This window comes from Schistocerca gregaria, chromosome X (assembly GCF_023897955.1).
Source record: "Schistocerca gregaria isolate iqSchGreg1 chromosome X, iqSchGreg1.2, whole genome shotgun sequence".
NCBI classification, from domain to species: domain Eukaryota; kingdom Metazoa; phylum Arthropoda; class Insecta; order Orthoptera; family Acrididae; genus Schistocerca; species Schistocerca gregaria.
In genome coordinates, this window is record NC_064931.1 from 249,108,762 (window position 1) to 249,180,850 (window position 72,089).

The following is a 72,089-nucleotide window of genomic DNA, read 5'->3' on the forward strand; positions in this document are numbered from 1 at the left end:
GTTGTAAATAAACACTTAGGACTGTTCTAGAATTTGCGTTTGCCCTTCGGCAGTGCTTCCGCACCCGTCTTTTTTCAAAGTTACTTGGAACAGCTGACTGCAAAAGTGCCATTTTGTTCAAACTACCTTGACAACATTTCCATCTCAGGTCGTATACCAAAGGAACACGTTGGCAATTTGCGTACTCTTTTTCGAGTGTTGTCAGAAGCAGGACTCAAGTGTCGTCTCGAAAATTGTGGCTTTTTTCAAACTGAACCACAACCCTTAGGTCATCTGATAAACAGTCAGGGTGTGCACCCCCTCCAATCTCATTTGCTTGTAATCCGTGACCTGCTTGTTCCTCGCAATTTGTCTGAACTGCAGTCAGTACTAGTCAAGTTCACGTACTACATTCGGTTCATGCCGAATGCCGCTCAGATCGCAGCTCCGTTGCATCGCTTGCGTCTCAAAAATGTATCTTCTGTGTGGACTAAAGATTTTCAAGACGCATTACAGAAACTCAAAATTGCTTTGCTCAGTGACAGATGTTTAGTGCATTTTGACCAGGCCAAGCCAGTATTACAAGTCGATGCTTCTTCCTACGGAATCGGCGCTGTGCTTTCCCACAGAATTGGTGCACAAAACAGCCTTGTGCCTAGGCCTGTGGACAACTAACAAGCAGTCCCAGCGACATCAGTGGGAACTACGGACTGGTGATCACATCACAAAGAGTGTGTAGAAAGACAAAAGCAAATCAAACAATTAAATTTCAAGAACACTCACCATGTATTTGGGGGCAAGGAGTGGTGCATTGTGGCAACTGTAATGTTCTGATGTGCCCACGAAAATATGCGAACTATGCGGTCTGGCATTCTGATTATCAGAATGTAGGAAGCTTATCTATTAGAGCCCTAAAATCCCAGCATATTTCAGTGTGAGGTGAACCGTTCGCTGGTCTGTCCAAACCAATTAGACTCACACGCACAATGGTGCATGATGGAATTGTCAAATGTCAGATGGCTGACTAAGGACGACTAAGTTCAGTTGCATGACACACTATATGTCCGAGATGATAAGCAGTTCCACGGACAGTACAGTAGGAAACTGTCACAGGCTCTTCGTCCACCACAAGATACAGGCCACACGTCGCACCCACTAGGGAAAGACCTGAAATTCTCCACCAGGGGAGGATCCAAATACAAAGACCCCAAAGGACCACATCCACTTGAGAGAGGACACGTTACTCTCTCACCTATTTTTCGTATACGGAAAATTATTAAATATTTTATTACAACCTGACGCACTTTGAGCGAGACTTTAGAAAGTTAACGGCCTGAGCAGACGTAGATGGAGCCTGGTAGGGCGCTAAAAAGCATGAGGTATTTTTATGGTTCTTAGCTCGCAGAAACAGCATGTTTGGAGTTGGAAGCAATTGGCGGCGAGTCCATCCCTCAGTAAATCTTGCTGGGCAGGCCCACAGCTGTACATGGCGAAGAGAGCATCCCCTTGTCGAGACAGGTCTCCAGCAGAACAATACCGCAATACCTGCATTGGCGCCAGCTGAATGCTGGGCAGGGGGGACAGACTGAAGGAACACATCTACACAGTGGAGTCGTATACTGGGCATTGTGTGCAGAGGCACCTGTTAGCTTGCTGCCATGGAAAGTCATGCGACTTTGGAGAAAAACATCTTACCCCCTCTGCAAAAACTTAAAAAAGCCAGTAATAGGCGGTTTCTTCTTTTCCCAGACATACAGGTTTCTTAACTCTTGCTCTGGTTCGACAGGAGTTTGTGCTGTCATGTGGGAGCGGAGATTTAGCGCCTCTAGAGCGCTGTGATTGGCTCAAGACGGCGTGAAGCCGGTGTCGTTCATGCACTTTCTGGGAAAACGATTTTTTTTTTTTCTGAAGAGGTGTGAGGCTCTTGGGTGCTGGACTTTGGTCTGGTAAAAGAGGACTTCTGGTCCATGCTCTAGCATGTGTGGTTGGTGCTTGGGACCTGTCCTGAGACTGACTTCACTTGCGAGTAGTTTAGACTGGGGAGCCTGTGGTGAAGTTCTTACTGTGGCGACAGTGTGACTTCAAACTTGCCGGCCGGGCTGGCTGAGCATTTATAGGCACTACAGTCTGGACCCGCGCGACCGCAATGGTCGCAGTTTCGAATCCTTCCTCGGGCATGTATGTGTGTGATGTCCTTAGTTTAGTTAGGTTTAAGTAGTTCTAAGTTCTAGAGGACTAATGACCTCAGAAGTTAAGTCCTATAGTGCTCGGAGCAATTTTTGAACTTCAGACCTCTCGGACTACTCGTTTGCCAAGGGCACACTTATTCGTTTTTAGTTTACCAGTCTTGACGTTTGATATCCTTGTGTGCTCTGTTGTATAAGTGAGCCAGATTGGTCCTTGGTACGACCAGCGAACGGGTGTGTCACACACTGAAATCTACCGTGATTTCAGGGCCCTGGTAGGGAGTAAATTGGGATCCTTTTACCTGATCGCTAGACCGTGAGGTTTTTACATTTCTTTCGTGGCCGCGATCGATACACAGGTGCCGCCTCACGTCTCGCCTCCGCAGCACACATCTCGCCAGCTGCACGAAGCAAACAGGGTAACGTACTGCTGCTCTGGCCTTGTCAGTGCACACAGATCTCAATCGCCACTTGCTCTCAGCTGCACCTGTATAGAGAAAATTCTGCAGATTTTAACAATCAAAGTCTGCTCAGCGTCAGATCAATTCGGATTGCGTTATCTACATTTTCATGGCCAGAGTACTTTACTCACTTCTGCCACCCAGGACCCTTGTCCATTGTGATCTTAAACAACATGTTCGTTGTTTACGGTATTGAAACATAACTTGTTTAGCATAATCTATGTCTGTCTTTGTTTTGGGAAAATAAACATTGTCAGTAAACTAAATTTTGCATACATTCTCAATCATTTTTATATAGTCAGCCACACAGGTTAACATTCATTGTTGCGACCCTGCCAGGATCTCGGATTGATGGCACCTTCTGTTACCGTCAGATCGTGTTGCCTAGCGTTATCATTCGCGTTGACGTCCTTTGGCCAGAATTTTGAGTTGATGACACCTTCTTTGACCGTCAGATCGTAGATAGTGTTGCATAGTAAAGTTTCTGTTCCCCATGTTTAATGTGGTTCACTGGGAAGAATATATTCGCGTTGCTGGCGCCTAGACATAGTACTAATATTTAATTATCGTATGTGTGTATTTTCATGTTGTGGTTGTGACTTCAGTGTCACTTGATTGTTTGTTTCTGATGGTGAACGGCGTTGTGCGGACTTGTTAGGAGTCAGATTTTCGTTTGTGAGTATAGACAAGCGTTTTGTTATTTGAATTCGTTTTCAGTAACTGGGAATCAGTTGCTCACGGGTGCGTAATTTAGAGTAGAATATGAGTGGTATAGGAATGTGTAGTGTTTAAATTCGTTTGGGTCAAAGTTAGTGTGCATTGTTACAAGAAGCAAGGCACGTTTGCTACAGAGTTGGGGAAGTAATTGTGTTTTGTTAACCATGTATCCACGTCAGATTATTAGCGATGGCCAGGCAGATATTACACAGAATTTTCAGGTAAATGCAGCTGTGGACCGGGCAGACATGTCAAACGTAGAACCTGCAGAGTATGACGACATGTGTCACTCTGGTGACGACAGTGAACGGCAGACTGCGGCAGAACGAAATGTAGGCGCTGCTGGTACGAGACGCACCATCAGTGAGACTGGCAGACCAGAATCACGACGAAACGTCACAGAATGATGGAATCTCGTTCACCCAGTTCGGAAGGTGTTAGTGGTGGATCTCAGTTTGAGGCTCTCATGCAATTCATGCAAGAGGCAAAAAGGAAGAGGCAAGAGGCTGAAAGAAAGAGACAAGAGGCACAGAATAAGAGACGGGAGAAAGAGGAAGAAAGACACAAATTAGAACGGTCAAGAAAGATATCATAAGAATCCAAGAAGAGCTAGAGAATGTCAAGAAAACGACACTATAAACGCGCGAGGTCGCTGGCCAGGTGAAGCGCGGTGCCAAAACAGCGCGATTGGTAGCGCAAGTAGCACGAAAGAACGCATAAGTGACCAAAGAACAAGTTAAACTGGCAAGAACTGAGGTGTGGAAGACAAAATAGTCATCCGCAACCCTCCAAATGGCTCAAATGGCTCTGAGCACTATGGGACTTAACATCTGAGGTCATCAGTCCCCTAGAACTTAGAACAACTTAAACCTAACTAACCTAAGGACATCACCCACATCCATGCCCGAGGCAGGATTCGAACCTGCGACCGTAGAGGTCGCGCGGTTCCAGACTGAAGCACCTAGAACCGCTCGGCCACACCGGCCGGCTGCAACCCTCCAAAGGTAAGGCAAGAAAATAGTTCAAGAAACGCAGGAAAAAATGAGTGAGTCTGGTAAGTGAACTGAACAGATAGAAATCAAACAGGCCGAAACCTCTGAAATTAAAGATTAGCAGACCAGAGTCGCCTTGCAACAAAACGAGTTGGCTAAGGACGTTCGGCTGGCACATGAGTCGGTTGCGCAACTGCAAACACAATCTCGTCCGATAGAGCGCCATCGAGAGCATCACAGAAGTGAGGTAAATGTTTTGCGACTCTCCGAACCGCTATATGAGGACACAGCCCTTGCGCATGGACGAATGCAGCAGGAATATGCTTCTGCCGCGGCGGAACGCGTAATAGAAAATGTTCCGTCGGTAACACGCAGCATGTCAGAGACAGAGCTGGAAAAAAATTGTACGCGTCTACGAAGGTCAGAAACGTTATTACGTTAGTCTAACAACACGAGGGGATACCATAACGGTCCACGAGCATTGTTGGTGCACGGATACATGGAATCACGCGCTGCAGACGAGAAGGAAAATTCGTACGGTGGATACGTCGAACCTTTCGGCCACAAACTTTTCTTGACCACCCAGAATTTTCAAGTCTACAAGCAGGCAAACAACGCATTACATCGAAAGACCTGGTGGCACAGTACGATCACGTTCTACCAGAATCTTGACCACTGAAATGCCAGCTCCAGTTTATCTCTGGTTTCTTAGAAGGGTCAATTGCAGAACATATTTGCGGAGTTGCGGAGAGTTGTCACTCCTACCAAGAATTTAGGGAGGTATTCCTTAGTACATATTGGTCGCAAGACACAAAGGAGAGGACAAAACAGGAGACTATGTTAGGAAAGGACTTAGAAGCGTCAAGATTCCGCAGGCCTGTCAAATTCTTCGAATCACTGATCAAGAAGAACCGATTCTTGGATCAACTGTACAGTCCCAAGGAAATTATAAGTCACTGTTACATTAAATTACCTTTATGTTACCAGCAGCTGTTCATCGGTAGATGCAGCGATTCACTCGAAGCTTTCAAGAGCGCGTAGTGCGAACTCAAGTACGTGAATGAAATTCACAACTCGAGGGAAAAAGTAGAAATAATGACCGTAACTGGCCAGATTTACCAAAGAGGAATGACGATGGACGAAATGGGGGAAAACATCAATCGATTCGAAACCAAAATTCAAACTTCAATGGGATTAACCAGCCACCATGGGAAAATAGAAGAAGACGAGGAAATTATAATCATAACAACAACAGCTACCGACGAAACGGAAACTGGAGAGAGCAAGAGAACTCGAACCAGGATCAACAGGACTCTAGGGAACAACATCAAAGTAATAGCAGCACATACAACGGTCAAGGTCAATGGAATTACCAACGTAGCGAAACAAATTGATGCCACCTAACCCATCGCAGGGGTCACGCATTGACACACAGCCACTGCGGTCTCAGCTCAAAACAATGCCGCAGAAACTATCGGAACGAGCGATATTAACCTGTTAGAATATGAAGATCCTAGAGAACTGCAACAAGGAGAGAAGGTGCAGTATGTAAATAGTCCCCATAGATGAACTGTTTAAGGTAATTTAATGTTGATATTGTGTTGCTTATCGTAATTTTCCATTTGCTCTATTTCCGTATTACTTTGTTTGTCTGCCATTTTCATTAGTTTTAAGCATGAGTCCTTGCTGAATGTGGTCAAATGAGTTGCGTATTTGTGACATCTTCAAGCCAACATTTACTAGCAGGTGGCAGATTGAATTAAAATTCTGTTGCAAGTAATGTTATCAACAATTAGCACTTTTGTGGTGTACCAGACCAGGCAAAATGCAATACTGAGTACTCCAAACAACAGAGTACTGCTATTATTTCTGTGGACCTGACAACTGTTGTCCAGTTTCCGCAATTGAGCATCGTACTCTGCCATAGAATTCTTTAAGAAGAGCCTTCTTATTGCGTCTTGTCATGGTCCGCGCGGCTCCCCCCGCCGGAGGTTCGAGTCCTCCCTCGGGCATCGGTTTGTGTGTGTCGTCCATAGCGTAAGTTATTTTAAGTTAGATTAAGCAGTGTGTAAGCTTAGTGACCGATGACCTCAGCAGTTTGGTCCCATAAGACCTTACCACAAAAATTTACCTCAGTGAGCGCGCATGAGAGGCGCAACACCACGTGGTATGGCTCAGAGGGCTCTAAGCACTATGGGACTTAACGTCTGAGATTATCAGTCCCCTAGACTTAGAACAACTTAAATCTTACTAACCTAAGGACATCACACACATCCATGCCCGAGGCAGCATTCGAACCTGCGACTAACAGCAGCGCGGTTCCGGACTGAAAGGCCTAGAACCGCTCTATCACAGCGGCCGGACGTGGCATGGACTCGACTAATGTCTGAAGTAGTGCTGGAGGGAATTGACATCTTGAATCCTACAGGGCTGCCCATAACTCCGTAAGAGTATGAGGGGCTGGAGACCTCTTCCGAACAGAACGTTGCAAGGCATCCCAGTTTGGTTACATAATGTTCACGTCTGGGGAGTTTGGTGGCCAGCGAAAGTCTTTAAACTCAGCCACTCTGTAGCAATTCTGGACATGTGGGGTGTCGCATTGTCGTCCTGGAATTGCCCAAGTCCGTCGGAATGCACAATGAACATGAACGGATGGAGGTTGTCAGACAGGATGCTTACGTATGTGTAACCTATCAGAGTAGTATCTAGACGTATCAGGGATTCCATATCACTCCAAATACAGACGCCCCACACCATTACAGAGCCTCCACCACCTTGAACAGTCTCCTGCTGACATGCAAGGTCCATGGATTCATGAGGTTGTCTCCGTACCCGTACACTTCCATCCGCTCGATACAATTTGATACGAGACTCGCCTAACCATGCAACAAGTTTGTAATATCAACAGTTCAATGTCTGTTTTGACGGGCCCAGGCAATGATTAAAGCTTTGTGTCGCGCTGTCATCAAGGGTACACGAGTAGGCCTTCGGCGTCGAAAGCCCATATCGATGATGTTTCGTTGAATGGTTCGCACGCTGACACTTGTTGATGGCCCAGCACTGAAATCTGAAGCAATTCGCGGAAGGGTTGCACTTCTGTCACGTTGAACGATTCTTTTCAGTCGTTGTTGGTCCCGTTCTTGCAGGATCTTCTTGCGGTCGCAGTGACGTCGGAGAGTTGATGTTTTGTTGGATTCCTGATATTCACGGTACACTTGTAAAATAGTCGTGCTGGAAAATCCCCACTTCATTGCTATCTCGGAATGCTGTGTCCCATCACTTGTGCGCCAACTATAATACCTTGTAAAAACTCACTTAAATCTAGATAACCTGCCATTGTAGCAGCAGTAGCCGATCTAACAACTACGCCAGACAATTGTTGTCTTAAGTAGCCGTTGCCGACCTCTGGGCCGTATTCTGCCCTTTTACACATCTCTGTATTTGAACACGCATGCCTATAACAGTTTCTTTCCCGCTTCAGTGTACATCAATGACTTTCCCACTAATCTTAGTCATGGGGGAAACATTCTCTTTTCTGATGGCAGCAACATTATAAGCACCGAGAAAACAAGAGGACTCCTTGCAGAGAAAGCAGATGAAATGGTCAGGAACTGTACAACTGGTAAATAAGAAATAAAGTGACACTGAATGCAAAGAAAACAAATGTCATGAACTTCATTTTGAAGAGGGAAAATTACACTAATATATTAAATGTAGATAGCACCTCTGCAAACAGTGTAACAAGAGCTAATTTCAAGGAATACATATTGATTCTCACTGAAGTGGTATGAACACACGAAGTTCAATGTACTGACTTGGCAGAAAATCCTAAGAAATTTCGGTCTTATGTCAAAGCGGTAGGTGGATCAAAACAAAATGTCCAGACACTCTGTGACCAAAATGGTACTGAAACAGAGGATGACAGACTAAAGGCCAAAATATTAAATGTCTTTTTCCAAAGCTGTTTCACAGAGGAAGACTGCACTGTTGTTCCTTCTCTAGATTGTCGCACAGATGACAAAATGGCAGATATCCAAATAGACGACAGAGGGATAGAGAAACAAATAAAATTGTTCAAAAGGGGAAAGGCCGCAGGACCTGATGGGATACCAGTTAGATTTTACACATAGTACATGAAGGAACTTGCCCCCCTTCTTACAGCGGTGTACCATAAGCCTCTAGAAGAGCGTAGCGTTCCAAAAGATTGCAAAAGGGCACAGGTCATCCTCGTTTCCAAGAAGGGACGTCGAACAGATGTGCAGAACTATAGACCTATATCTCTAACGTCGATCAGTTGTAGAGTTTTGGAACACGTATTATGTTGGAGTATAATGACTTTTCTGGAGACTAGAAATCTACTCTGTAGGAATCGGCATGGGTTTCGAAAAAGACGATCGTGTGAAACCCAGCTCGCGCTATTCGTCCATGAGACTCAGAGGGCCATAGACGCGGGTTCCCAGGTAGATGCCGTGTTTCTTGACTTCCGGAAGGCGTTTGATACAGTTCCCCACAGTCGTTTAATAAACAAAGTAAGAGCTTATGGACTATCAAACCAATTGTGTGATTGGATTGAAGAGTTCCTAGATAACAGAATGCAGCATGTCATTCTCAATGGAGAGAAGTCTTCCGAAGTAAGAGTGATTTCAGGTGTGCCGCAGGGGAGTGTCGTAGGACCGTTGCTATTCACAGTATATATAAATGACCTTGTGGATAATATCGGAAGTTCACTGAGACTTTTTGCGGATGATGCTGTAGTATATCGAGACGTTGTAACAATGGAAAATTGTACTGAAATGAAGGAGGATTTCCAACGAATTTACGCATGGTGCAGGGAATGGTAACTGAATCTCAGTCTAGACAAGTGTGATGTGCTGCGAATACATAGAAAGAAAGATCCCTCGTCATTTAGCTACAATCTAGCAGGTCAGCAACTGGAAGCAGTTAATTCCATAAATTATCTGGGAGTAGGCATTAGGAGTGATTTAAAATTGAATGTCCATATAAAGTTGATCGTCGGTAAAGCAGATGCCAGACTGAGATTCATTGGAAAAATCCTAAGGAAATGCAATCCGAAAACAAAGGAAGTAGGTTACAGTACCATTGTTCACCCGCTGCTTGAATACTGCTCACCAGTGTGTGATCCGTACCAGGTAGGGATGATAAAGGAGATGGAGAAGATCCAACGGAGAGCAGCGCGCTTCGTTACAGGATCATTTAGTAATAGCGATAGCGTCATACTGTACTTTTCGTTTTCTGGATGAACTCACTCTCAGAGCTATGCAGTGTGTAATACTAACACCCTATCTTCTTTCTGAGGTCAACATCTCACTCGGTGTAGAGGGATGCTGGCTCAGGTTTTCAGGCTAGGAAATGGAATTTCAGGGAGCACAAAGTGGTTCTACCATTAGCTGTTGCACGTGCAGTGTTATGAAATAGTGTGTGTGTTGTGTGTGCAGTGACTGGGAGTGAGAAATGAATGAACCGTGCAGTATGGCCATATATCATTATTAAATAAATTATTTGAAAAAACATTATTGTACGCTGAGGGTAAACCAAATGAAGAAACACTGTTTTAAACAGAATTGTCTTTTATTCAGGAGGGTGGAGACTCCAGCTTTCATCCAGTCATCCTGATTTACGTTTTCCGTTTTTCCCTAAATGCCGGGATGTTTCCCGGAAACGGCTGACAACATGTCCCGTCCTTGTTGTAAATCTCCAGCTCTGCAAACATTTGTATGTGTGAATTACTGTACTTCATTTCTGTTGGTCTTAAACTGTAACAGCAAGACATGTCTAGTATCCTTGCAAAAGAGATGTGCAGATAAATAAGACTACTATTACTACTGTTACTAGTATTACTATATTCCATCTCCAGGGTTGAATATTTTTGACACTCTGGGAGTCGGACACGATTAATGTCTTTCAGAAGGGATTTGAACATACAAACTTGAATGCTTCAATAATTTCGACTGACTCCAGCGTAAAAACTGAAGCCCCTTTAGGTAGCTTGAAGGCTTTACTGATTTGGGTCTGAGGCCATAGACAAATACATCCAGTATACACGTGTTGTTGAATTTTTTGGATCCATCTGTGTACAGGGTAGTCAGAAACACTGAAAAGCTTGTAAGGGTGTTCCAGATTAGGTTGAGTTGAGAAATAACTGATAAGAAAGAAAATCGATGCGTTGTTTCGTTTCTGACTTAATTAACATTGAAGTTGCGTGCGCAAATTCAAGTGGTCCGCCAGAAATAGTGTCTCCAAACGTGTTCTTCGTTTCTTTTCATAAAGCCCAACAAGAGAGCGCTACAAAAATTAGACGTGGGGTAGTAGTAAGGACCGAACCAGAGCCGAAGGGTGAGCAGTCTCGTGTGCTATCATCTACGTTACGAGAACAACTGATACCAATTGTTTCTGGCGGGCACTTGAACTTGTGCATGCAACGGCTTGGTTGACTAATTTCAATTCTAATTAACTCAGAATTGGCATAAATTATCAATTTTTTCTTCACAATTATTTTCCAGCACATCCTACCCCCAACGCCCTTACAAGTTATATACAGATAAAACCAGGCCACTGACTTCCAACGAGACGATTAAATCTGCAATTTATGTTTATATCTTCCGAGCTTGTGAGTTAAAATAATAGAGTGTAGCCGGCCGCGGTTGTTTCGCGGTTAAGGCGCTCAGTCCGGAACCGCGTGATTGCTACGAATCTTGCCTCGGGCATGGATGTGTGTGATGTCCTTAGGTTAGTTAGGTTTAAGTAGTTCTAAGTTCTAGGGGACTGATGACCATGGATGTTAAGTCCCATAGTGCTCAGAGCCATTTGAACCATTTTTTTAATAGAGTGTACAGACGTAGTCTAGTCCAGTTCGAAGAATTCCTCAGTACGAGGTGAGTAGAATGCTTTGACTCGCTACTAACCACACAGATAAGTGGGCGAATCACATCTCATCGTTCTTGGAACTTATTAACAGTGGACTGTATTTGAGACGCTCAGTTTATCCGTGAGTCAAATATCATTTCAAGGAATAGAGCGGAGGTTTAATCTAGAAATATACTACCCACAAGTGAGCTGACCCTCAAAGCGAGCAGAGTTCTATTTATAAAAAAGGTACAATCACAGATTTCCTAGCCGAAATCTCCACCCCACTGGTAGAAAAACATTCATTGACATATTTTATGGTAGAGGTTTCTCATTAATTACACAAATAGTAGTGGAATCAGCACGGGGAGGAGATAATAATTCCGTTTTGATTTGAAGATACTAGACTGCAGCTGAATAAACACATACGGTACATTGCCTGCATAGTATAATACTTATGTGGGGAAAACGATTGTTCGCTCTAAATCATAAGTATACATAGTATACAAGAAGAGGCTTAAAACTGCACCCTGAACAAAGTCTTGGGAAACAAAAGAGTTCGAAGCATGTTTCCTTTGAGTCTAAAATAGACTGCTTATTGAGCGACCAGTGCATTGATACCATATATCAATCATCCTCGAGGGAAATCCGAATTTCGTCATCTTATTCAAGAGGAGAGATACTGAATATGATCATAAGCCTCCTTAACTTCAAGGAAAGCATCTGAATCCGTAATGACTCCGAGGCTTCAAATTACCATTTTCAAGCCACCATTCCATTTTCCTTTCTACCATTCGCTTCATTGTTTTTGGTACAGAAGACGACAACTCGATCGGTCGATAGTTAGAGACTGTATTTGGATCTTTAACAGTTTTCAGTACTGGAATTATAACTTGAGTCTTCCATGTTTCCATTGGGTCCTGTTTCACCCACCACTGATTAAAAATACTCAACATCAGATATTTTGCTTCCATAGGCAGATTCCAAAGCACATAAATCAGTAAAATGACAGCTGCCACTTAATGATTTAATAGCAATATTTAGTTCTTTTTTTATACAGAGACGAAGCAGGATAAGATGATAGTCATCTTCAACAGGAGGTGGATGAATGTGCAATGGAACCTAGGGGGAAGTGAGAGTATCGATAAATTCCTCTATCCAGACAGTTGTTAATTGGAAGAGGGATGACAGTCGGCTTTCTCTGAACGCCTTCGTTTTATATGAAATTCTTGCCGTACTGCTTGCTTTATTGAGTGATGAACAAAATTAAATGCACTTTTCCCCAAGTTAAAATAGAATTCTGGCGTTACGTTTTCAAAGCATGTCCGTGAATTGCAATTTCTCTAGAGTTTTCAGAATTACATGTAAGAAGGAATGGATCTTCATAACAACAAACTCTTTTTTTTTTGGAATGCTGACATCCGATGCGACTTCCGTGTTTTTTTTTTAAAGCTTAGTGTGCGTCTTTTTCCTTTAAGTCATATTCCATAATTCCGAGTTTCCTTCGAACTGTTTGTTAATATTTGTCCCAGTTGGTTTTGCAGTTTCCACTTTACTATTAATGTAATACATTTGTTTAGTACCAACGTTTATGTTCATGTGAAACCCTGCTGGGAGATGATCTGATCCCACTGAATCTGTTTTAACATGTCAATTATAAAGTTCAGTTAAAACAGGTGATAAAAGGTGTTGCGGAACTTCTCCTAAAGCCGCCTGCACACGGGACGAGGTAAAACGTTGACGTGCACGCAAACGGGATGTCCCACGTCACGAGGCACAGCACAGCTGGCACACGGGATGGGCCGGTTAACGTGATTTTGCTCTCTCAGCGTTATCCAGCGGCAGTTGTTGAATTTATTCAACGCGCGAGTTTTATGCCTGGCGCGCGAAGCACACGGTTCACGAAGTGAATATGGATCAAACTGAATTAGCTGTATTGGCTTTATTGGCTATTGTGGAAGATGAGAGGAGAAAACACCGCAGAAGTTCATGGACACGCCAGTGGATTCGGCCAGCTTTACGAAACCTGTCTTTTGCTTAATTAGTTGACAGTTATAATCAGAGATGCCAAAATCTTTTAAAAACATGTACAGTTTTGCCTGAAGTACATGGTCTAAAACGATGCTAGGCTTTTAGATACCCTAGTTGCAGTGTTCACCATTTGTGCCGCAGCAAAAGTGTTCACAATATCCAGGAAGTATTCACCAATTTCACCATCAACACTAGTGCTAATATTCATAACTTGTGTACATAAATTGTTATACTTTGGGACTGAGCCTCTTCCCATGCCTTAACATATTGAAGAATGTGTCTACATTACAGTGTGCGAGCAGTACATGCACAGGCTGATTAACTTTCCATGGTTATCTAGCTTGGTTAGTTCAAAGGATACTAATTCGACTGTATATCTGCGCTATATGCCATCAGATCTTCTACAGTTTTAAAATGTGTGCCACGTCTCCCCCCTCCCCTCCCCCCGCCCCTGTAAGGCTGCTAGATCTACAGTAGCAACTTGCACATTTGTATGCTGACATCACTGCATGCTGTATTTGTGTCCATACCAGTGGCCTCTAATACGTACCACTTATAAGCTGTGCAAGGACTGTGGATCAGTGTGAAGCAGGTGTGCTTATTTGTCATAGATTTCATATTTTGGAGAAGAATAGTAGCTATAAAGCGAATGACTTTAATGAAAGGGAACATGTGTTTTGGTGCTGCATGTTACAACTGTTCTCAGTAGACTGAATCACTTTATCCGGTGTTGAGAACTGTGTTTCTTTTTTGACTAATTTAAAAATATACAGTTTGCATTACCTGTCTGGGTTACAAGATGGGACTTTACAACATGTCCACTAACGACATTAATGTGCAACGTAAGTACATTGTTTCAGATTTCTAACACAGCTAACGAGTAGAAGCAAGAAGTGCACTCATTCAATTTGCTGTGGCAATTTACCATTGCATAGGTGCAGTTGATGGTAAAAAGGTAACCTTCCGGGCCCCGAGAGCAGTAGGCGCCTACTTCAGAGATTACAAAGGCCACAACAACAATGTGCTCCTGGCGGTCGTTGATGCCCATTATATGTTCTTATATACAAACATTGGTGCCAATGCTACAGTTAATGATGGGACAAGTTTTAACCAAAGCAAACTATCATAGGTCTTACAGAGCAATAACATGAATTTGCCGCCACCTGAGAAAGTGGAGTGTTTCGACGGGCCTGACCTGCCATATGTATTTGTGGCAGACGTTGCTTTTGCTCTCAAACCATATATGATGAAACCCTATCCAGAGAGAGGGTTGTCGAAAGAGCAGAAGGTGTTTAATTACAGATTAAGCAGAGTTCGGAGAGTAGTGGAGAATGCTTTCCACATAATGTCAAACAAATTTGGAGTTCTGCTAAACCCAATTCGTTTACCTCCGAATAAGGTTGACACAATCATCAGAACTTGCTGTGTTCTGCACAATTTTATTCTGGAGCAAAATCCCAGATTGTATGTGCCAGGAGACATACATAACATATCTGTGGACTCTAGGATGGAAGGAATTCCAACACAACATGGAAGGCATGCAACTGCAGATGCATTGAGAGGCAGAGATGACTTCAAGATGTATTTCAATTCCATAGGTGCTGTCCCATGGCAAGAAGATGCTGTTGATGCTAGGAGGTGGTGATGACAGTAGAGCTTTGGAAAACAGTACACATTTATATGTCATTAATTTTTATGTATTTTTTATATATGTTATGTAAGAAACAATTTTTTTTATAAGCCATTCAATATTTCTGTACGGCAATTTGTACTCAACATCTATTGTGTACAGAAGTTGTAATCCAGAACTTTGTGTACATTCCTGTACATAATACACATAATAAAAGTTGTTTAGTGTTCACCAGTGCCCAGTTGCGAAAAAGTTTTAGTTTACCATTACAATAAAGACTTACAGCAATTACTATGAAGTTGTGTTTATTGCTCACAATTATACAGAAGAGTAAATACAGTTAACTGTTACATCATAATTGGTGGTAATTTCAATATTTATTCAGTCTCTAATAGTACTGATTTAAGGCACATTGTTACCGATGTCCAACACTGGTTTGTTCCCTACCATTACATTCCTGGTAATATTAGGAAATGCTAAATTGATGTATTTCATGAAATAGATTGGAGAAATATATAAGCTCATGAACTGTGTTCTGTTAGAACCAAAGAGGATAAATACTCCTGATGCTATTTTCTAAGATTTTTCCAAGGTTTGATAGTACTTTTCCGTCTTATTCCTGATCTACACAAATAATTTACCAGAAACATTGAATTACTCTTCAAAAACTGTTAAACTGTGGTATTCAGATACTCGTTAACAACAATGTACATATTAATAAGTTTTAATTTAGCAGTTTACTGAATTCATTGACATTAAATCAGTAAGTTGTCATGGAATAATGCTTTGGGGTCACTCATGGCTCAAAAACGTGCTATAAGAGTAATACCTGGTGCACCCATTATGATCTTGTAGGCATCAAGGAGTGGAGCTGACTATTACTGCATAGTATATTGCCTTGTGAAATTTATTGCAAGCTACTGCAGTTTGAAATGATAATAATTCGACTGCTTATCTGCGCTATATGCGGTCAGATCTTCTACAGCTTTAAAATGTGTGCCACGTCTCTTTCCCTGCCCCCTCCTCCTCCCCCCCCCCCCCCACCACCACACACACACATTACCAGAAAGAAAACTGACATTCATTACTCGATATTAAAGTTGTCTTTAGCACAAAGAAGTGTTGCACAATGCTGCGACAAAACTGATAGCTTACCCAGTAATATAAAATGTTCGAGAGCGAAGTAAAATTTGAAAGTAAACTAAAGTTCCTCCTTCACAACTTCTATTCTCTAGAGGAATTTCTATTACTCTAATGTGTAAAAGGTGGTGGGCAGGAATTACCTTCTTGTTTTAAACAATCTTTATAAATGCCCAGCATATAACCATATTTCAAAACTAACTTACAATATGTATGTAAAAATGAATTTTTCTACGTCGCTACAATTTCTCGTGCAAATGATCCGCGGAACATGAAACTAACTAACAAATATCTGTTTTGGGTTAAAGTTACACCTACTTCGTCTGGAATACAAGATAAAAGTGGCACCTCAGTAGTGTTAACTTTTGTTGGCTATATTGAGGTGTTGCCTAACAATCCCTATGACAGTTTTCATTATTCTTTGTGAGAATTACTTTTAAGTGAACTTGAAGTCTATTATAGGCCTAAAATTATTCCATCACTATTTACTTTATTAAATAAAGTTTATCAATGTTTTGGTATGTATTGCATTATCAATTATTTACTGTTGCATTATTAATCATTTGTTGTTGCTGCTGGTTATGAAGATGACAACTCTACAGTAATCACTTATGACTTTAAAAGAATCTGCGCTGAGAATGTACATTTGAAATGTGTAACAACTATACTCACACTGCCATTCCCAAATGATAACTAAAAAATTAACCTACTTGCCTTTCAAAATTCTACACTAATAATGGGAGTTGTAAGTACACATAAATTGTGGAGCCATATTTTCACTTTTACACTGATTTACTTTTCAAAATATACACTGCCAGCAGTAGTGTTCAACGTACACTTCAATCGTGCAGCTACTTTTACAGCTTTTAAAAGTTTATTCCCATAGTTATGGTACACAGATCTTACAGTATTTAGTTTAGCATGTATCACTGTCACTTTTATGATGCAACTCACACCAATGATGGAAAAATACAAGAAAATATGACTAACACTACCCACACCTTACCATAGTTCTTCATACTGATGAGATTTAATGTGATTTGGTAGCACAAAGGTACATAACTGCTGCTGCTGACAGTATTTTGATAAGCCACACATCATATGGATAGGCTACACTCAGATCTCTATGGGTTGATAAGAAAATAAGATTCTCTGTGGGTTTCATGAAAGAATGAGTAGATAAATAAAAAAACATCTGGAATTCACAAATCATTTATTGACTGACAACAGCTTCATACACGAGTTGGAGAATTTGCTGTTTAACTGACATTCTTGTTTCATGGCTTCTAATGTCCTTGATCTCAGTGGCCAAATATTTCACAAATGTGTCAACATCATCATCACGATTATTCTCTAGCCTTTCAGCTGTTAATTGAAGAGCACTTGAATAGTGCCTTTCCTCAATCTGCTTCCTTCTTTACGGTGTAGAATTCTTTGTTGCACCACTCTGTCCTACACTCAATGTAGTTACTGGCGAAGGAAATTCAACTATTAATTCTGTTTCTTCACTGAAGTCTCTATCATTCTCCACCATCACGTCATCTGTGGAAGAGCCCACAGCATTATTCTCGACTGAGCTTTCATCCATCTGAAATACATAAAACAAATCAGATGAAAGTATCCAGCTTTGCATTATAGGGTGGTGTAGACAAAAATTACTTTGTATGAGCATGTGACAGTAAATTCATACTGACATCAGTAACCAACAGCAGCAGAGTGCCTTTGGATGGGTTAGATATGTTGCCAGACAACATTCCAATCATATTTAAAAAAAATATTAAGATGGAAACTCCAAATTGAAGCTTAGTTGAAGGTAGTAATCTGTACACTCCTGCTACTGCTGAGTATAAAAATCAATCAATGAACAACAGTTTAAAAAGAGACATATCCAAATTCAACAGTGAAATGCATCTACAACTACATCTACATCCATACTCCGCAAGCCACCTGACGGTGCGTGCCGGAGGGTATCTTTAGCACCTCTATCGGTTCTCCCTTCTATTCCAGCCTCGTATTGTTCGTGGAAAGAGAGATTTTCGGTCTGCCTCTGTGTGGGCTCTAATGTCTCTGATTTCATCCTCATGGCCTCGTCGCGAGATATACGTAGGAAGGAGCAATATACTGCTTGACTCTTCAGTGAAGGTATGTTCTCGAAACTTCAACAAAAGCCTGTACCAAGCTACTGAGTGTCTCTCCTGCAGAGTCTTCCACTGGAGTTTATCTGTCATCTCCGTAACGCTTTTGCGATTACTAAATTATCCTGTAACGAAGCGCGCTGCTCTCCGTTGGATTTTCTCTATCTCTTCTATCAACCCTATATGGTACGGATCCCACACTGCTGAGCAGTATATAAGCAGTGGGCGAACAAGCATACTGTAACCTACTTCCTTTGTTTTCAGATAGCATTTCCTTAGGATTCTTCCAATTAATCTGTCTGGCATCTGCTTTACCGACGATGAACTTTATATGATCATTCCATTTTAAATCACTCCTAATGCCTACTCCCAGATAATTTATGGAATTAACTGCTTCCAGTTGCTGACCTGCTAGATTGTAGCTAAATGACGAGGGATCTTTCTTTCTATGTATTCGCAGCACATTACACTTGTCTAGACTGAGATTCAGTTATCATTCCCTGCACCATGCGTAAATTCGTTGGAAATCCTCCTTCATTTCAGTACAATTTTCCATTGTTACAACCTCTCGATATACTACAGCATCATCCGCAAAAAGTCTCAGTGAACTTCCGATATTATCCACAAGGTCATTTATATATACTGTGAATAGCAACGGTCCTACGACACTCCCCTGCGGCACACCTGAAATCACTCTTACTTCGGAAGACTTCTCTCCATTGAGAATGACATGCTGCATTCTGTTATCTAGGAACTCTTCAATCCAATCACACAATTGGTTTGATAGTCCATAAGCTCTTACTTTGTTTATTAAACGACTGTGGGGAACTGTATCAAACGCCTTCCGGAAGTCAAGAAACACGGCATCTACCTGGGAACCCGTGTCTATGGCCCTCTGAGTCTCATGGACGAATAGCGCGAGCTGGGTTTCACACGATCGTCTTTTTCGAAACCCATGCCGATTCCTACAGAGTAGATTTCTAGTCTCCAGAAAAGTCATTATACTCCAACATAATACGTGTTCCAAAATTCTACAACTGATCAACGTTAGAGATATAGGTCTATAGTTCTGCACATCTGTTGGACGTCCCTTCTTGGAAACGGGGATGACCTGTGCCCTTTTCCAATCCTTTGGAACGCTGCGCTCTTCTAGAGGCGTACGGTACACCGCTGTAAGAAGGGGGGCAAGTTTCTTCGTGTACTATGTGTAAAATCGAACTGGTATCCCATCAGGTCCTGCGGCCTTTCCTCTTTTGAGCGATTTTAATTGTTTCTCTATCCCTCTGTCATCTATTTTGATACCTACCATTTTGTCATCAGTGAAACAATCTAGAGAAGGAACTGCGGTGCAGTCTTCCTCTGTGAAACAGCTTTGGAAAAAGACATTTAGTATTGTGGCCTTTAGTCTGTCATCCTCTGTTTCAGTAACATTTTGGTCACAAAGTGTCTGGACATTTTGTTTTGATCCACCTACCGCTTTGACATAAGACCAAAATTTCTTAGGATTTTCTGCCAAGTCAGCACATAGAACTTTACTTTCGAATTCGCTGAACACCTCTCGCATAACCCTCCTCACACTACATTTCGCTTCGTGTAATTTTTGTTTGTCTGCAAGGCATTGGCTATGTTTATGTTTGCTGTGAAGTTCCCTTTGCTTCCGCAGCAGTTTTCTAACTCGGTTGTTGTACCGCGGTGGCTTCTTTCCATCTCTTACGATCTTGCTTGGCACATACTCATCTAATGCATATTGTACGATGGTTTTAAACTTTGTCTACTGATCCTCAACACTATCTGTACTTGAGAAAAAACTTTTGTGTTGAGCCGTCAAGTACTCTGAAATCTGCTTTTTTCACTTTTGCTAAACAGAGAAATCTTTCAACTTTTTTTAATATTTCTATTTGCGGCTGAAATCACCGATACTGTAACCGCTTTATGATCGCTTATAGTCCGGGTCTGTTTGTCTCCAGAAGGTCTAATATGTTATAGCCACGAGTCGGTTCTCTGTTTCACTGCTCAGGGTAGTTTTCAGATAATGCACTTTAAAAAAATTCACTGGATTCTTTGTCCCTGCCACCCGTTATAAACGTTTGAGTCTCCCAGTCTATATCTGGTAAATTAAAAACTCCACCCAAAACTATAACATGGTCGGGATATCTACTCGAAATATTTTCAAAATTTTCCTTCAGGTGTTCTGCCACAACAGCTGCTGAGCCAGGGGACCTACAGAGACATCCAATTACCATGTTTGAGCCTGCTTTAACCGTCACCTTCACCCAAATTATTTTACATTTCGGATCTCCGTCAGTTTTCATCGATAATATTGCACTTTTTGTCGCTATAAATACGCCTCCCTCTTCACTGTCCAGCCTGTCTCTGCGGTATACATTCCAGTCTGAGTTTAGAATTTCGTTACTGTTTACATCTGGTTTCAGCCAACATTTTGTCCCTAGTATTATTTGGCCACTGTGACCGTTTATTAATGAGAGCAGTTCTGGGTCCTTTCTATAGATGCTCTTGCAGTTTACTATTACCACATTAATATTGTCATTCCCTGTTGCGTTTTGCCTATTGCTACCTTGTCGCGTCTCAGGAGGCGTCTTGTCGGGGCTAGGGAGGGAATTCTCTAACCTAAAAAACCCATAAGCGCACTCCACACATACTCCGCTACCCTTGCAGCCGCTTCCTGCGTGTAGTGTACGCCTGACCTGTTCAGGGGAACCCTACATTTCTCCACTGGAGAGCGGAGGTCGTGAAATTTGCACCCCTGATCTCCTCAGAATCGTCTGAGCCTCTGGTTGAAGCCTTCCACTCAGCTCCAAACCAGAGGCCCGCGATCGGTTCTGGGAACGACACTACAAATAGTTAGCTCAGATTCCACCCCCTTCGAGCGAGGCTATACGCCTTCACCCACTCCACAAACCGACACTTCTAGATAATTGCAGATTCACTTTCAAAGGTGAAAATTCTCGACAAAGTAATATTCTCATCCTCTCTTCTGCACTCTCAATGCACGAAGTGCTTCAATTAGATATGACTATGATGCTAGTATGTAAATAGACGCAACATTTAACAATCAGGCTCCCTGCACATTGCATAGAAAAGTACACTATACACAACACATTTATTTCCAAATACCACAAATCGTCTACAATTCGAAGATAACTACATAAATAACGGGGAAATTTTTCCGTGCATTTAACAGTACTTTTCAGAATACCAAACACTACGACAAAATAGATTGTAAGTAAATATACAAAACCTGAAAACTATAACTGTGTTCAGTTGATGGTGAGGATGACGAAGATAATTGTGTTGCTACGCTATTGCGAGTCATGTAGTGGTCTTCTAGAAGTTCTAACTTGTGAAAGTACAACAAAGCTGGCGTATACATCTGAAAAACGATTGAAAACAAAGTACGAAACGAGGTGTGCGGTACTTCATTTCCAGGTTAGAGTCTACTATCGAATACTGGTACTAAAGTTATTAATAATCCACTAGATGAACGGTGAATACTTACATCATCTGTTCCTACCCCGCTTCTCATACTCTCTTTCCTTTTTCTATTCTCAACATTGAACATGTTCCTTAAGTTATAGAACATTGTTTGGCAATCCTTTGGGTTACTCAGTTGAGGCCTAACACTCTTCACTTTACAAAAAAACACGAGAGAGTGCTTCCGTACGACAGTGTTTGTTACAATAATTTTTACTTTTAACGTTATAAAGACACTGTTCTTCTTTCACTGCTTCTATCAAAACGCACATTTGTTCTTTCGTCCAGGAGGTAGCCATTATTCCTAGGAAAATACGACTGAAGTACGAACCAGCGAGAACAGTGCTGTTTGCGACGAAGAGAGCGTTCTTGTTTCCTATTGGTTCTACTTTACGAGACACGTTACCGAAATATCGCAGAACTTATTTTGTGTTTCACGTCAGGAAATAGCTCCTCAACGTGAAACAGTAGGAAATGACGTCACAAGACTCGTAGATCACCACGTCAACTTTAGCTATCTCTCCTCGTGTGCCGCCGCCTTAAGGCGTAAATCTTGTAATGTTGATGCATTAAGTTGTTCTGAAAGCGGTGCTGATATTCAAGACAATAAAAGCGAGTTAAAAGCTGTGAGCTATCTGGGGAATGTAACCTTGCATTACTAAGCAACTGTTTCACCAGGTATCCAGTGTAGCTTACCAAATTCCCAACTAGACTATCATTAATTATAATCTTTTAATAGTCATCTTACGACAACCGGTGAGATATATATATATATATATATATTCCTGGAAATTGAAATAAGAACACCGTGAATTCATTGTCCCAGGAAGGGGAAACTTTATTGACACATTCCTGGGGTCAGATACATCACATGATCACACTGACAGAACCACAGGCACATAGACACAGGCAACAGAGCATGCACAATGTCGGCACTAGTACAGTGTTTATCCACCTATCGCAACAATGCAGGCTGCTATTCTCCCATGGAGACGATCGTAGAGATGCTGGGTGTAGTCCTGTGGGACGGGTTGCCATGCCATTTCCACCTGGCGCCTCAGTTGGACCAGCGTTCGTGCTGGACGTGCAGACCGCGTGAGACGACGCTTCATCCAGTCCCAAACATGCTCAATGGGGGACAGATCCGGAGATCTTGCTGGCCAGGGTAGTTGACTTACACCTTCTAGAGCACGTTGGGTGGCACGGGATACATGCGGACGTGCATTGTCTTGTTGGAACAGCAAGTTCCCTTGCCGGTCTAGGAATGGTAGAACGATGAGTTCGATGACGGTTTGGATGTACCGTGCACTATTCAGTGTCCCCTCGACGATCACCAGAGGTGTACGGCCAGTGTAGGAGATCGCTCCCCACACCATGATGCCGGGTGTTGGCCCTGTGTGCCTCGGTCGTATGCAGTCCTGATTGTGGCGCTGACCTGCACGGCGCCAAACACGCATACGACCGTCATTGGCACCAAGGCAGAAGCGACTCTCATCGCTGAAGACGACACGTCTCCATTCGTCCCTCCATTCACGCCTGTCGCGACACCACTGGAGGTGGGCTGCACGATGTTGGGGCGTGAGCGGAAGACGGCCTAACGGTGTGCGGGACCGTAGCCCAGCTTCATGGAAACGGTTGCGAATGGTCCTCGCCGATACCCCAGGAGCAACAGTGTCCCTAATTTGCTGGGAAGTGGCGGTGCGGTCCCCTACGGCACTGCGTAGGATCCTACGGTCTTGGCGTGCATCCATGCGTCGCTGCGGTCCGGTCCCAGGTCGACGGGTGCGTGCACCTTCCGCCGACCACTGGCGACAACATCGATGTACTGTGGAGACCTCACGCCCCACGTGTTGAGCAATTCGGCGGTACGTCCATCCGGCCTCCAGCATGCCCACTATACGCCCTCGCTCAAAGTCCGTCAACTGCACATACGGTTCACGTCCACGCTGTCGCGGCATGCTACCAGTGTTAAAGACTGAGATGGAGCTCCGTATGCCACGGCAAACTGGCTGACACTGACGGCGGCGGTGCACAAATGCTGCGCAGATAGCGCCATTCGACGGCCAACACCGCGGTTCCTGGTGTGTCCGCTGTGCCGTGCGTGTGATCATTGCTTGTACAGCCCTCTCGCAATGTCCGGAGCAAGTATGGTGGGTCTGACACACCGGTGTCAATGTGTTCTTTTTTCCATTTCCAGGAGTGTATTTCCATTGTTTTTCATATCTTTGTCAATATCATTGCCAAGTGGGTTTAGATTTGCAGCAGTTTAGTAAGCTGAAGATCTGCTTGCTTGGTCTGTTACTATCAACTCGGTGCAAGTGTCCATAACACCGTAGTTTTCTTTTGATCATTACATCAGTTAGCTTTTCTATTTTCAAATTTTCATCTTAATTTCTGTTCAACATTATTGTTACTTCTAGGTCTCAATATTTTCCTTGGATATCTTCTTTCAACTTTTTCAGTTTTTCAAGATCCCCAAATCTTGATAGTTTAAGTGTTTCTGCTACATAGAATGTTTCAGACAATACCATTGTTTGAAAGTGTGTTACAGTTTTGTTACAGGACAAAGATATTTTTTTATATATGTTTTTGTCTTATGGAATGCCCTTTCCACTTTATGTACTCTATTCTCTGTGACTATCTTTTCTATGTTGCTTGTTATCTATTCTCCTAGGTATTTAAAACAATTTGCTTTACACATTGTGTTGTTATAAATTTTAAGATTTTGAGGGGTATCATTGCTATTCCTCATGAGGAGTGTTTTCTGCAAATGACATTTTCAGATCTACTTTAATTACTTGTTTCTGGAGTTGTGTGATTTGTTCTTTGACACTATCCAGTGAGTCAGCAGTTAATGTCATGTTATTTGCAAAATCTAGACAATCTATTTGATTTTATTTGGGTTTCTTCCTAGCTGAACACCCTTAGTATTGATGGGTTTACTCCATTCTCTTATTATCTTCTATTAAGTGCAGTTGAAAAGCAGACGTGATAAACTACCTCCCTGTCTTGCTCCTGATTTTATTTCAAAAGATTCTGACAGTTACCCCATAAATTTTACTTTCGATGTTGTGTTTGTTAAAGATCTTTTAATTATTTCTGTTGTTTTATTATCGCGTCTGAATTCCTTTTTAATGTTGATTAATGCACTTCCGTCAATTGTGTCGTATGACTTTTTAAAATGTAAGAAAGTTATCATACATTTCAAAATTCCGATTTTCTCGTTTCTAGTTTGTTCTTTAGATTTAGTATTGGCTCTACACAACATCGTCCCTTCCTAAATCGTGCTTGATTTTCTCCCAGTTGTGGGTCGAGTATTCGGTCAGGTCTCTTTAAAAGTGCCATTGACAAGCTGAACTGTGGCCCATGGTGTTCGTGGGGAGGCTTGCCTCAGCAATACAGATAGCCATACCGTAGGTGTAACCACAATGGAGAGGTATCAGATGAGAGGTCAGACAAACGTGGGGTTCCTGAAGAGAGGCAGCTACTTTTTCAGTTATTGAAGGGCAACAGTGTGGATGATTGACTGATCTGGCCTTGTAATATCAACCAAAACGACCTTGCTCTGCTGGTACTGTTTTGGAATCTACAATCATAATTTTCCCGAGGCCTTGCAGCTCTACTGCATGTTTAAATGAAGTTGGCGTCCTTTTGGGTAAAATATTCCGGAGGTAAAATAGTCCTCCATTCGGACCTCCGGGCGGTGAGTGTTCAGGAGGATGTCATCAGGAGAAACAAAACTGGTATTCTACGGATCGGAGAGTGGAATGTTAGATCCCTTAATCTGGCAGGTAGGTTAGAAAATTTAAAAAGGGAAACGGATGGGCTAAAGTTAGACATAATGGGGATTAGTGAAGTTCGTTGGCAGGGGGAACACGACTTTTGGTCAGGTGAATAGGGGGAAATAAATACAGAATCAAATAGAGGTAATGCAGGCGTAGGTTCAATAATGAAAAAGAAAATAGGAATGTGGGTAAGCTATTATGAACAGCATAGTAAACGTATTATTGTAACCAAGATAGACACGAAGCCCACACTTGCAATAGTAGTACAAGTTTATATGCCAACTAGCTCCGCAGATCAAGAAATGTATGACGAAATAAAAGAAATTATTCAGATAATTAAAGGAGACGAAAATTTAATAGTTATGAGGTATTAGAAGTCGTAGTAGGAAAAGGAAGAGAAGTAAAACTAGCAGGTGAATATGGACTAGGGGAAAGGAATGAAACAGGAAGCCGTGTGGTACAATTTTGCACAGAGCATAATTTAATTATCACTAACACTTGGTTTAATAATCATTAAAGAAGGCTGTACACACTGAAGAGACCTGGAGACACCATAAAGTTTCAGACTAATTACGTAATGGTAACACAGAGATTCCGGAACCCGATTTTAAATTGTAAGATATTTCTAGGGGCAGCTGTGGATTGTGATTACAATTTTTTGCCTATGAACTCTAGATTAAAACAGACGAAATTGCAAAATGGTACGAAATTAAGGAGATGGTAGATGGATAAGTTGAAGGAACCAAAGATTTTTAGGCAATAGTTGACTTAAACAGAAGAAAGGAATACAATATAAGACGAATGGGTAGCTAGCTATAAGATATGAAATAGTGAAGGCAGCAGAGTATCAAATAAGTAAAAAGGAAAAGCCTAGAAATCCTTGGATAACACAGGAGATATTGACTTTAATTGATGAAAGGAGAAAATATAAAAAAAACAATAAATGTGATTGACAGGAAGTGCAAAATGGGTAAGCAGCAATGGCTAGAGGACAAATGTAAAGATTTAGAAGCACGTATCACAAGGGGGAAGATAGATACAGCCAACAAGAAATTTAAATAGACCTTTGAAGAAAAGAGAAGCAACTATATCAATATCAAGAGCTCAGATGGAAAACCAGATTTAAGCAAAGAAGGGAAAGCAAAAAGGTGGAAGGAGTATATATATTAACGATCTATGTAAAACGAGATCTACCTGAGAGCAATGTTATAGAAAGGGAAGAGGACATAGAGGCAGATGAGACGGGATTCACGATACTGCGAGAAGAATTTGGCAGGGCATAGAATGACCTAAGTCGAAACAAGGCTCCGGGAGTAGACGACATTCCGTCACAGCTACTAATAACCTTGGGAAAGCCAGCCATGACAAAACCTTTACATCTGGTGAGCAAGATGTATGAGACAGTTGAAATACCCTCAGACTTCATGAAGAGTATAATAATTTCAGTTCCAAAGAAAACATGTGTTGACAGATGTGAATATGAATTATCCGTTCAGTAAGTCGTGGTTACAAGTTGCTATCATCACGAATGCTTAACAGAAGAACGGAAAAACTGTTAGAAGCCGATCCCGCCGAAGATCAGTTTGGATTCCGGGGAAATGTAGGAACACGCGAGGCAATATTCACCCTATCATTTCTTTTAGAAGATATGTTAAGGAAAAGTAAAACTACGGTTATAGTATCTTTAGACTTACGAGGGAATGGTCAGACTTGTCATGTCGAAACATGTGATGCTTTTTTTACCACTGTGAGTTAGCATTGCAAGAAGTCTGTATGCAGAATTTTAGCTGCTGACATGACCTGGAAGTCTGTAAACAATTTTATGAAGTAAGACATTATTGTCGCATGGTTTCCGCGCTCATAACTGCCTCTTGTACAACCCTGACCTCTCTCGCTACGTTATACCAACGCAATCTAGGGACAATGTGGCGTTAGCTGCGCGCGGCTCTCTGGCCACAGCAGTGAGAGAGCTGATTCCCCCACCGAAAGCGATCATATGATAATTAAACATTCGTTGACAAATATGGCTGATATGTTATCTACAACACTCTTTCCAAATAGCTATGATATAGACGCAAATAAATATACTTGTAATTACCGCAAAAATGCGAAATATTGATACAATGTTCAAAACATAAGGTTTTTTGTGCACCAAGAACATACAAGCAAAGACGACATATGACAGCCCTGCGAATCACAGACGTTAGATGTTCGTAGACAAAACTGGGCTGGTGTTAGGAATGAATCAGGCCTAGTATCAGTATATTTCGAGGAGTGCCACTCATATTTAATCATATTCTGAAACCGTGGGGAGGAAAATTGATAATGTACTACTGATTGCAACTTGAGAATATTGTCACGATGATAGACAGGAAATTGCAGTGATCTGCACACAATAATTTTCTGTTAGTTTTCTGTAAAATGCCTTCCATTGACGGAAAAATTCTCTGTCTAAAGGTTGAATTACGTTCGTCGTGCCGGGTGGAATCTGAAGTATCTCTACTTCTTTGTCAGGGCGGGCTCGAAATGCAGCTTTTAATGAATCAGACCTTTTATGACCTGACCACGAATCTAGAAGGAGAAGAGATTTGTTCCCACAGAACGGAAGAAAAGCATGACGCATGGAAAGTGTAAGGTTTTCATTTCCCATTTTTCCTGACTTCGATGCGTCTACCATAAGATTGTTTGCGTAGAACATTGTTCTTTTGACACGTGGTCCAAAGCGTCCAGCTGGTTCTTGAAGATACACATATAGTTTAGGCAGCAATGAACCATCCAGACTAATTATGGGCATTATAGTGTATGAATGGGTGAGTGCAGTCGTGAACTGCGCAATCGCCTCAATACGTTTTTCCCCTTTGAATGACAGTGTTCTTTGCGCACGCATTTCTTTTTCAAAACCTCACTGATCTGCATTGTGCACGTACAATTCACTAAAACTAGCGATCTTATTTTTTGCATTCGTAAGAAAAGCTTTCATCATTTCGATTTCTGTCACTTCATTTTCCGACCTGTTTCTCGATACAAATTTTGTTATTTTTCTTGCCACAATTTTATGTGATCTTTTGAAGCGACTAATCTAACTTTGAGAAGCTGTAAATTCTTTAGCGCCTATAGCGTTGGCAATCTCTAACGCCCAATTACGCAAAGTTGTGTCGCTGACACTAAATGACTGTTGTCTGTCATCGGTAAATAGCTCAAAAAGTTGCTCATTTATCTCCGTCGCAATTTCCAGTCGACTCTTACGTCGTCCAGCTACTTCCTTTCTCAATCTATACAATTCACGTTCAGAACGGACAAAGCGATACTTATTTTGAACACTACTGACACGTAGGCGTTTCTTACCAATTTCGTTCAACCAATACGTCACCGATTTTTCTTTGTCTGATAAGGTAATTGTAGTTGCTGGTGTTACTTTCGGAGATAACTGATGATGGTACGTGGTACTATCACTCGAAGAGTCTTCATGCGTGCAACTTTCGTCGGTGTCTTCGCCGTCTGTAGATTCACAGTCTGCAATATCGAGTGTTTCAGTTGTTTCTAGCCACATGTCTGCGCCATTTACATGCTCGTCTAGAAGTTTAACAACCATGTCGCACAACACATAGTCTTCACGCGTGTTTTCTGTTGATTGCTTCATTTGGCGTCTGTGGTATATCTCCATGGCACTCAGCAAAACATTTAAAGGCCTTGCCATCACCTGTGAGGGGAGATTGAATGTTCACCGTAAAGTGGCTTGTGGAGTATAGATGAACATGTACAGAACATCTTTCACATCTCTAAGCAGTTTCAGAACGGTATGTTTCGAAATACGTACAAGAAATTAAAAGGGCGTGCATGCCATAGAAACGAATTTCGTTTCCCCTTTCCACCAAAATCGTGCAGCGATATTCCTTCGCGACTCGCCATTTCCAGGTGTGGCCAACCGTCACTGCAAGCGCCAAGCAGGAAACACAGCCATGTTCGTGATTTTTTTTTAGGTGACTTCCAGTTTATGTCAGCAGCTACAATTTTGCATACGGACCTTTTGCACAGTTAAATAACAATGCTAAAAAAAGCAATACATATTTCGGCATGACAAGTCTGACCATTCCCTTGTTAGAGAAAGCTTTTGACAATGTTGACTGGAATGCTCTCTTCGAAATTCTGATGGTAGCATGATAAAATACAGAGAGCGAAAGGCTATTTACAACTTGTACAAAAACCAGAAGACAGCTATAAGAGCACAGGGGCACGAAAGATAAGCAGTGGTTGTGAAGATGGCGAGACAGAGCTGTTGCCTTTGGCCGGTTTCATTCAGTCTGTACATTGAGCAAGTACTACAGGACACCAAAGAAAAATTTGGAGTAGGAGTTAATAATTCTCTCAGAGACAGCAAAGGATTTGGAAGAGCAGTTGAGCAGAATGGACAGCGTATTGAAAGGAGGATATAAGATGAACCTCAACAAGAGCAAAACAAGGATAATGGAATTTAGTCAAATTGAATCAGATGAGAGGGAATTAGATTAGAAAACGAGACACTTAAAGTAGTAGATGAGTTTTGCTATTTAGACAGCAAAATACACTCCTGGAAATGGAAAAAAGAACACATTGACACTGGTGTGTCAGTCCCACCATACTTGCTCCGGACACTGCGAGAGGGCTGTACAAGCAATGATCACACGCATGGCACAGCGGACACACCAGGAACCGCGGTGTTGGCCGTCGAATGGCGCTAGCTGCGCAGCATTTGTGTACCGCCGCCGTCAGTGTCAGCCAGTTTGCCGTGGCATACGGAGCTTTAACACTGGTAGCATGCCGCGATAGCGTGGACGTGAACCGTATGTGCAGTTGACGGACTTTGAATGAGGGCGTATAGTGGGCATGCGGGAGGCCGGATGGACGTACCGCCGAATTAATCAACACGTGGGGTGTGAGGTCTCCACAGTACATCGATGTTGTCCCCAGTGGTCGGCGGAAGGTGCACATGCCCGTCGACCTGGGACCGGACCGCAGCGACGCACGGATGCACGCCAAGACCGTAGGATCCTACGCAGTGCCGTAGGGGACCGCACCGCCACTTCCCAGCAAATTAGGGACACTGTTGCTCCTGGGGTATCGGCGAGGACCATTCGCAACCGTCTCCATGAAGCTGGGCTACGGTCCCGCACACCGTTAGGCCGTCTTCCGCTCAGGCCCCAACATCGTGCAGCCCGCCTCCAGTGGTGTCGCGAAAGGCGTGAATGGAGGGACGAATTGAGACGTGTCGTCTTCAGCGATGAGAGTCGCTTCTGGCTTGGTGCCAATGATGGTCGTATGCGTGTTTGGCGCCGTGCAGGTGAGCGCCACAATCAGGACTGTATACGACCGAGGCACACCAGCATCATGGTGTGGGGAATGATCTCCTACACTGGCCGTACACCTCTGTTGATCGTTGAGGGGACACTGAATAGTGCACAGTACATCCAAACCGTCATCGAACGCATCGTTCTACCATTCCTAGACCGGCAAGGGAACTTGCTGTTCCAACAGGACAATGCACATCCGCATGTATCCCGTGCCACCCAACGTGCTCTAGAAGGTGTAAGTCAACTACCCTGGCCAGCAAGATCTCCGGATCTGTCCCAGATTGAGCATGTTTGGGACTGGATGAAGCGTCGTCTCACGCGGTCTGCACGTCCAGCACGAACGCTGGTCCAACTGAGGCACCAGGTGGAAATGGCGTGGCGAGCCGTTCCACAGGACTACATCCAGCATCTCTACGATCGTCTCCATGGGAGAATAGCAGCCTGCATTGCTGCGAAAGGTGGATTTACTCTGTACTAGTGCCGACGTTGTGCATGCTCTGTTGCCTGTGTCTATGTGCCTGTGGTTCTGTCAGTGTGATCATGTGATGTATCTGACCCCAGGAATGTGTCAATAAAGTTTCCCCTTCCTGGGACAATGAATTCACGGTGTTCTTATTTCAATTTCCAGGAGTGTAGTTGATGATAGCCGAAGTAAAAAAGATATAAAATGTAAAATGGCAATGGCCAGAAACGCGTTTCTGAAGAAGAGGAGTTTGCTAACATCGAATAAAGATTTGAGTGTCAAGAAGTCTTTTCTCAAACTGTTTCTATGGCGTGCAGCCATGTATCGAAACTAAAGGTGGACGATAATCAGTTAAGATTTAAACAGAATGGAAACTTTTGAAATGTGGTGCTACAGAAGATTGCTGGCTGTGGTGTTTGAGCGGTTCTATGCGCTTCAGTCCGGAACCGCGCGACCACTATGGTCCCAGGTTCGAATCCTGCTTCGGGCATGGATGTGTGTGATGTCCTTAGGTTAGTTAGGTTTAAGTAGTTCTAAGTTCTAGGGGACTGATGACCTCAGAAGTTAAGTCCCATAGTGCTCAGAGCCATTTGAGCCATTTTGAGCTACAGAAGATTGTTGAAGACAAGATGTGTAGGTCACAAAGCTAATGAGGAGGTACCGAATACAACTGTACAGAAAAGTAATTTGTGGCACAACCTAACTAGAAGAAGGACTCGGTTGACAGGACAAATTTTCAGACATCAAGGGATCACCAGTTTAGTACTGGAGCGAAGTGGGGAGGAGAGGAGGGGGTGTTAACAACTGTAGAGGGAGGCCAAGAAATAAATCCAGTAAGTAGATTCAAATGGGTATCGATTGCAGTAATTATTCGGGGGTGAAAAGGATTGTACAAGATACAGTCTCATAGAAAGCTGCAACAAACCATACTTTGTATGTGCCTTGCGTTAAATATTATTACATAAAGCTTCGCCGTCTTTTACAAGAGCCTGAAAACTATTTATGTGGTCAGCCAGAAAGCGACGAAGAAGATATTACGACGGTACTAGGCACTGCACATTGCAGTTTGAATAGTTTGGTTCGAGCCCCCAATTGATATGACACGAAAATATATATATTTGTTACACTCATCTTAATTGAGTGACCCAGACATGTGGCTGATCTCAATGTTTGGCTACGTTTTTCGTCATAGGGTGCCAGCCAACACCTGTCGTAAACTGAAATTTTAAGCTGAAATAAAATATAAAAAAAGCAATGTAGGCAGGTATTGCGGTGAAATTTAAAAATATTGAGTCACCCACGTTGATTTATAATCTGAGCAAGTAGTTTATTCTATTTTTCCACGTAAGTCTTCAATATATCGACTAAACACATAAAATGCAGTCAGAGGGGCTTTTACGTAAGGGCGGCCGCTAATAACTCATGCTACGGAGCTTCACTACAAAATTCAATGTCGCGATCAAGGCACTAGACAGTCTGTTAACAGTTAACAAAATACACTGTTGTCTGCAGTCCTAAACCACTGTATTGCGCTCAACTTTATCGTTTCCGAACGTCGCTACATAAATACTGTCCCCGATCGTGGCTACAAACCCAGTACTATCCCCAGACGGGGGACACGTCCTGCGCTTAGCCTCGCTCAAACTCAACTGTTCTGCCATCAAAGATGGCCGCCCTATGCGCCCTCGAAACGACTGTGTACCTCAAAACAATGTTTGACAAAAAGAAGTACGAATATTCTAAAACTAAACACATATGATACATTGAAACATATGGAAAACTTCCGGGCAATAACAATTTAAGGTCAAATTTTCTGTATCTGCGACCGCTTTTCACAAATAAAGTTCTTGTGGCGTGATATTGCTTTTCCCGGATTTTCGATACTTTACGTAAAAAAACAATAAAAATACTACTTAATTATTCGTCTACCTCTTTAAACTTTAAAATGCTGCCGCTAGTTTCGTCTCTTTAAATTTACGTATTACCAACAACACGGTTTTTCTCAGTCGAATCCCACATTCCGACCTCTCATTCAAGAACGGTACACACTATGCTAAATCGGCTATGATTGCTCGATGTAGCTCCACTAGCCGCATCCGTAAACACTTTGTTTATATTAATCGGCCAAAGTATTGTCGAGATATTAGTTTTTGAACTTTCATAATTATACAATTTTAAGGCAACAATAACTTTTAAATTATTGTCTATTTTTGTGGCGCGTCTGGATAATTTAGCTTTACATATTTTTTCTATCCAAGAGTGCCCAATCGCGCCTCTGTGTCACTCTTAGTTTCGTTTTTATCAATTTTTGTCTGGAATATAAATTCTTCCAAGCGCGAAATCACGGCCATACGCGCCCCTGCCAAGCGCTCGGGTTTTTCCAAGGCTGCGTAAACTCTAGCCGCTCGTCACCTCCACGTAGTCCGCCCCTATAATTAAATGGTCAGCGTGACGGACTGACGTCCTAAGGCGCAAGGGTTCGATTCCCGGCTGGGTCGGGGATTTTCTCCGCTCTGGGACTGGGTGTTGTGTTGTCTTCATCATCATTTCATTCCCATCCGGCGAGCAGGTCCCCCAATGTGGCGTCGAATTTAATAAGTAAGACATGCACCAAGGCGGCCGGACCTCCCCCGTCAGGGGCCTCCCTGCCAATGACGCCAAACGCTCATTCCATTACCGCCACGTGCTCTGCGGCGGCAAACTGCCGCTCTAAACTTCCGCCATAGTTTGTACGCTCACAATACTGACCATAGTTTCCAGTCTGCAAGTCTACATTCTTCTTGTGTTTACTGAAAGAAACGTTTCTACTCTCTATTTACTCAGCGGGATCATGAACGATGATTATAAATAAAAAGTTTTGCGTTCTATCTGATTCATGTATTCAGTACAAGTGCACTCGCGCAAATATTGTAATATTCCTCATTATAATAATAATAACGATGTTCCTATCATATCAGCACTAAGATCAGTTCAGAGGCAACCTTTGCTCCAAGTTCCAATTAAATAGTCTTTCGCCCCGAGTTCTATTCATCAAAGTTAATTGCTCGCTACAGAAGTGAAAAATAAATTCACCACTCACCACGGGGTTTGTTAACATTACGGGCGGCACACAAACAGTTACTTCAGTGTAATCTAAGCGATCTAGGACGGTTTACAGTCCTCGCGAGTTCACCTCCTATTTGTTTCGAAAACATGAGTTTAGCAGCAGACTAGCTGTGAAGTCATCCGTGGCAGCGCTTTAGCCGGCGTTTGACTGACGCGGACCGATTGATAGCTGGGTGGGACTTGTATCTTTCACTGCCTCCCAGGCTTATTTGTATATTGGGCACAGCGGACGGCCGAACTGAACATCTGTCGTCACGTGCTGTATGCCGAGTTAGAAGCATCTAAATGGCCGCTTTCTCGGACACATATTTTATAACACTTGTGTAGCAATTTACGTGAATCGTGTTAAGTTGGCTTTAATTACAGAAAAAGTTTTAGCTTGACTGCATTTAAACCTTGCCGGTTATAATTTTTAGAATGGAACTGTCAATAGAACATGACCTCTGAACTACTTCTGTAAGAGTCCTTTATTGATTGTTATTTACATCAAAGTCTTGAATCTTGTTATACCTTTATTATTTAATAGCTGTAATCAAGTGTTATAATCAGAACTTTCTATCATTAATATAAATGATGTTTATCTATTACAAATAAGAATGATTTTGTCCAGATGTAGTTTTTACTAAATTACTTGAAAAGTATTAGAGGTAGCTTAATGGGGCCACATAGTTAATGTTTTTATGCCAGACCGAAGTTTCATACGAATCATCTTCTAATATTTAGCGCCTTCAGGTTTTCTTAAAAACGCCCATTTTGACCAAAATATTGCTCCGATGAAGTTGAGGCTTGTAACAGTTAACTGTGGCATACATATGTACATTCTGAACAATTTTTGGCTTTCTAGCTTTATTATTTAGCGTCACTAGTTATGATTGAAAACAATGTATTTAGTGAAACATATTCATCTGATCATTCTGAGACTTAACAGATACGTTTGTGTGTGTGATTTTATTGGTTTCTTGTTTAAGGCAGCTCGCAGACTGCACCAACTCATTCTCTGAACAGTGTCTTATACCCCAATAATCCGAATGCCTACTTTTCATTCCCTTGGAAACTGGAATTCAGTGCTCCATGGGGAAAAATTTATGAGAAAGTGTGTCTCTAGTGTTGACTGTTTGTTGACTTAGGGGGACATATAGTACTCGTGGTTTTCAGCACCGATGAATATCTTTCTAGCCGCACCTCTCATGAACAGACCGTAAATGATTTGGCACTTGCGGCAAGTCAGAATCATTGTGAATTTTTTTCTTGAGTTGTTTCTTCCGCTAGTTCCGCCATTCCAAGATCCATTCTTACCGCCTTCACTACCATTGAAGTGTTCACTGTAATCCCAGCATGGAGCCCTCACAGGCTGCTATCACCTGGGCTAGGTGAGAACTGGTTTTCTTACGAGGTTGGTACTCCTCCCCCTCCTCCTCCCTCATCAGTTGCACGATAAGGTCCCGCTCTTGGGACTAGCATAGCGGAGTTAAATCTGTTCTTTATTACCAAACCAGTGTTCAATAGCTGTCAGACAGATTTTGTGCACTTTCACTTTAAAAAATATGTAAACTTTGTAATTTATTGTCAGCAATTTTAAACAGAATTTATTGTGTACAATATTTTTCATAATTATAGTTCATTTAAGTAATATTTTTCAACAATGCTTAATTTTTATTAATCCTACTTACAAAATTAAAAAATTTGCCAAATCTGCGTAGAAAAGATGGGAGAAAGGTCATTTTATTGGGTGGAGGTGTGAGGGTCGCTCTTGAATCGTGAACTCAACAGGCCCCGAATAAACATATCTTATCTGCGCTCTGATAGATACGAAAGCCTACAGTTAATTACGTAATACTATTAAATGAGTAGCTCGTAAATCGCAAATGTAAGACTGTAAATATTCATAATAAAAAATTGAGTGCGAAAAAAAGAATACACCCATATCGTGAAATGGTACCGTAGATGAATTAACAGAGGATACTGGGAGGTTAAATCCATTTCACCAGAAAGTCGAGTTCATATCATACATAGAGAAAAATCACAGCGTCAGTTTCTTAGATATTACAATATGCAAAGAAGATAACAAACACAATTTCTCTGTCGACCTTAAGTAGACCTGCTCAGATGCTATCATTAATCAGAAGTCAATGAGCACCCCGCAATATAAATTGGTGTGTTTTCGGTCTGTGATACGCAGATTGCGTGGCCTACATCTAAAAGAAGACGAGTGTAATCAGGAGCGTGTTATGTTAAGCAGTTAGCCTTGACTAACCGTTATAAAGAAAAGGACGTCATTAACTTGCATAGAAATTAATTAAGAAGTGATCGAGCAATGTAGAAGATAAACGCGAAAAATAGATTGAAATTCTTTGCATTGCCTTACAGGAAAGAAAAGGTCTCAACAGATTCCAGAATGAAATTTTCACTCTGCAGCGGAGTGTGCGCTGATATGAAACTTCCTGGCAGATTAAAACTGTGTGCCCGACCGAGACTCGAACTCGGGACCTTTGCCTTTCGCGGGCAAGTGCTCTACCAACTGAGCTACCGAAGCACGACTCACGGCCGGTACTCACAGCTTTACTTCTGCCAGTATCCGTCTCCTACCTTCCAAACTTTACAGAAGCTCTTCTGCGAACCTTGCAGAACTAGCACTCCTGAAAGAAAGGATACTGCGGAGACTTGGCTTAGCCACAGCCTGGGGGATGTTTCCAGAATGAAATTTTCACTCTGCAGCGGAGTGTGCGCTGATATGAAACTTCCTGGCAGATTAAAACTGTGTGCCCGACCGAGACTCGAACTCGGGACCTTTGCCTTTCGCGGGCAAGTGCTCTACCAACTGAGCTACCGAAGCACGACTCACGGCCGGTACTCACAGCTTTACTTCTGCCAGTATCCGTCTCCTACCTTCCAAACTTTACAGAAGCTCTTCTGCGAACCTTGCAGAACTAGCACTCCTGAAAGAAAGGATACTGCGGAGACTTGGCTTAGCCACAGCCTGGGGGATGTTTCCAGAATGAAATTTTCACTCTGCAGCGGAGTGTGCCAGGAAGTTTCATATCAGCGCACACTCCGCTGCAGAGTGAAAATTTCATTCTGGAAACATCCCCCAGGCTGTGGCTAAGCCAAGTCTCCGCAGTATCCTTTCTTTCAGGAGTGCTAGTTCTGCAAGGTTCGCAGAAGAGCTTCTGTAAAGTTTGGAAGGTAGGAGACGGATACTGGCAGAAGTAAAGCTGTGAGTACCGGCCGTGAGTCGTGCTTCGGTAGCTCAGTTGGTAGAGCACTTGCCCGCGAAAGGCAAAGGTCCCGAGTTCGAGTCTCGGTCGGGCACACAGTTTTAATCTGCCAGGAAGTTTCATATCAGCGCACACTCCGCTGCAGAGTGAAAATTTCATTCTGGAAACATCCCCCAGGCTGTGGCTAAGCCAAGTCTCCGCAGTATCCTTTCTTTCAGGAGTGCTAGTTCTGCAAGGTTCGCAGAAGAGCTTCTGTAAAGTTTGGAAGGTAGGAGACGGATACTGGCAGAAGTAAAGCTGTGAGTACCGGACGTGAGTCGTGCTTCGATAGCTCAGTTGGTAGAGCACTTGCCCGCGAAAGGCAAAGGTCCCGAGTTCGAGTCTCGGTCGGGCACACAGTTTTAATCTGCCAGGAAGTTTCATATCAGCGCACACTCCGCTGCAGAGTGAAAATTTCATTCTGGAAACATCCCCCAGGCTGTGGCTAAGCCAAGTCTCCGCAGTATCCTTTCTTTCAGGAGTGCTAGTTCTGCAAGGTTCGCAGAAGAGCTTCTGTAAAGTTTGGAAGGTAGGAGACGGATACTGGCAGAAGTAAAGCTGTGAGTACCGGACGTGAGTCGTGCTTCGGTAGCTCAGTTGGTAGAGCACTTGCCCGCGAAAGGCAAAGGTCCCGAGTTCGAGTCTCGGTCGGGCACACAGTTTTAATCTGCCAGGAAGTTTCTCAACAGATTGTTCGCTCTTTACCTAAGAATATAGCGTGTGTAGTTTCCGTACTGGCATAAAATACAGCACAAAGAAACCATAGTTCATAATAGATAGCTAAAGTAAGACGTGTGTAAGACAAAATGTAGCGCCTGTCCGAAATTTTACAAGGACCAAATGGTCAGGTTTTTTGATGTCCGCTTCAGAGAACACTGTAACGTAGGTACTAATAAATCGGCTTTCGACTTCCTTTTTTTTCTAAAAGCGAGCTTAAAGCAGGAAGCATAAATCAACATCTTGATATTTGTCATTATTTTCCTACAGGACACCATTTGGATACACTTAAGGAGCTTGAAATTTTTACTAATTTAAAAAGAATGCCCACAACAGCTCTCAAATGAACAAAGCTATTTATAACAATGCCTTTTTCGAATTATTTCCTGATTTGTTATGATGTCTGCTTTTTGCCTTTGTTGGAGAATCTTCTTCTGCCCTGTACAGCAGTGCCTGTTCTATCCTGCTCCCAGTTCACGTCTAGATTATCCATACCAGTAGTTAAAATAATAATTTTTCACTGGTTTTCATTCTGAGAAGGTTTTTTTCTCGTAATCAGTTTTTAATAGCAAACATTTTTAATCTTACACTTCCGATTTAAGAGTTATCAGTTTTATGCCATCACATACTTTACCATAGCCTTCAGTTTCCGCAATCACATGGCTTCTTCAGGCCAGTTCAGTTGACGAGTTACCATTAAAGTATGTACAATGAAGCACCAAAGAAACTGGTATAGGCATGCGTATTCAAATACAGGCAGAATACGGCAACGCATATATACGAGAACAAGTGTCTGGCTCATTTGTTAGATCGGTTACTGATGTTACAGTGGCAGGTTAGCCGGCCGGAGTGGCCGTGCGGTTCTAGGCGCTACAGTCTGGAGCCGAGCGACCGCTACGGTCGCAGGTTCGAATCATGCCTCGGGCATGGATGTGTGTGATGTCCTTAGGTTAGTTAGGTTTAATTAGTTCTAAGTTCTAGGCGACTGGTGACCTCAGACGTTAAGTCGCATAGTGCTCAGAGCCATTTGAACCATTTTTGAACAATGGCAAGTTATCAAGATTTAAGTCAGTTTAAACGTGGAATTATAGTTGGCGCGCGAGCGATGGGACACAGCATCTCCGGGATAGCGATGATGTGTGAATTTCCCGTACGACCATTTCACGACTGTACCGTGAATATCAGGAATCAGGTAACACATCAAATCTCCGACATCGCTGCAGCCGGGAAAAGACCCTGTAAGAACGGGACCAATGACGACTAAAGAGAATCGTTCAACGTGGCAGAAGTGCATCCATTCTTCAAATTGCATCAGATTTCAATGCTGGGCCATCAACAAATGTCAGCGTGCGAACCATTCAACGAAAAATCATCAATATGGGCTTTCGGAGCCGAAGACGCACTCGTGTACCCATGATGACTGCACGATACAAAGCTTTACGCCTCGCCTGGACCCGTCAACACCGACATGGGACTGTTGATGGCTGGAAACATATTGCCTGGTCGGGCGAATCTCGTTTCAAATTGTATCGAGTGGATGGAAGTATACGGGTACGAAGATAACCTTATAAATCCATGGAACTTGTATATCAGCATGGGAACTGTTCAAGCTGGTGGAGGGTCTTTAATGGTGTGGGGCGTGTGCTGCTGATGTGATATGGGGCCCCTAATACGTCTAGATACGATTCTGACAGGTGACACACACGTAAACATCCTGTCCGATCACCTATATCCATTCATATCCATTGGGCATTCCGACGGAGTTGGGAAATTCCAGCAGGACAATGTGACACCCAACCCGTCCAGAATTGCTACAGAGTGGCTCCAGGAACACTCTTCTGAGTTTAAACACTTCCGCTGGCTACCAAACTCCTTAGACATGAGCGTTATTGAGCATATCTGGGATGCTTTACAACGTGCTGTTCAGAAAAAAACTCCACCCCCTCGTTCTCTTGCGAATCTATGGACAGCCGTGCAGGATTCATGGTGACAGTTCCCTCCAGCACTACTTTAGACATTAGTCGAGTCCATGCTATGTCGTGTTGCGGTACTTCTGCGTGTTCGTGGGGGTCCTACACGATATTAGGAAGGTGTACCAGTTTCTTTGGCTGTTCACTGTATAGTTGTGTGCTAAAGTTAATATGATTTGTCCTTTAGCTTCCTAGTATTATACTATTTCCTTTTTTCTCTCATTTTAAACGTATCATTTAATGGCGACTTGCTAATAATTCGAGACCGGTAATGATACCGTCTGTGGGACCTGAGGGTGAAATATACGTAGGGACTTCAGAAAGGAAGTTACACATATCGTCTCACGCTAAGACCACTGTACAACAAAAGTGATCTATTGTCAGAAGGGAGTAAGTCATTCCTGTTTCCTGAAGATATTGTTCTACTGCGGTGTGTGATTAAAATGGTGCGGTAACTTGAAACATTCTCCCAAGCGGAAGTAGGCGGGGGAGCACAATTCTGTTGGGGAAAAAGTCTAATTTGCATATAGATTCATCCTGAAATACTGGAAATATATGGAACAAATGCAATGTCACGTCCGGGATTACTGAAATGGTGTCAATAATTTGTACAAGACGTACAGCCGAGGAGTCCAGATTTTGAGGCCTACAGATTTTGCACCATACGATTTCCATATTTTCTGTAATCTGAAAGCACATCTGCAGCGAAAGAGGTTTTCCATCGATGAGGACGTTCCCATAGAGGCTCTCGACTGGCTCGGTGACCAAGGAGTGGATTTCTGTAGTCGAGGAAGTGAACAATTGGCAGAAAGTCCTGACAATTGTTTACAGAAACTTGGTGAATATGTCGAAAAATAGTGTCATATATCTTTATCACTTTGACATGCACTGCAGCATTCAGTAAAGATTACTTGACCTGCCGTATCAATGTGTAACTTACTTTTTGAAGCTCCCTGGTATAATTAAAAGTTTTAGATAACTTTAACTGTTTTTCCATAAGGCGATACGCTAAATCTATATAAAAAGCGAGGCAAACCGTTTTTCACAAAACATTGCTCGTATCTATCAGAGAGTTTTGTTCTTGTTGTTCATTAGAGATTTACAAAGCCAACAGAAATGAGAGATTGTAGCTACCCGAAAAGTGGTAAGTAGGTTTGTGGAATAGGAGAAAGAGGTCTCGTGAATCAAAAGAAATTTACGGAAAAGATTTAAACGAGAAAGAGCAGTGTGATCCTTATGATCTGTATTGAAGTGATGCACGTCACCGCGCATCCGTTAATAACAACCGAGAGCAGTGAAAACAGCTCTTTTTTTTTTTTTAATCTTATTTTGTTCGCTTTCGTTCGGTGCTTCTGCTCGAGGCGGACGTCGAAAGACATCCATTTAAGTTCGTTGTTGATCGATTAACTCAGTTTTTTTGTTACAGAGTGCAGATAACCCTCTGACCGCACACACTGAGCTACCGTGCCGGCTAATAACAACCAAGAGCAGTGAAAACAGCGTTAGGGAAGGACAGGAACACGGGAGCTTGGAATGGATACTGATGAGTTCCGGGCAAGCTTTAACCGGGACAGCTGCACGCGATGCAAAACACCCACAACACGGATTAATTGAAGGGAGTTGTGTTCACAGACCAACACCAGCAGAGCCGCAAGCGCTTAGTGTATTCTATCCGTTATACACTACGAAGTTCATCACGGTGGGAAATTTTCTGCTCCAGTACTGTGCAACAGTGAAGCAGATAACATCACTGCCGATCAACAAGAGCGCTCTAACTCAGCGCCGCATTTTGTCTATTGCTTAGCCTGCATATTTGCAAAATTGGAAATTTGTGGTAAGGTCTCATGGGACGAAACCGCTGGGGTCATAGGTCTACACACTACTTCATCTAACTTAAACTAACTTACGCTATGGACAACACACACACCCATGCCCGAGGGAGGACTCGAACTTTCTTCGGGGGGAGCCGCACGGACCGTGACAAGACTCCCTTAGACCGTGCGGCTACTCCGCGCTGCAGCATTTGCAAAGGTGTGAATACATTCCTCTGTTATTGTCCATAGACACAGCACACATTAAACATCTCTTGGTATTGTTACTGTAAACCGTATTCACAGCTCTGGATAAGTGTAGGGCATCAATTAGATCTAATGGAAACAGTCTGTGTTTTGAGAAATTTGTGAAAGACTTTTACATTGAAATTTTACCTTTGCGCTCGATAGCATAATGGAAGCTTATTATTCCACATGGGAAATGACAGATAAGATATTCTGTTATGGTCTGGTAAATGGAAGAAACTGCAAAGCCTATCCCTATATACTGAAAAATATTCAGAATGCAAGATACCACTAGCACAGTTATTCGACCGTCTTTTCCAGCGACTGGCAGATTCTGGACCCATAGCTCAAACAACGGCGGATCGTGGCATACGTTGCACCATTCACACTCTTGTTATGGAGGGGTGAATGTTGTTACGAGTGGAAGAAGATCGTGGAAATACTGTAAGTAGAATTGCAGCATTTATCGAGATTTAGATTTGCACACCCTCTGTCTTCTGTATTGCTTTATTAACGTACACTGTCCCCCGCGTCTCTCCTCGACTTTAATGCTCTTGTCTCAACAACTTGGCGGAAACATCCTTTCCCTTCAGAGCAAAAATCTTTCCATCTCACTCCATTGTTCAAACACTTTCTCGAAATCCTTTTCAGTAGCAGGAACCAGACTCTGGAACAGTCTCCCGTGTTATATTAGAGAAGTGGATATCACGTCGAGCTTCAGAACACAGTTACTGACATATCTACTAAAGCAACAATAGTGGTTATCATTGTCCCACTACGCACTTGTTACCCTTGTACATCCTTGTTTCCAACCAGATCTTCCTCATTTCCCAGCATTCTTAGGTGGTGCAGTCCCCTTAAATTTCCTTTCCCCAGAAAACTTCTATTTCATACACATATAAAACCGTCTTATATCTGCCACTATCACCCTTGTTATTATTGTCATTATTATTATTATCAGTATCAATGGCAGCAGCAGCATTAGTACAAGTACTGTGAGTATTCACCTTATTATTTCACAGCCAGTATTATTTATTCACATTGTCGCTATAGATACTAAAATCATTTTAATACTATTTGTCGCATTAAAATTATTATTTATCAGATAACTGACTACGATGTAAAAAAGAAACTGTATTTGTGAAACCCTGGTCCGATGTAAGAGAATGCCTGATGGCCCTAATCAGATCAGGTTAAATAAGATACCAATTCACATGCAGTTGAAGAAGAAACAAGGGATCGGTTTCGACTTTCAATTAATGTTTGAGCAGGAATTATTGGTGGTAGACTAACACGACCTTACACATCACCAAACAAGTTGACTGGTGCATGGTTTGTGCTGTTGGAAAGTCAAGATGGAGTGGCGCTTCTCTGCCTGAACGTGGGTGCAGACATGGCGGTGAGCTGGAGTTGAACAGCAAACCGTCAGTAAGAAGTTCCCTTGTTGAGAGAGCCCTGTATTCATAACAATTCCAGAGACGGAATCTTAGTTGGAGAGGAGTTCGGTGCCCTCCGTGACGTAGTCACCTGTGGTCGCTGGAGCTTGAGGGCGTCATCGGTAGTCCGTCACGAAGGCGGCACATGCTTGTGGCGGCGCATACTGGTTTCATCACAGCCATAGAAAGCTGGTGCAAGGTAGTGCATTGTCGGCGACGGATGACAGTATAGCATTGGCTGCTTGGTCATTTCGTGGGGTCAGCACACGGCACACTGGATCAGGCGTTGCTAACCCGCGGCTTCCGGCATGGTGTGTGCCAGCTCTGGGCGTTGGACCGCAACAATGGAGGCCACGACTGGGCGGCGAATAGCGACTCAGCAGTTTGGCACCTAGATGGCCAAGGTTCGAACCCATGTCTCACCATGAAAGTGGTCGTCACCAGAAGATAGTCACCTAGCGGATGATTCGACAGTACGATGGCACCAAGTTGGCTGCGTGCAGGCTTCCCTGTTCCATTTAGAACTGTAAGTAGTATTCTTCCTGAAGTTGTCAGCTGATGTTCACTGCATTGCTCGGCATACTGAACTCACCTGGTTGCTACTGATAACAGTCTGCAAATGAGTGTCTTATTTGGGTGGTACGAGTGGTGTCATCCGTAATACGTGCCAGGGATCCCAAAGTTGCCGTTACCAGTGAAATTATTAAGAGCTTTTGAGGCCAGCCAAGGAGGGTCCTGAAGCCAACGCCCCCGGAAGCTTCTTTGCGCCGCCGCCAACGACAGCTATTTACACTATGTGATCAAAAGTATCCGGACACCCCCAAAAACATCAAAAACATACTTTTTCATATTACGTGCATTGTGCTAACACTTACTGCTAGATACTCCATATCAGCGGCCTCAGTAGTCATTAGACATCGTGAGGGAGCAGAATGGGACGCTCCGTGGAACTCACGTACTTCGAACGTGGTCAGGAGATTGGGTGTCACTTGTGTCATATGTCTCTACGCGAGATTTCCACACTCCTAAACATCCCTAAATCCATTGTCTCGGATGTGATAGTGAAGTGGAAACATGAAGGGACACGTGCAGCACGAAAGCGTACAGGTCGACCTCGTCTGTTGACTGACAGAGACTGCCGGCAGATGAAGCTGGTCGTAATGTGTAATAGGCAGCCATCTATCCAAACCATCACACAGGTCACTTACATGGAGTACCTAGCAGTAGGTGGCAGCACAATGTACCTAATATGAAAAACGTAATTTTTGAGGGGTGTCCGGATACTTACGATCACATAGTGTACCTGCTCGGGCTACCCTAGTCCAAAGCCCACCTAACACAAATCTCAGTCCACATCTTCAGCCCATTTTCCCCCTCTTAAAGCGTCACAATTGCCAAGACTCGCCGGTACTGGAATAGCACCCCAGTACTGGAGAGTCTCAGCAATAGTGACGATTTAAGAGGGGGGAAAATGGTTCAAATGGCTCTGAGCACTATGGGACTTAACTTCTAGGTCATCAGTCCCCTAGAACTTAGAACTACTTAAACCTAACTAACCTAAGGGCATCACACACATCCATGCCCGAGGCAGGATTCGAACCTGCGACCGGAGCGGTCGCCGGTTCCAGACTGTAGCGCCTAGAACCGCTCGGCTCGGCTAAGAGTGGGAAAATGGACTAAAGACATGAACTGAGATTTGTGTTACGGAGGGCTTTGGACTAGGGCAGTCCAGGCACCTTTGTTGGCCATACTGCTACGGTTGTATAATAATTAGCACATCTACCTAGTATGTGAGAGACCTGGATTCAAGTCCTAGCTGTGGCACAAAGTTTAGTTAATTTCTTCAGTTGAGACTCATATGTCTCAAGGAAACTGTAATTCCATCAGTCTCAGAGTATACTTAATTTATTAAAACACATACCAACAGCATGAGTTCGCGTAATCATTTTTCACTTTACATAAATAAAAATATACAGAGAATATTTAGCATTTGACGCCCACAGGTCAAACACATTTTAGTCGATTATCCGTTTTGGTAGGAAAACCATGTGGGTAAAAACACAAAATTGCAACACTTCTGGTCATACTTTCTAAGATTGGGTGTAATCACACGCCTCAAAGGCATGTGTGAGTGTGGTGGCTTTTTTAGTATGCATGGTGTTACTCCAAACGCGTACTAACGGAGGAAAATCACTTTAAAATCACCCAGACCAGCTTACAGCAAAAGTGTAATTATTTATTAAAATAATAATAATAATGTATGACGGTAAAATGTTAAACAGAGGATGGCAACAGGAGCTTTTAGGTTCGCAGATGGAGCTATCGAACGATCGTTACAAATTAGCAACGCTGGACATTACTTTCCACATAGTGTTGATAAGATAGGAGCAGTATCTCCGTTCATTGTAAATTCGACTAACTCTCTCTCCATGCGTTCACTCTCCTCCAAAATATTTCATTGCACATGTTTCGAAAGCATTAAATTTTCCACAACTGTGACTGCTGGAGAGAACATTCAAAAAATGGTCAAATGTAGGATAAAGTTTTGTAAAAAAATTAGACGAACAACAAGCAGTGGTTTTAGGTTCTCATCTAAGTCATGTAGATAAAAATGTATGCTATCCATGTTATGCTAGAGCCCCTTTTATTTTCTGTCAACAAACTTCTCGTGATCTCTTGTATAGTAACATCAATATGCGATCTATATGTATAGCTTTACAATGCATCAAAATATTTTGAAGATTCCAAATACATATGGCTTGCAGCTCAAGTGTTATTGCGTAGGATACCACAGGATTCAGAATAAAATGTCATCACCATTTCTACATGCCCACAGATCTAGTGGGAGTATTCCAACATTCTCGTCCAGACGCACATTTTGAAGCACAGGTGCATGGCGCAACCGCCAGTTTTAACTTATTTCCTTTGAGGAAGCAAGTTGGTCAAACGAACTGATGGTTCAAATGGTTCAAATGGCTCTGAGCACTATGGGACTTAACATCTGAGGTCATCAGTCCCCTAGAACTTAGACCTACTTAAACCTAACTAACCTAAGGACATCACACACATCCATGCCCGAGGTAGGATACGAACCTGCGACCGTAGCGGTCGCGCGGTTCCAGACTGAAACGCCTATAACCGCTCGGCCACATCGGCCGGCAAACGAACTGACAGTGGTTAGTTAAACGGTATGGTATTACTAGACCTTGTATATTCAAGTGTTTTTTGGGACTTCATCCGTGATGCCATTACTTAAAATATGTTAGATACACACATTCGTGCTGCCTTTTCAAAGCTGCCCGACCACAGTCTTGGAACCTTACTGTCAATAATAGATTCTCTAGACATTCTAGACACTGCAGAAATAGACTTCCAACCTCTGGCTATTTCAGTGGCTCAAAGTGCAAAACAGAGTCAGTCAAAAAACAGAGTCAGTCAAATAGTCAGTTAGGAGACACACGCCAATCAACACCCCGTTAAAATAACAGTCGGCTCTGCTATGTTGTGTCCTCGTCACATTCCCAGCCAATGGCAGAAAGATTTTCCTGCAGTGTTCCCGTGAGGGTGATGGTAAACAGCGTCAAAGCTTGGAGACCAAGTGTTTTGTATGTTGCAAGCTGGACTACAAAAAAATGGCCAAATGGCTCTGAGCACTATGGGACTTAACATCTGAGGTCATCAGTCCCCTAGAACTTAGAACTACTTAAACCTAATTAACCTAAGTACATCACAAACATCCACGCCCGACGCAGGATTCGAACCTGCGAGCGTAGCAGTCACGCGGTTCCAGTCTGAAGCGCATAGAACCGTTCGGCCACTGCGGCCGGCAAACGAACTGACAGTGGTTAGTTAAACGGTATGGTATTACTAGACCTTGTATATTCAAGTGTTTTTTGGGACTTCATCCGTGATGCCATTACTTAAAATATGTTAGATACACACATTCGTGCTGCCTTTTCAAAGCTGCCCGACCACAGTCTTGGAACCTTACTGTCAATAATAGATTCTCTAGACATTCTAGACACTGCAGAAATAGACTTCCAACCTCTGGCTATTTCAGTGGCTCAAAGTGCAAAACAGAGTCAGTCAAATAGTCAATTAGGAGACACACGCCAATCAACACCCCGTTAAAATAACAGTCGGCTCTGCTATGTTGTGTCCTCGTCACATTCCCAGCCAATGGCAGAAAGATTTTCCTGCAGTGTTCCCGTGAGGGTGATGGTAAACAGCGTCAAAGCTTGGAGACCAAGTGTTTTGTATGTTGCAAGCTGGACTACAAAAAAATGGCCAAATGGCTCTGAGCACTATGGGACTTAACATCTGAGGTCATCAGTCCCCTAGAACTTAGAACTACTTAAGCCTAATTAACCTAAGTACATCACAAACATCCACGCCCGACGCAGGATTCGAACCTGCGAGCGTAGCAGTCACGCGGTTCCAGTCTGAAGCGCATAGAACCGTTCGGCCACTGCGGCCGGCAAACGAACTGACAGTGGTTAGTTAAACGGTATGGTATTACTAGACCTTGTATATTCAAGTGTTTTTTGGGACTTCATCCGTGATGCCATTACTTAAAATATGTTAGATACACACATTCGTGCTGCCTTTTCAAAGCTGCCCGACCACAGTCTTGGAACCTTACTGTCAATAATAGATTCTCTAGACATTCTAGACACTGCAGAAATAGACTTCCAACCTCTGGCTATTTCAGTGGCTCAAAGTGCAAAACAGAGTCAGTCAAAAAACAGAGTCAGTCAAATAGTCAGTTAGGAGACACACGCCAATCAACACCCCGTTAAAATAACAGTCGGCTCTGCTATGTTGTGTCCTCGTCACATTCCCAGCCAATGGCAGAAAGATTTTCCTGCAGTGTTCCCGTGAGGGTGATGGTAAACAGCGTCAAAGCTTGGAGACCAAGTGTTTTGTATGTTGCAAGCTGGACTACAAAAAAATGGCCAAATGGCTCTGAGCACTATGGGACTTAACATCTGAGGTCATCAGTCCCCTAGAACTTAGAACTACTTAAACCTAATTAACCTAAGTACATCACAAACATCCACGCCCGACGCAGGATTCGAACCTGCGAGCGTAGCAGTCACGCGGTTCCAGTCTGAAGCGCATAGAACCGTTCGGCCACTGCGGCCGGCAAACGAACTGACAGTGGTTAGTTAAACGGTATGGTATTACTAGACCTTGTATATTCAAGTGTTTTTTGGGACTTCATCCGTGATGCCATTACTTAAAATATGTTAGATACACACATTCGTGCTGCCTTTTCAAAGCTGCCCGACCACAGTCTTGGAACCTTACTGTCAATAATAGATTCTCTAGACATTCTAGACACTGCAGAAATAGACTTCCAACCTCTGGCTATTTCAGTGGCTCAAAGTGCAAAACAGAGTCAGTCAAATAGTCAATTAGGAGACACACGCCAATCAACACCCCGTTAAAATAACAGTCGGCTCTGCTATGTTGTGTCCTCGTCACATTCCCAGCCAATGGCAGAAAGATTTTCCTGCAGTGTTCCCGTGAGGGTGATGGTAAACAGCGTCAAAGCTTGGAGACCAAGTGTTTTGTATGTTGCAAGCTGGACTACAAAAAAATGGCCAAATGGCTCTGAGCACTATGGGACTTAACATCTGAGGTCATCAGTCCCCTAGAACTTAGAACTACTTAAGCCTAATTAACCTAAGTACATCACAAACATCCACGCCCGACGCAGGATTCGAACCTGCGAGCGTAGCAGTCACGCGGTTCCAGTCTGAAGCGCATAGAACCGTTCGGCCACTGCGGCCGGCAAACGAACTGACAGTGGTTAGTTAAACGGTATGGTATTACTAGACCTTGTATATTCAAGTGTTTTTTGGGACTTCATCCGTGATGCCATTACTTAAAATATGTTAGATACACACATTCGTGCTGCCTTTTCAAAGCTGCCCGACCACAGTCTTGGAACCTTACTGTCAATAATAGATTCTCTAGACATTCTAGACACTGCAGAAATAGACTTCCAACCTCTGGCTATTTCAGTGGCTCAAAGTGCAAAACAGAGTCAGTCAAATAGTCAATTAGGAGACACACGCCAATCAACACCCCGTTAAAATAACAGTCGGCTCTGCTATGTTGTGTCCTCGTCACATTCCCAGCCAATGGCAGAAAGATTTTCCTGCAGTGTTCCCGTGAGGGTGATGGTAAACAGCGTCAAAGCTTGGAGACCAAGTGTTTTGTATGTTGCAAGCTGGACTACAAAAAAATGGCCAAATGGCTCTGAGCACTATGGGACTTAACATCTGAGGTCATCAGTCCCCTAGAACTTAGAACTACTTAAACCTAATTAACCTAAGTACATCACAAACATCCACGCCCGACGCAGGATTCGAACCTGCGAGCGTAGCAGTCACGCGGTTCCAGTCTGAAGCGCATAGAACCGTTCGGCCACTGCGGCCGGCAGCTGGGCTACATTAAACAGTTTGTTTACAATGACGTCGTGCGTTAAGGCTGCCGGATTCCTGCTCACAGAGTTCTGAAATGGAAGTTCATGTAGTTATTAGCCGAGCCTCCACATGGGGCGCCCTCACGTCACTGGCATGCAGTTAGCCCCTCTCGTAAACAGAAGCACAGTTCTGAAACGATGGTTGTTGTGCAGGGTGTGAAGCAATCAGTAGTGATTCACAACAGTCAGATGAATTCTATGTACACTCAAAAGTAGCTCAGAATCCTGTAAAACTGCAAATAGACATGGGTGCTTCGGTTACGCTATTGAACAGGAGTATTTGTGAGTTATTAGTGAACACACAGCTGCAGAAACCTCATTGCACGCTGCCAGTATATAGTGGAAATTACACTCCTGGAAATTGAAATAAGAACACCGTGAATTCATTGTCCCAGGAAGGGGAAACTTTATTGACACATTCCTGGGGTCAGATACATCACATGATCACACTGACAGAACCACAGGCACATAGACACAAGCAACAGAGCATGCACAATGTCGGCATTAGTACAGTGTATATCCACCTTTCGCAGCAATGCAGGCTGCTATTCTCCCATGGAGACGATCATAGAGATGCTGGATGTAGTCCTGTGGAACGGCTTGCCATGCCATTTCCACCTGGCGCCTCAGTTGGATGAGCGTTCGTGCTGGACGTGCACACCGCGTGAGACGACGCTTCATCCAGTCCCAAACATGCTCAATGGGGGACAGATCCAGAGATCTTGCTGGCCAGGCTAGTTGATTAACACCTCCTAGAGCACGTTGGGTGGCACGGGATACATGCGGACGTGCATTGTCCTGTTGGAACAGCAAGTTCCCTTGCCGGTCTAGGAATGGTAGAACGATGGGTTCTATGACGGTTTGGATGTACCGTGCACTATTCAGTGTCTCCTCGACGATCACCAGAGGTGTACGGCCAGTGTAGGAGATCGCTCCCCACACCATGATGCCGGGTGTTGGTCCTGTGTGCCTCGGTCGTATGCAGTCCTGATTGTGGCGCTCACCTGCACGGCACCAAACACGCATACGACCATCATTGGCACCAAGGCAGAAGCGACTCTCATCGCTGAAGACGACACGTCTCTATTCGTCCCTCCATTCACGCCTGTCGCGACACCACTGGAGGCGGGCTGCACGATGTTGGGGCCTGAGCGGAAGACGGCCTAACGGTGTGCGGGACCGTAGCCCAGCTTCATGGAGACGGTTGCGAATGGTCCTCGCCGATACCCCAGGAGCAACAGTGTCCCTAATTTGCTGGGAAGTGGCGGTACGGTCCCCTACGGCACTGCGTAGGATCCTACGGTCTTGGCGTGCATCCGTGCGTCGCTGCGGTCCGATCCCAGGTCGACGGGCAAGTGCACCTTCCGCCGACCACTGGCGACAACATCGATGTACTGTGGAGACCTCACGCCCCACGTGTTGAGCAATTCGGCGGTACGTCCACGCGGCCTCCCGCATGCCCACTATACGCCCTCGCTCGAAGTCCGTCAACTGCACATACGGTTCACGTCCACGCTCTCGCGGTATGCTACCAGTGTTAAAGACTGCGATGGAGCTCCGTATGCCACGGCAAACTGGCTGACACTGACGGCGGCGGTGCACAAATGCTGCGCAGCTAGCGCCATTCGACGGCCAACACCGCGGTTCCTGGTGTGTACGCTGTGCCGTGCGTGTGATCATTGCTTGTACAGCCCTCTCGCAGTGTCCGGAGCAAGTATGGTGGGTCTGACACACCGGTGTCAATGTGTTCTTTTTTCCATTTCCACAGGAGTGTATATTCCTGTCTTAGGTGTCTACAGCCTGCCAACAACGTTCTATAATATGAAAAACGAATAGTAGCTTTTCAAGTGCTGTGCTCTCGGGTCAGCCTGAACGTTTTTGAAATTGGATCCCTTGACTTGTTTGAAATTTCATTTCGAGACAGTGTGCTACGAGTGACTTCTACAGTGCCTCCAAACAGAGTCGGTCAATTCTGTGATATGTACAGTCAGTTACTTCAGGAAGGCCTTGGTAAGATAATGATTTCGATCTGCACATTTCTCTTAAGAAAAAACTTTAGCAAAGATTCTGTTGTGGTTGGCCTGTCCCACATTCAATTGGCGATGAATTCGCACGGAATCGGGAACATTGGCAGGTCATTGATGTCGTTAATCCTGCTTCGGAATTTCAGTAGATATCAACCCTTGTCGTTATCAAAAAGCTGTCGAGCGGATTACGTCTCTGCGTGGATTTCAAGTCCACAGTCAATCCTCAGACAGTGGAGTACAACTTTCCTCTTCCTAAGTCCGACATCTTCATGGAAAAGTTGGGACGGGGTTGGTCGTTTTCCAACAAAGATTTGCAGGAAGCGTATCTACGGTCTCCGTTGGACAGGCAGTCGAAACGTATTTTGTTGTCTATTTGTCGACACTAACATGGGATTATTGCAACTTCAGTGCCTATTGTTAGTACCGTTCGACAGTGCGTCTACTCCCTCCGTTCTTCAACGTTTTCTGAAACAGCTGACAGCAAATGTGGTCTCGTGTTCAAACTACCTTGATAATAATGTATTCTCTGATTGCGCCAACTCAATACGACTTGTCGTATTTGATGCACCTCTTCAAGGTGCTATCGGATTCTGACCTCTAGTGTAACAAGGAAAAGCGTTCACTTTTCAAACAGAGATTGAGCATTTAAGTCATTTCATTAATTCTCTGGGTATTCACCCTGCACAGTTGCATTTCACGGCTACTAGGATTTTGCGGCCCCTGACAATGATCTCAAGCTGTAAGCAGTGATGGGCAAGCTTACACATTACATAAAATTCATCAGTAACGCAACGCAGATTGTCGCTCCATTGCACAGGCTGTGCCGAAAGAATGTTCCTTATGTATGGTACACGGAGTGTCAGCATGCTTCCCAGCCTCTCAAGAAGGCCCTTCTCCGTGATCAACGTCTAATTTAATTTTTTCCAAATAAACAAGTCGTACTAACGGTTGATGCATCGTCGAATGGGTTTGGAATAGTGCCCTCCCACAGAATAGTGTCCACAGGCTATGCTATTGTCTTTGGTTCTAAGTATTTGAACAAAACTCAGTGTAATCATAGTCTGTTAGAGAAAGAGGCATTCCCCATTATTTATGTGTTAACTAAGTTTCATCGGCTTTTGTATAGGTGAAATTTTAATTTTGTCGCAAATCATCCACCAATGACAGCTCTATTTAGTCCCTACTAGCCTGTGCCGTCAAGGACGGCGCAAAAGTTGCAACGGTGGGTTCTTTTGTTGTTCACATATCGGATTGAACTTCTGTATGGGCTCACAGCTCAGCATTCCAACTCTGATTTATTATCTCGTTTGCCTGTGGGTACCGATTCGGTCTTTCATTCCTCCGAGGATTAATGTTTTCTGATAGATGATCAGGATCACGGCATGTTTCATGGGTTTCCTGACGACTAGCGGCGAACAGTTCGAGCTTCTGCTACCAACTCCGCTCTCAGTGACTTTTTGCATATGTTTGCCACGGGTAGCCTCAGACTCTGAAGGAAATACGCAATCGTCTGGTGCGCCGTTATTTTACGCAGTTGCTTTCTTTTTCTGAATATCTTGATACTATCGTGATTGACATGGACAACGACAATGCACGAGTTCTGGTTCGTCAGTCGCTCCAGTAGGACGCGCCGCATTTTCTCCACTACAGTCATTGGGGCTTTGTTCACACAGAACAATTAGCTCGGCGCCACTATACGTGGCTGGATGTGGATGCAAAAATCGAACAATTGACCACCCATTGCACAGCATGTGTGAATGATCAATCTGCTCCGCCGCAACGTTTCTTTGATTGACCATGACCAAGTGTTGCATGGCAACGTCTTCACGTTGGTTTTGCGGTACCAGTTTGGAATACTCGTTGGCTACTGATTGTTGATGGATAGAGAAAGTTTCTTCTTGTCCTCCGCATGCTACGGCTGCAAGTATGACGTCCACCCTCAGCATGGCCATCTGTATAGAAGGACTGCCTGAAATTACTGTACCCGACATTGGTCCACATTTCATGTCAGCCGAATTTCGTCAGTTTTGCCAAGCCAATGGTATGCAGCACCTCGTGAGTGCGCCATTTTATCCACAATCCAACGGGTAGGCTGAACGTTTGGTTTGTACATTTAAGACTCAGATGGTCAATCTGCACTTCTTTCACACAAGTGACCAAGCCCTCCAGAAGTTTCTCAAAGTATCGCTTCTTGCCACATGACAACAAGTCACTGACAGAACTTCTACATGTTTGCTGGCATCACATCCTTTGCACCCGCTTGAAAGGTCCTATGTTCCGCTGCATCACACCAGATTTCAGCCCCAGGAAAACGTATTTTACAGAGTGTTCAACAAGGATCTCGATGGAAGCTAGGTGTTCTGGCGAATTTGTTAGGTATAAGAATTTGTTAGGTATAAGAATCATCAGGACTGCACCAGCAATATCAGATCAGGATCAAATAAATCACACTTATCTGCCTGATTTTGCCACTGAGTGTTCGAAAATCCAGTGTCCTGCAGGGTTCCACAGCAGCTGTCATCCTTGCCTACTAAGAGTAGGCAGAGTCACTATCTCTAGTCAAGGCACCCAAGGAGGGCGATGATGAGCAGCCATCTGTGGCGTCGCTGCTGGTCGCACAGCACAATCCGCTGTCCATTCTGGCGCCGCATCTGGCGCCTACCAGGATTTCTCAGAGGGTCAGAATGAAGTCTAGGATGCCCCTTCGGCAGAAGCTGAGTCCTTGGACGAAGGTGTGCGCCCTGTGGCCGATTTTTCTGCTAGTATTTCTGGCCAGTCTCCAGGTAAATGCCTGGGTGCAAACAGCGGTCTACCATCAGCCACCGTCACAGATCCTTTCCCTTCGTCAATGTCAGCATCCAGACCTTCACCCAGCTATCGGTACATGCCTCAACAGTACACAGCGATGGTGCAGAAGTTTGTGGGGCAGGAATGTGGTGTCATCTGTAATATGCATTGGGAATTCCAGAGTTAACACGACTAGAGGAATTGAAGAGCGTTTGAGGGCAGGCTAGAGCAGCCGACCATGATGGGCCCTGGACCCAACACCTCCAAGAAGCTTCACAGAACCATCGGCAGTGGCCGCTATTTATGTACACTCAGTACTTCCTGTTTGTGTTGTGGCAGTCTGTGTTCAGTGGTGCTAGTCGTGATCTGCGGACTCTGCTACAGACAGTGTTTGTCACAACATGTTACTGTACAAGGACTGTTTGCACAGTGGGCTCAGTGTATTTTGTCTGTGTTCCGTATCCTCAATACATGTACAGCCCCCATGCAGGCTAGCTACGGTTGAGCTATATTCAACAAAGGTATTAACTAAGGCTTGTGTCATAGCCGTCTCTTGTTTTACGACAGAAGACAAGAGACTACATTATATAATATATGAATCGGCTGGCTAGTGTTTCTCCAACGGCAGCACTCCCACTCTGGAACTCATAGCAGGCTGGATCAACTGGTGATTGCCTCTTCGCGACGATGACTTCATATGCACCTGTTTTCCTGTCTCTTCATCTCCTTCAGAAGTCGTACTGGAGTTGTAAGATGTTACAACTTCGGCTTGCTGATGTCTTCCACAGCGTCAGTGTACTGAATGATTATTCTTGCGTCTATCGTCACTGTTGCTCCATAGCTCCTGGTCATCAGGCTGATAGACACTTTTCCCCCTATAGTGTAATTCTGCTGGTCGACGCAGGAGCAGTTCATCACTCCAGGTGAAGCCCTGGTATAGCACCCCTCCCCCTTCGAAAAACGCAATCTCCAGATTGTGACCTTCTTACATTTCTGGACAAAAGGATCTTAACACATGTTTCATGGACTCGCATTAAAATACAATATTCTCTGTTCTCCTTACACTAATTCAGCATAGACTACGTGATTCGTTGGTCATTTACCATCTTAAATGCTACTTTAAATGCTACTTTAAATCATCAGGCAACAATCTAGAAAATAATATTATAAAATTCTCTCTCCTTTATGAACTCCTTGCCCAATCATTTAACACGAAACAATCAATTTCTCATTTTTGTGATTCCTCCTTGTTTATCAGGTGGTTGCTTAACTCTCTGCTTCAGCATGTTATGAGTAACTTTGTCTTGGCAACAAAAATTTCCCTTACGTTTTCTCAGAAAACACATCCTTAAAACTATGCTCATACCCAAACTATATATGGTGCACAACGTGTTGATCAGTATTTCCACTTATTTCCTTTACTTCAGTGCTAATTAACCACTTATTTCCTTTATTTCAGTGCTAATTAAAGACTGACTGCTTCTTCCAGTGCTATATGTCCTTGTACCTTCTCGCACAAAAAGCAACTTTCCTGTGCCCTGCGGCATTTTTGAACTGAATCTTAAAGCTAGTATTATGCGCAATACAGTTGGTTCTACTTTCATGACAGGAGAACCTTGCGACTGTATATCATTACACTACCTTTTCTCTTATGCACTGTACCTATTACATTGCAAGTATCATCAACTTTATGAATCCGCAGAGCCTGAGGTATACATTGTTGAACGGATTCAGACTTCTCGACCCGACCATTAGCCATACAGGCATTTTTCCTGTTTCTTCTCTTCCTCCTTACCCGCTCCCGAGGAGGCAGTGCCCCTACAGGTGGTGACGAATCGGCAATCTTCAAAAATAAATGCGTCTGCACCACTTCATTATCCGCAACATTGATTAACATCATCAATAGCTTCCTGATCACCCTTCGCAGTAACTACAACAAAAATGCCAAGTGCAGTTACATTCTGCACGACACAAAAATCATTGGCACATGTATTTCTCTGTACATGTGGTCCAGGCTCCATGGGCTATATACAACATCCATTATCACCCAATTGGTCGATACAACTACACTTAAATCAGTATCGCCCATGTTGCTACTGCCCGCATCTCGTGGTAGTGCGGTAGCGTTCTCGCTTCCCACGCCCGGGTTTCCGGGTTCGATTCCCGGCGGGGTCAGGGATTTTCTCTGCCTCGTGATGGCTGGGTGTTGTGTGCTGTCCTTAGGTTAGTTAGGTTTACGTAGTTCTAAGTTCTAGGGGACTCATGACCTAAGATGTTAAGTCTCATAGTGCTCAGAGCCATGTTGCTACTAATACAATTATTTACCTCAATACAGCAGACATTCACTTCTTCTGATACCACCGATGATCTGCACTTTCAGGAGTTACTGGACCTGATAAACTCATATTCTTCTTCTTTACTTTCACCCACACTCATTTCCATTACACGATTAACGATTGATTGATGCCTCAGGATGTGTCCTGTCAACCGATTCGTTCTTTTCGTCGAGTTCCCCACGAATTTCTTTTTTCCCAATTCGGTTCTGTATCTCATCATTAGTTATTCGGTTCACCCACCTAACGTTCAACATTCTTTTGTAGCGCCGCATTTCTTGTCTGAACTGTCTTTCGTCCTCTTTTCACTCCAGACAAAATACGTCCAGATTTCCAAAAATTTAAATTTATATTCAGTGTTAACGATTTTCTCTTTTTCAGAAATGCTTTTGTTGCTATTGCTAGTCTACATTTTATATCTTCTCTACTCCGACGATTATCAGTTATTTTATTGTCCAAATTAAAAACCTCGTCGATTACTGATGAAATCTTCTCAGGCTTCCATCCGGCTGCCTGCGTAGAAATTCTGCGACGTTTGGACGAGTGTCATTCTCATTATCTTTTTGTCAATAGAAGATAATGAGAGTGACACATCTCGAAACGTCGTGGAATTCCGACGCAGCCACAGAGATGAAAGACCGAGACAATTTCACCAGCAGTATACGCTGAGAAAGCCTAAATTCATATATCATCGAGTACTTTTAATGTCTAATTTCTTAATCTAATTCATTCGGCATTGCCTGATGTAATTCGGCGACACTGCGTTACAGTAGTTACCGGCATTGTGGCCGAGTGGTTCTAGGCGCTTCAGTCCGGAACCGTGCTGCGTGACCGCTACGGTCGCAGGTTCGAATCCTGCCTCGGGCATGGATGTGTGTGATGTCCTTAGGTTAGTTAAGTTTAAGTAGTTCTAAGTCTAGGGGACTGATGACCTCAGATGTTAAGTCCCACAGTGCTTAGAGGCATTTGAACCATTTGTTACCATAGTTTTCCTTTTGTTGATAATCATTTCCTATCCTCTTTTCAAGACACTGTCCATTCCATTCATTAATTCTTCCAAACCCTTTGTTTTCCCTGCAGAATTACGCTGTCAGCATTTACCCTTGGTTTTCTGTACTGAGTGCTCAATATACGGACTAAATAACGTCGAGGATAGGCAATATGCAGACTAAATGACATCGAGGAGATGTTACAACTCCACCTTATTGGCTTCCCAACTACTGCTTCCCTTTCATGTCTTTCGACTTTTATAACTTCAGTCTGGTTTTGTACAATTTGTAGATAAATTTTTGCTTTCAGCATTTTACCACTGCTACTTTGAGAATTTGAAAATAATATTCCACTCAACATTCTAAAAGCTTTATCTAAACGCACAAATTTAATAACTATAGGTTTGGTTTCCTTCAGTCTGTCTTCTAAGATAAGTAGTAGGGTCAGAATTGTCTCATGCGCTCCTAAATTTCTCCGGAACACTAACCAATCTTTTACAATTTCGACTTTTGCCAGCTCTGCGGGCGTGCATAGACCATGCTAGCGCACGCACCACACACATACGTACATTAATGCATACAATGAAAGGGAGAGAATGGTCCAAATGGCTTTAAGCACTATCGGACTTAACATCTGAAGTCATCAGTCCCCTAGACTTAGAACTACTTAAACCTAACTAACCTAAGGACATCACATACATCCATGCCCGAGGCAGGGTTCGAACCTGCGACCGTAGCGGCCTCGCGGTTTGGAACTGAAGAGCTTAGAACCGCTCAGCTACAGCGGCCGGCGAAAGGGAGAGAGATGGAGAGAAATTTGCATCTACATTATTACGCGTTACTGACGTTTTACATTATTCTGTAAGATGAAAAGATGTTACAAAAGTTTTTTCTAACAAGGCGGAAGATAGGCGTTCGGAAAACACATTTGTCTCGTTATGAGATCCTAACTGGTGCATCATATGTTGCGACGATAATGGTATGTGCGAATGTGGGAGGTGTTGACAGAAAAAGGATCATGCGCAACAATCAGTTGCCTTACCACGTAATATTCCCACAAACTGTATGTCCCCATCTCGTCCGCATGGTCTTACCAGACATTACAGCTTCGTCCACAGTGTTAACTAGGCACTCATAAGGATGTGTACCTGTTTGCATCGACAGTTCAGCATGAGATAGTCTTCCAGAGAGCAGGAGGACGGCGGTTCAAATTCCCACACAGCAGTCAGACATAGATTTTCCTTGGTTTCATTAAATAACTTAAGACAAATGTCTGGAATGTTCCTTTGAAAATGTCACCACCGATCTCCACCCATCTTTCCGGAATCAGAATTTGTGCTTGTAAACAAATTGCGTGCTAATGGGAAATCGTCTCAGTTATGCTACTGGATTGATAATTTCCTGTCAGAGAGGGCACAGTTCGTAATAACTAACGGAAAGTCATCCAGAAAAATAGGAGTGATTTCTGACGTTCCGAAAGGTAGTGTTGTAGGCTCTTGCTATTCCTTATCTATACAAACGATTTAGGAGACAATCTGAGCAGCCGTCGTAGGTTGTTTTCAGATGATGCCGGTTATCGCCTAGTAAAGTCATCAGAAGATCACAGCAAATTGCAAAACGATTTAGAAAACATATCTCTATGGAGCAAAAATTCGTAATTGACCCTAAATAATCAAAAGTGAGCGGTTATCCACATGAGTGCCAAAAAGGAATCCGTTAAATTTCGATTACAGGATAAATCAATCCGATCTGAAGGCCGCAAATTGAGCTGAATATCTAGGACTTACAATTAGGAACAACTTAAATTGGAAGGAATATACAGAAAATGTGGGAAAGGCGAATCAAATACAGTAATTTATTGGCAGAATTCTTAAAAGACGCAACAAATCTGCTAAAGAGGCATCCTACTTTAAATGCACATCAGTGGGAAGAGCAGTTTTTACGAAGAAAAATTTGAAATACAATAAATAGATAAATAAATAAAGTACCGATTAAAAATTAAGTAATACGAACGGTTGTATCGACTGTAGGATACAAACGCAGGACAAAAAATGTCGAATTACATCCCTCAATTATCTTTGTGAAGAGTACTGCAGCTTTTTGTTTAAAAAACGAGCCCAGACGAAAACGCTTTTCTGTGATTACGGCATATTTACACAGCATGCCACCATTATCATTTATATTCTGTTTAATGTAAGTCTCACTGTAAATTTATTGTTTAGGTGCGATAATTGCATATAGTGATATTACTTAATATTCGTTTCATTTTATGTTAAAAGTCATTCTCAACTATACTGCGTCTTGAAACGGCGATAGGTTCTTTAAATGGACGTAAATAGTCCAGTACTGACCGTTTCTTCGGTGGGTATTAGTTTTCGAATTCCGATAAAACAGGTTTTCATTTGAAGAGATATCGACGAACGAGTAAAAGAATCAAAACGGACCTTACACACAAAGCCATTGTCAAGAGCGCCATATAAGACAAATGAACTGAAAAAAATTATTTATTTAAGAAATTACTTAATTATTTTAATAAGTGTGGCCCATATCTATGTTCGATCCCGTCAGAATTAATAAAAAGAAAGTTTGAACTGGCGACTTCGTGTCTGGACCAAGTATTGCAAGCTAGCCTATGGTGGCGGCAGTTCTCTCTCTGCCAAATAACTAAAAAGTCGTAACCACCAAACCCAAGAGGTGCCACGTTTATCAATAGTGCAAGGAAATGTGACATACGTATAACAGTAGCCCCTGTTTGGATCACCTAATGAGTTGACTAACTTGACACAAAATTAATTAATGCCTTCAAACACACAAAAAAATAAATGATGTCGTAGGCAATGAGAATGGGTGCCGTTGAAAAATTAATAACAAGGCCCTACGGTACCAAATGAGATTTATTAACTAATATCAAGGTCAAGAGAGAACAAACATATAAACAGAAACTTCAACTCAATGACGTTTCATTAAGACAAACTCAGGTTGGTTGCCAATAGACTTGGGGAACCTAACTGGGTTTTAAGTGTATATCAGACTGGCTACTGTGAGTGGAAGAATGCCAGTCTAGGCAGGCACACTACGCTGTATCGTTCCAATGATTGGTCTCTCGTGTCATAATATAATTAAGTATGCAATGGACACTGAGTGTAACTACTGCGAGTACAAGGCTACTATAATAAAAAAATGGCCGTGGAAACAATTGATACGCTTCTCAATTTGCCAAAGCTGCACAACGTTACCGATATATCCGGTGAAAGACGAGATGCTGTCATCTGCGTGCGGCCGCTGCCAAAGCTGCTCGAATCATTGGCTCGTATTGCGGGAGTTGACCCCACGTCTGCCGGTGATTGTCTCACGTCTGCGAAAATATAAAGTTTCGCCCGAGAGTCCGGACGTGTTTACAATTAACTGCTCTCTCCGTAGTAACGGAAGAGCTCTAGCGACTATACTCCGCGATGGTCAAGAAGCAAGTCCAAGCCTCTACCGTTGCTCAAAACCTTCCAAAAAACAGCCATTTCCTCCGATGTTCTTGAATAAACTTATCATGGCCCAGCAATGGTTACTGTGCCAATCATGTTTTCTAGCAAGGAGACTCGATATTCCTCAACCAATCACTGCAGTGCAACACACATTCTGTTCTCCGAAAAAACAGCACACAATGCCTGAAGGTCCTGCAGCCAAACCCCCGGCGCATTTCAAAAGATGAGGGAAGCTTATTAGTGGAAAGAAGCTCCGTCTCGTCCATAAAACGATTTAGTGGGCGCCGTTTTGGCGAGGCGCGGTGACATCCAGAGAAATTCATCATGTCATCTCACAAGGTACACTGTTCTTGCAATAAACACATTATCCTGGGGCCAGCTCGACGCTGCTTTACCAGGATTCGCACACAGGATAAGGAGCCCAGACTCCCACACTGCGTCCACTTGCAAATAAAGCGATTAGGCTGATGCCAGGATGCCCGGCGCCGCCAGTTTCTAAAGAAGTGTCATTTCGCATTCATCCACAGCGTTCCCACCCTCTTGCTTCGGCCGCTAGTGGAACAAAGCCTGCTGCCAGAATGGTCTACCCTGCAGGGCCCACGGCCAGTTTCCATGACTACAAAGGAAGGCGGGCAATGAGAACGTTCCGCGAACTCTCTTGCTGCCCCTAATGCTATGGTCACCTCTAGCATCCAAAAATCTATTTCTATAGCAGATTTTAAATCTACTACTACTACTCACCCCCCCCCCCCCCCCCATGAACCATGGACCTTGCCGTTGGTGGGGAGGCTTGCGAGCCTCAGCGATATAGATAGCCGTACCGTAGGTACAACCACAACGGAGGGGTATCTGTTGAGAGGCCAGACAAACGTGTGGTTCCTGAAGAGGGGCAGCAGCCTTTTCAGTAGTTGCAAGGGCAACAGTCTGGATGATTGGCTGATCTGGCCTTGTAACAATAACCAAAACGACCTTGCTGTGCTGGTACTGCGACGGCTGAAAGCAAGGGGAAACTACGGCCGTAATTTTTCCCGAGGGCATGAAGCTTTATGAAATAAAAGAAATTATTCAGATAATGAAGGGAGATGAAAATTTAATAGTCATGGGTGACTGGAATTCGAGTGTAGGAAAAGGGAGAGAAGGAAACGTAGTAGGTGGATATGTATTGGGGATAAGAAATGAAAGAGGAAGCCGCCTGGTGGAATTTTGCACAGAGCACAACTTCATCATAGCTAAAACTTGGTTTAAGAATCATGAAAGAAGGTTGTATACATGGAAGAATCCTGGAGATACTAAAAGGTATCAGATAGATTATACACTCCTGGAAATTGAAATAAGATCACCGTGAATTCATTGTCCCAGGAAGGGGAAACTTTATTGACACATTCCTGGGGTCAGATACATCACATGATCACACTGACAGAACCACAGGCACATAGACACAGGCAACAGAGCATGCACAATGTCGGCACTAGTACAGTGTATATCCACCTTTCGCAGCAATGCAGGCTGATATTCTCCCATGGAGACGATCGTAGAGATGCTGGATGTAGTCCTGTGGCAATCATGTTTTCTAGTAAGAAGACCCGATCTTCGTCAACCAATCACTGTAGTGCAGTACACATTCTGTTCTCCGAAAAAACAGCACATAGTGTAACCAAACCCCCGGCGCATTTCACAAGATGAGGGAAGCTTCATAGTGAAAACAAGCTGCGTCTCATCCATAAAACGATTTAGTGGGTGCCGTTTTGGCGAGGCGCGGTGGCATCTAAGAAACTCGACATCCAGAGAAATTTATCGTCCCATCTCACAAGGTACACTGTTCGCATTCAGCCACTGCGTTCCCACTCTCTTGCTTCGGCTGCTAACAGCGCAAGGCCGACAGCCAGAATGGCGACCCATAAACCACTGCCCTACAGGGCCCATGACCAGTTTTGGTGACTACAAAGGAAGGCTGGCTATGAGAAGGTTCCGCAAACTCGCTTGCTGCTCGCGAAAAGTTCTAAAGCTGCCCCTAACTGAATGGCCACCTCCAGCGTTCAAAAGTGTCTGTAGTCAGGTTTAATTCTACTATTTGTTCAAGTGGCTCTAAGCGCTATGGGACTTAACATCTGAGGTCATCAGTCTCCTAGACTTAGAACCACTTAAACCTAACTAACCTAAAGACATCACATACATCCATGCCTGAGGCAGGATTCGAATCTGCGACTGTAGCAGCAGCGCAGTTCCGGATTGAAGAACCTAGAACCGCTCGGCCACAGCGGCCGGGAATTCTACTACTGCTACTTAAGTCATGCAAGTACTCTGAGATCAATCAGTGGTTTAACCTAACCCTAATGGTCCATCAGATGAAAGTCAATCAGGGAAAGTTTATATGCACCAAAGGCGAATGGAATTGGATGATAATCACCGAAACAAAATGAAAGGGGATGTGCCTGACGGGTATTACCACGGCAGTGGCCTGCACGGAAGGCATCGCCATCTTTCAGTATCACTAAAACTGCACACGCCCCACACCATTACAGAGCCTCCACCAGCTTGAACAGTCCCCTGTTGACATGCAGGGTCCAGGGGTCCATGAGGTTGTCTCCATACCCGTACACGTCCATCCGCTCGATACAATTTGAAACGAGACTCATCCGATCAGGCAAGAAGTTTCCAGTCATGAACAGTCCAATGCCGGTGTTGACGGGCCCAGGCGAGGTGTAAAGCTTTGTGTCATGCAGTCACCAAAGGTACACGAGTCGGTCTTCGGCTCCGAAAGTCCATACAGATGATTTTTCGTTGAATGGTTCGCACGCTGACACTTGGCTCAGCATTCAAATCTGCAGCAATTAGCTGGAGGGTCGCACTTGTGTCACGTTGAACGATTCTCTTCATTGCTGTTGGTCCCGTTCTTGCAGGATCTTTTTCCGGTCACAGCGGCGTCGGAGATTTAATGTTTAAAGGATTCCTGATATTCACGGTACACTCGTAAAATGGTCATACGGGATAATGTCCTGATGGTGAATACCTCGTAGATACTGTGTCCCATCACTCGTGCGCCGATTACAACATCACGCTCAAACTCACATGATAACCTGCAATTGTAACAGCAGTAACCGATCTAACAATTGCGCCAGATTCTTGTTGTCTTATATTTGCATTGCTGGCCGGAGCGCAATATTCCGCTAGTTTACAGATTTCTGTATCTGAATACGCATGCCTATACCAGTTTCTTTGACGCTTCGGTATGTATATATTGCGTGCATGAATATTGAACGACGACTCGTCGTACAAGGACTGGAAAACCAAAGACATTCTAAAAGCAATAAACTTTGACTATTACGAGAATCAACCAAAACGAACTGTATTTGTATAAACAGATGTAATAGTTCCCAGAATGAGATTTTCACTCTGCAGCGGAGTGTGCGCTGATATGAAACTTCCTGGCAGATTAAAACTGTGTGCCCGACCGAGACTCGAACTCGGGACCTTTGCCTTTCGCGGGCAAATGCTCTATGGTAGGCAAAGGTCCCGAGTTCGAGTCTCGGTCGGGTACACTGTTTTAATCTGCCAGGAAGTTTCAGATGTAATAGTATTAAGATTAATTTACCTGTTGTAGATGTAAGTGTATATTTTCTTCTGAATACTCGCTGCGATGATTTCCGCACACGCACTAACGGAACTGCTAATAAACTGTCAACAGTGTGGTGCGAGACAGTCTGAAGTAAAGACTCTTAGCCGCACTTGAGAGTACACGACTGTCTATGCGCGCGGCAGCCGCTGCGACCATAGGACTGTATCTCGTGCACCTGCTACATTCAGATTTGTGTACCTTGCATTGTATCCGAACATGATTTGTAAATGTAGAATAAAATATGCTTTAGGGTGAAGGTGCGTCCTTTCGCCTCACAATTCAGGGGACAATTTAAAGGCACATCTGCGGAAAGAGCGGATGTTACGAGCAAAATATTTGAAACGTCATAAATAAATTAATAAAGTAGCAATTAAAAATTAAGTACTATGAACGGTTGTATCGGCTGTAGGATACAACCGCAGAAACAAAGGTAGAATTACGTCATTCAATTATTTTTGTGAAGGGGACGGCAACTTTTTATTTAAGAAATGAGCCAAGGCGACGGTTTTCTGTGATTACGGCAGATTTATACGGCACACCGTCATCATCATTTATATTTTGCTTAATGTAACTCTCGCTGTAAATTTATTGTGTATGTGTTAGAATTGAGTACAGTGATATTACTTAATATTTGTATCATTTTATGTTAAAAGCCATCCTCAGCTATACTGCGTCTTGAAATGGCGAAAAGCTCCGTGATCTTTAAATGTACATAAATAGTCCTGCACGAACCATTTCTTTGGTACGCAAATGTTTTCAAAGTCCGATGAAAGAAGTTTTCGTTTAAAGAGATATCCACGGTCGAGTTATAGAATCAGAACGGAGCTTGCACACAAAGCCATTGTCAATCGCGCTATATAAGAAAAATGAATTAACAAAAATTATTTATTTAAGAAGTTACTTGATTACTTTAATATGTGTGGCTCACTCCCTAGCATTTATCCATGCACGATCCCGTCAAAATTAATAAAAAGAAAATTTAAACTACTCTAAGCTTGTCCATCCTGATTTGGAGTACTGCTGCACAGTGTGGGATCTTTACCAGATTTGAGTAATGGAGTGCATCGAGAAACTTCAAAGGAGAGCAGCACGTTTTGTATTATCAAGAAATGGAGGAGAGAGTGCCGTGGACACGATATAGGATTTGGGGTGGACAAAATTAAAACAAAAGTATTTCTCGTTGCGCTGGGATCTTCTCACAAAACTTTCAATCACCATCCTTCTCCTCCGAATGCGAAAATGTTTTGTCGGTTACGAAGAGCATAGGGAGAAACGCTATTCATAATAAAATAAGCGAAATCAGAGTTCGCACGGAAAATATAGGTAGTGATCGATGCAGACGAAATACATTTCTGCCCAGCAAGCAAGAATACCCGGGATCGAGTCCCGTCCTTAGCGCAAATTTTACTTCGTTTCGTCTGCTTCGATCATAATCGTAGATAACAAAAAAAGACTTAAATGTCTCAGGGAAAGATTTAATTATAAGAAAATATAGGTGTTCGTTTTTACGCGAGCTGTTCGAACTTGAATAATAACAAATTATTGTGAAGCCATTTGCAGAATATCCATGTAGATGTAGATTTAGATTCCTATGATGATCTTTTCGTCGACAGGACATTGAGCACTGATCTTCCTTCGTGCTTCGGGAATATCCTCAGATCGCGTTGTGTCCGTGGGACGTCGTGACTAGCGGGCGGCGTCCAAAATAATCTTATTTTGCCATTTCAGTCTGTCCTACAGTGATGGCCGCAATGAATTAAGCGCATAATGTGGCATACTGTTTTGCTGAGCTTTATAGTGGCCAACCATCGGCAGTATGATTTGGGGCGCCGGGAATCCAGCACGTAACCTTGAGTCTACGTACTGACAAGGGAACCTCCCCATCGCACCCCCCTCAGATTTAGTTATAAGTTAGCACAGTGGATAAGCCTTGAAAAACTGAACACAGATCAATCGAGAAAACAGGAAGAAGTTGTATGGAGCTATGAAAAAAATAAGCAAAATATACAAACTGAGTAGTCCATGCGGAAGATAGACAACATAAGGTGAGTCTAAGCTCAGGAGCGCCGTGGTCCCGTTGTTAGCGTGAGTAGCTGCGGAAGGAAAGCTCCTTAGTTCAAATTTTTCCTCGAGTGACAAGTTAAATTTTTTATTTTCAGACAATTATTTTCTGTCCGTCATCACTTTTTTGGGAGTGATTATCACATCCACAAGAAAACCTAAATCGGGCAAGGTAGAAGAATCTTTTTACCCATTCGCCAAGTGTACAAGTTAGGTGGGTCGACAGCGTATTCCTGTCATGTGACGCACATGCCTTCACTAGTGTCGTATAGAATATATCAGACGTGTTTTCCTGTGGAGGAATCGGTTGACCTATGACCTTGCGATCAAATGTTTTCGGTTCCCATTGGAGAGGCACGTCCTTTCGACAACTAATCGCGTAGTTTTGCGGTGCGATAGCAAAACACATACACTAAACTTATTCCAGTGAACAGAGACGTCAATGAACGAACGGACAGATCATAGCTTTGCGGAACTAAAAAAAGGAAACTTTCCACTCCAGGGAAGACTTCTACATCTACATCTACATCTACATCCGTACTCCGCAAGCCACCTGACGGTGTGTGGCGGAGGGTACCCTGAGTACCTCTATCGGTTCTCCCTTCTATTCCAGTCTCGTATTGTACGTGGAAAGAAGGATTGTCGGTATGCTTCTGTGTGGGCTCTAATCTCTCTGATTTTATCCTCATGGTCTCTTCGCGAGATATACGTAGGAGGGAGCAACATACTGCTTGACTCTTCGGTGAAGGTATGTTCTCGAAACTTCAACAAAAGCCCGTACCGAGCTACTGAGCGTCTCTCCTGCAGAGTCTTCCACTGGAGTTTATCTATCATCTCCGTAACGCTTTCGCAATTACTAAATGATCCTGTAACGAAGCGCGCTGCTCTCCGTTGGATCTTCTCTATCTCTTCTATCAACCCTACCTGGTGCGGATCCCACACTGCTGAGCAGTATTCAAGCATTGGGCGAACAAGCGTACTGTAACCTACTTCCTTTGTTGTCGGATTGCATTTCCTTAGGATTCTTCCAATGAATCTCAGTCTGGCATCTGCTTTACCGACGATCAACTTTATATGATCATTCCATTTTAAATCACTCCTAATGCGTACTCCCAGATAATTTATGGAATTAACTGCTTCCAGTTGCTGACCTGCTATTTTGTAGCTAAATGATAAGGGACCTATCTTTCTATGTATTCGCATCACATTACACTTCGCTACATTGAGATTCAATTGCCATTCCGTGCACCATGCGTCAATTCGCTGCAGATCCTCCTGCATTTCAGTACAATTTTCCATTGTTGCAACCTCTCGATACACCACAGCATCATCTGCAAAAAGCCTCAGTGAACTTCCGATGTCATCCACCAGGTCATTTATGTATATTGTGAATAGCAACGGTCCTATGACACTCCCCTGCGGCACACCTGAAATCACTCTTACTTCGGAAGACTTCTCTCCATTGAGAATGACGTGCTGCGTTCTGTTATCTAGGAACTCCTCAATCCAATCACACAATTGATCTGATAGTCCGTATGCTCTTACTTTGTTCATTAAACGACTATGGGGAACTGTGTCAAACGCCTTGCGGAAGTCAAGAAACACGGCATCTACCTGTGAACCCGTGTCTAATGCCCTCTGAGTCTCGTGGACGAATAGCGCGAGCTGGGTTTCACACGATCGTCTTTTTCGAAACCCATGCTGATTCCTACAGAGTAGATTTCTAGTCTCCAGAAAAGACATTATACTCGAACATAATACGTGTTCCAAAATTCTACAACTGATCGACGTTAGAGATATAGGTCTATAGTTCTGCACATCTGTTCGACGTCCCTTCTTGAGAACGGGGATGACCTGTGCCCTTTTCCAATCCTTTGGAACGCTTCGCTCTTCTAGAGACCTACGGTACACCGCTGCAAGAAGGGGGGCAAGTTCCTTCGCGTACTCTGTGTAAAATCGAACTGGTATCCCATCAGGACCAGCGGCCTTTCCTCTTTTGAGCGATTTTAATTGTTTCTCTATCCCTCTGTCGTCTACTTCGATATCTACCATTTTGTCAACTGTGCGACAATCTAGAGAAGGATTTTGCTACTAACACTTGAACCAAGGACCGCAGCTGCTCACGCTAACCACGGCACCACGGCGCTCTTGATCCTACGTTATCCTTGATGTTGCCTATCATGCGCATGGACTACTCAGTTTGTATATTTTGCTTATTTTTTTCATAGTTCCACACAGCTTCTTCCTGTTTTCTCGATTGGTCTGTGTTCAGTTTTTCAAGGCCGATCCAATGTGCTAACTTATAACTAAATCTGAGGGGGGTGCGATGGGTAGGTTCCCTTTTGAGTGCAATCTGGGCTATAGTCACTTCAGCAGGGAGATTTTAGAGCAATGGTAGTCAGCGTGGACCCTACCGCCCCCTAACGATCGTTCCAGCTTCCTGGTGAGCAATAGGTGGTAGAGGTTATAAAACACTTTCACTACATTTTCATTAAATTTTGACATGAAATGTCTAGTAAGTAATTATTACTGCACACTTTAATTGGTTGTAACTCTGCTTTATAAATTTTATAAAGTTACTTCCCTACTTTATAAATCACCAGTAGTGTGGAACCGGTGGCTGGTTAGAAAATTTTGCTACTAACACATACAGAGGTGGCCGGTGGGTAAGAAAGGTTGACTGCTGCAGTTTTAGAGCCTCTTCTTCAAACAATTACACATGCCATACTTCAAAAGGACAGTTCCCGACCACATCTCGCAAGAAATGATCAGGACTTCTTCGAAAGTACGACGGGTAACACTGCCTCCATGGACAGATTCCATATCTCTCACTTCGCGTGCAATATATATGTTTGGGCTACTGTTGGTTGGCAACTCCTTTGTAACGATCCTTTCTGAGCCACAACAGATGTCCTGTGCACTTCATACAAACCAAGAACCATATCCAAGTCCTCTTTGATTGTCTTCTATGCCACGGCGTTAAGCAACTCTAATTGCAGCACATGTAGACACTATACCAGAATGAATTCTCATAGACATCATATGCAGTTGCGTAATTCTAATCATTTACGTGTCATTACCGGAACTTAACCTGTATCTTGAAGCGCTTTTCTGTCGCATGTATATTTCTAGGTGCTGTCGTTTCTTCGAAAGTAAGTGTATTACAATCTACATTTACATCTATTCTCTGCAAGATATCTTACGATATGTGTCTCAGGGCATTTCTGGTAACATTCCTCTGATTTTCTCGTCATGTTCATTTTGCGACAGTATGTTGCCCGTCTCTTCTTCGAAAGTAGGCGCTCAGACTTTTAACAATAAACCTCTTCCTGACACGTGACGGTTCTCCTCTATAGTCTACCAATCTATCACCATAGACGGAGCACAAACTCTGATTCGGAAAGACATGTGGGGATCGGCGGAGACGTCCTCAAAGGAACATTCCAGGAATTTCTTCTAAGCTGTTTAATGAAATCGATGAGAGCCTAAGTCTGACTGCTGCACGGGGATTTGAACCATCGTTTTCCTGCGCACTGGAAGGCTACATAATTAAATGCGATCATCAGAACGGCTTCATGTTTAACCTTCGATGCAAACAAGTGAACATCCATATCAATGCTCCAGTGTCTAGTCATCACTATGGACGAAGCTGTATTGGATGGTAAGACCATGCAAACCAAATGGGGGCATGCAGTTTGTGGGAACATTACGTGGTGCGGCAACTGGTTGTTGCGCATGTCCCTTTTGTGTTAAAGCCTCCCACATTCACTCATACCACTATCGTAGCAGCATATGGCGCACTAGTTGAGCACCGCCGTAACGTTTCAATAAAATTCTCCTGGATGTGCGTCGACGTAATACGTCGTAAAACCATCAACGTTTCGCCCATTTTTTCAGACGCTCTTATCAGTGTGAAGAATGGTGAAGGCTGCCAGCAGTAGCAACCATAAGGTTAGTAGTATTATCACTCATAACGCGGTTACACACCCTGAAGGAATTTATCGAAACGGATTCTGGCCACGAAAATCCACATCCTTATATCTCTGTAACACTCTCGTGTTCACTAAACGAACCAGTGACGAAAAACACAGTTCATCTCTATAAACTCTACCTGGTAATGTACACAGAGTACCGACAATATTCAGTAATCGGTCTAGCAAGCGTTTTGTAAGTCGCATCTTTCATGCAGGAAATACATTTCCTTAAGATTCTTCCTCAGCCTCACTTCTTCTTTCCAGAAAAGTTAGTTTTATATCGTTATTCTACTCCAGGTCGCTCTGGACTGTTACGTATCAATATTTTATAGTTTGAAACGTTCCCTTAGAAAAATTTATGAATTACTGTGCTGATAAAACCTCTTACATTATTTGATTTTCAAACAGCACAGCAGAACTGAACGTACTCAGACATTTCTGTCTTTACTCATTCTGATCAACACTAAACTGACACACAATATTTTTAGCGCAACGCAATCTGGCGCTGGCGACGCAACTGTGCCGTCGCATTTTGCTGTTTCATTTGTCGCAACTCTATACGTCCAGATATTAGCAGTAGGATGGATAGGGT

The 72,089-nt window shown here is 43.3% G+C and overlaps 1 non-coding gene across 1 annotated transcript; it reads left to right on the forward strand.

The window, feature by feature from the left end:
- Positions 1 to 37,842: 37,842 nt before the first annotated feature.
- Positions 37,843 to 37,917, forward strand: Trnas-cga (transfer RNA serine (anticodon CGA)). The gene has a single exon. It is a non-coding gene; the product is annotated as a tRNA-Ser (tRNA).
- The last annotated feature ends 34,172 nt before the right edge of the window (positions 37,918 to 72,089 follow it).